Source organism: Gymnoscopelus microlampas, assembly GCF_963454915.1.
Source record: "Gymnoscopelus microlampas genome assembly, chromosome: 16".
NCBI classification, from domain to species: Eukaryota; Metazoa; Chordata; class Actinopteri; order Myctophiformes; family Myctophidae; genus Gymnoscopelus; species Gymnoscopelus microlampas.
This window is the reverse complement of record NC_139953.1, coordinates 47253143-47320217: the sequence shown is the minus strand read 5'-3', so window position 1 is coordinate 47320217 and position 67075 is coordinate 47253143. Positions and strand designations below refer to the sequence as shown.

Sequence of the window (67075 nt, the reverse complement as noted above, 5' to 3'; positions counted from 1 at the left end):
TAACATACTCTACCATGCAGATTGTATAAGTTATATTGTATTAACATACTCTTACACTTTAACTTAAATTAACATGCATAATCTGTGAAATAGTCATAAAAAAACATCTCCATGAATCCAAGGCTTCATGGGGTGTGTAGCCTAATTGATTGAAAAATAAGTAGCCTACATTTTTTATGGTGAACTACTCCTTTAAGTGCTAGTCTTCATAAAGAAATATCAAACATTTAAATGCCTAAATTCCTTCAATGAAACAGCGCTTACCATCCTGGTTTCAGAGAGGACGGGACGACGAGGACGGTGACTCCGTGGCGAGTGACGTTACCGTGAACAGTATCATACTTTTATCACTGACTCGTGGACACGTTGGGTTCATGGCAAAACGCTCATAGTATAGACATGTGTGGGAACTTTGTACCTGTACATATGGAGCTGGACTCCTGCTCAGCAGAGCCATAAAACACAGACTAGACAAAACACAGACTAGATTTCAAAATACTCATCACCACCTACAAGGCCCTCAACAACAACCAGGCTCCCCGCTATAGGCCTACTGACCTCCTCAAACGCCACGCCCCCCTCCCGCTCCCTCAGGTCAGGTGAGGCAAACCTCCTGGACTTCCCCAAAAAAACAAACAAACGCACCTGGGGTGACAGCAGGGCTTTTTTTTCAGTGTCAGCCCCCACCCTTTGGAACCCACTCCCACCTCCCATCAAGGCCGCCCCCACTCTTGCCTTGTTCAAAGCCTCCCTCAAAAGTCAAAACCCACCTTTTCAGACTTGCTTTCCCTGCCTAACCCAAACCAAATCTCCCTTTCTTCCTCTTAGCTTATTGTTTTGGGCCTTTTAACGTTTTTATTTTCTTTTGCTCCTTGCTTCCCTTTCTGGTTAAAATTATTGTGATGCTAAGTTAACTACTTTTGCTGGGGATATTTATTTCGGTCATGATTTTTTTTTAAACAGTTGAACATACAGAATACTCCACTACATCTCAGAGGCAAATATTATACGTTTTACTCAACTTACTTTGTAGATTTATATTGTTATTTCAAAACATATTACCCACTTCAGGCCTAGGCCTATATATATATATTATATATATATATATATATATATATATATATATATATATATATATATATATATATATATATATATATATATATATATATATATATATATATATATATATATATATATATATATATATATATATATATTTCGGCCATTTGAAAATAGCAGAACTACAAGCTCACAACTTGTAGATCTGCTATTTTCAAAAGATGTTTTACTTTTGTAAACATCTGAGTCCAGTCCAATCGGTCTATGTTTATTGACTCTATCGCCCTCCTGTGGTCACAGTGCATAAAGGCAGTGTTATCACTCGGTTAATACAATATTAGAAACGAGACGATGACGCAACAATATGGCACAATTCATATAGTATAAGCCAGTGGTTCTCAAACTTTTTCATGTCAAGGACCCCCAAATTGACACTTATTAGCCCGCGGACCCCCATTTCAAAAGATATGCCAGGGACCCCCATAAGAGAAGATTTTTTACGGCTCTATACCAGTGATTCTCAACCATTTTAATTTCAAGGACCCCCAGTTTGACATGCATTAGGGCTACGGACCCCCATTTAATGGCATTTATATCACTTAGACCGCAATTTATATTCACAGACACATAAGGGTCCATTTGGTGCCTAATCTATCATTTAGCTGGGGACCCCCTGGAACTCCCGGGCCTCAAGGACCCCTGGACCCACTTTGAGAACCAATGGTATAAGCTGTTAAAATCTACACGCTTACAATAAGGAGCTATGTGAGCTTGTAGATCTGCTACTTTAGGCGCGCGACGCGGTCGTAGAGACCAGGGCATGAAGTAAGCTTTGAAACTATTTTATTTTGAAAAAAGCGGAAACGAAGCTTGACGCAAAACCGGAAGTTCTGGCGTAGCGTTCGAGCATGTTGCTTTTATTTTGAAGAGAACAGGGAAGTGCTCCCGTGGTTGCTAACGTGTCACATGACTTAGCTAGCATCGTCATGCTGTGGTTCTACAATGGCGCAGAAAATAGCAGATCTACAAGCTCACAATGCGCCTCCTCGTGAGCTTGTATATTTGAACAGCTTATATTATAGAAACTAGCGCTATATTGCGTCATCTGGTTTTGAATGTTTTGATTAACTCAGTGAAAACTGGATTTATTGATGACTTCCACTTGTAGTTGTTAATTTTGTCCACATGAGGGCGACAGAGCGCTGAATAAATGCATTTCAACCGAGTCAGATCTTTGCAACAAGCAGTGTTGTAAAAAGTAATACATTTCTGTTTTACTTAAAGCAATGACTACGCCACTCGAACTTTACCTTGTTCAGTCCTATTTTTGTATTTATATTTTTATACACACACACACACACACACACACACACACACACGACTGAACAAGGTAGGGTTCCCCAGAAAGGTACAGGGGGGGTGTATGTGTGTATATGTATATATATGTGTCTATATCTATATCTCTATATCTCTCTCAAGGTAAGGTTCCCCAGAAAGGTACGGGTTCAGAATTAACAGAACCAGAGGCTGATGTATCAAATGTGTCAAGTTTATTCAAACAGTTGGTATAAAAAAATAGTAAATTAGCAAATCCAAACAAAATACAAATACGCAAAACCAAAATCAAAATCATGCAATGCTACTTAATGGCCCAGTATAGCTCTGTCCTCAGTCAACCCTATTGCACACAGTCCAATAGCAAAAACCCAGTCCAAATAGTATATATGGCACGGTGGGAAAAACAGTGATGGTTAGTTCAGCTCCTACAAAAAATCAAATAATAAAGCATTAGACCAACCCTCCAACAATTCATACCAGACATTAGGCCCCTATAGCAAGATGACAAAATACAGCAAAATAACAAACATACCCAATGAGTCAATGTATGCTCATGGCTACCATTGATATAGGCCTGCACAGCCACAGGACCTGGAGGCTTCTGGAAATACAGATGTATATTAGTATAATTAACAACAGGCCTAATATTGTCAGCCTATCTAAACTCTTATATATATACTATTGCTACAATGAGTTATAAAAACCTTGTCATTTGTTTCAGATTATCTTACAGAGAATTAGTCTGTACCAGTGTTGTGTTCTAGTTTTTTTCTGAAGGTATACGCTACGATACGATGCGCGTGGTCGTGGGTATACGCTCTCGCGTTTTCAATGGATGAGACAGTTTTTGAAGGTATACGGTAACGACGAAAAAAAATCTCAAGGTATACGCCGTACACAGCATCTGACGGTAGAACACACCACTGGTCTGACTGTACCCCTCATGCCTCCAGGTCTCTCTCACAAACACTCAAGCCAGGCTTCTGGCTAGGCAGGAGGCCACAAACCTGGCCACCCCTCTTTATGCACTTTCCTTAAAGGGCCAGTGCTACACTTAAGTAAAAGTATCAATACTAGGCGCTCGGGTGGTGCAGTAGTTAAGTGCATGCCCACCACCACGGAGGTTGTGGGTTCAAATCCACCTATATAACTATATATCGAATCCATTTGTAACAGTTAGTTACAGTATATAGGTGGATGGATTTGATGTATAGTTAGTTAGTCATATAGTTAGTTACTAACTATATGACTAACTAACTATATAACTAACTAAATAACTGTATAACAAGAGAGAGAGCGAGAGAGCGAGCGAGAGAGAGAGAGAGAGAGAGAGAATACATGCTATATGTATACACACACACACTATAGGATGAAGTTGTAGCTGTGGTGGTGAACAGGCTGTACTTTGGTGCACAGTAAACAGATTGAATATCTGTCTAGTTTACATATGAATTGTCTCAAGATTTAGGAAAATAATGATGTGTATTATATAATTATGCCACAAATATTAAAGACATAAGATGGAACCATATTCCATTGTTAAAAGTTTATAATAATAATAATTTACGGATTGTTTTAACGGTGGTGGTGCACCACTGTTAAATGTCTCATTTCAAGGGGATTCTAATATCTATCTCCACTTGTAGTTTTCTGACAGATGCTTGTTCAATGTATGAAACAAAATCACACCTGTGTGAAGGTAGCGGCGCCTTTGATATATTTTGTCATAGATATGTGTTTCTACTAGAGAAACAATATTAAATCTCTGTAAATTCATAGTGATGTCATGAATAGTAACATAGTGATGTCATGAATAGTGACCAATCAGACCGTTGACGGACCTGACCAATCAGAACGTTGACGGACCTGACCAATCAGAACCTTGGCGAGCCTGACCAATCAGAACGTTGACGGACCTGACCAATCAGAACCTTGGCGAGCCTGACCAATCAGAACGTTGACGGACCTGACCAATCAGAACCTTGGCGAGCCTGACCAATCAAAACGTTGACGGACCTGACCAATCAGAACCTTGGCGAGCCTGACCAATCAGAACGTTGACGCAAAAGCCAGGTATAGAGGGCTAATATCCGCTCTATACCTTTAGGTATAGAGCGGCTAGCGCCGCTAAAAAACGTGAGAACAAGTAACCAAGACACAGGTTTCTGCTCAAATCATTACTGGGGACAAATCCTCAGAAGCTGTTGTAAGCCAGCACTATAAGGGGAAAAGATAACCAAGTCATTCAAATATCATGGTTAATAACAACAGTATTTCCAACCAGACAGACAGTTTTACACAAGATCAATTTCCTGGAGAAATCATAATGATCTAGGTTGTGGTTTCAAAGGGATGACTCATAACCAGTGGTGGAATATAGTACTCAACTTCTTTACTTAAGTAAAAGTACCAATACTGCAATATAGAAATACTCTGTTACAAGTAAAAGTCCAGAATTCAAAATCTACTTGAGTGAAAGTACCAAAGTATTGGCATCAAACTGTACTTAAAGTACCAAAAGTAAAAGTACTAAAATGTTTGAAAATAGCAGATCTACAAGCTCACAACGCGTCGCGATGCGACGCGTTGTGAGCTTGTAGATCGGCTATTTTCAAATAGCCTAGGTGTAAAATAGGGCTGAAGTGGTTAATGTATGTTTTATAATGTTTCATCATTTATATCTGAAAAGTAACTAGTAACTAAAGTTTTGAAATAATTGTGGTGGAGTAAAAGTACAATATGTGCCTCTGAGATGTAGTGGAGTAGAAGTAAAAGTATTGGAAATTGGACATACTCAAGTAAAGTACAAATACCTCAGAATTGTACTTAAGTACAGTACTTAAGTAAATGTACTTAGTTACTTTACACCACTGCTCATAACTGCCAGGAGGTACACTGACTGATAAGCACCAACTGCTTTCTTTGCTTTACAAACAGACCTGTTCCAAGTTAAAGTCCAAAGCTTACTGCACACAAACATGCCATCTGTTATTTTTTTGCATGTGAAAATGCATGTTCTGTTTAAAGAGCTGGATAGACATGTGGACACTCCTGTTACTGAACAATCAGAACATAGAGCTATGTAACACTTATTTTAACAAAAGAATATCACTGTCTAGAAGATGTCAACGGTTCTATGAATACTGAATGACTTTCTGGATGTGCTCAAAAGGATAGTTCTCCCCCAAAATTACCTATCGAAAAATTCAAGCAGGTTCAAAATGTTTTCCTATCGATTAGTCACCCCATGGAGTCTTGAATTCATGGATATTTTTGTGTTTATTGTCGCATTCCTAAGCCAATAATTTGATGATCGGCAGCGGTTCCGGTAGGAGACACAAATAGTTTTCTTTGTGTCTCCTACCGGTCCGCTGGTCATTAAATTATTGCAGGGGTGTCAATTGGGTATGGAAAAGTATGGCAGGTTGCCATACCTTGGCTCCAGGAAGAAAATAAATAAATATATATATATATATATATATATATATATATATATATATATATATATATATATATATATATATATATATATATATATATATATATATATATATTTTTTTTAATAGGCTATATAAAAAAATCATGAATCATAGCCTAATGCAGGTGTAAGACAATTGTGTTTGTATTGTGTTATAGGTATATTGCATAGTTTTCTATGCATTTCGGGGGTTTTGGGGCGTTTGACCCCTAAAAAATGTTTCTGTGCGCCCAGGATAGAAAAAAAAATATTTTGGGTGAACTATTCCTTTAACTCTTGATCAGAGTTCATTATTATTAAGATACTGCTGATGTTATGGCCTGAATTATAGTCTCGGTCTGGCCCTGTGTGACATGTGACATGTGACATGTGTTGTGGCCATGAAACAAAGGGCAAGGGTCATGTGTATTTCACCATCCCGCGCACCCCCTGCCCTCCCCACCTCCGTGTCCACACGTTTAATAGAAGAAGTGCCAACTTCCCAGCAACACTGTGTCCTTGTTGCACGGAGGAGTGGAAGCTCCAGTTGTTTTTATTGTATGTGTTTTATGCTGCTGACACCAGGAACATGGCCTCCTCCTCCTCGTGGGACAGTCGGTTCTGGTTGCTCAGCAGACGGACCATCTTCCTTATCATGGTGCTGTGGTTCTGCTCCCTCAGTGCCTCAGAGGACGTTACCATGGATACAGAGGTACAGTAAACATCAGAGGACGTTACCATGGATACAGAGGTACAGTAAACACCAGAGGACGTTACCATGGATACAGAGGTACAGTAAACATCAGAGGACGTTACCATGGATACAGAGGTACAGTAAACATCAGAGGACGTTACCATGGATACAGAGGTACAGTAAACATCAGAGGATGTTACCATGGATACAGAGGTACAGTAAACATCAGAGGACGTTACCATGGATACAGAGGTACAGTAAACATCGGAGGATGTTACCATGGATACAGAGGTACAGTAAACACCAGAGGACGTTACCATGGATACAGAGGTACAGTAAACATCGGAGGATGTTACCATGGATACAGAGGTACAGTAAACACCAGAGGATGTTACCATGGATACAGAGGTACAGTAAACATCAGAGGATGTTACCATGGATACAGAGGTACAGTAAACATCAGAGGATGTTACCATGGATACAGAGGTACAGTAAACATCAGAGGATGTTACCACGGATACAGAGGTACAGTAAACATCAGAGGATGTTACCATGGATACAGAGGTACAGTAAACACCAGAGGATGTTACCATGGATACAGAGGTACAGTAAACATCAGAGGATGGCACCACAGATACAGAGGTACAGTAAACATCAGGGATCATTTTGACAACACCAGCTCAAACAATAACAAGCTATTCCTTCCATTTAACCTTTATATGTTGTTTAATTTTCTGTAGCGATGGAAAGGGGGCCCGAAAATCGGGTTTTGCCGAGGGCCCACTCTGAAGTTAACACGGCCCTGGCTGTCTGTCTCATTGATTGTCAGTGGCAGTGCATGTTTGCACATCAAATAAAAACCCGATGCTTGATCAACAACAACATAGATTAATAAATGTGACAAAATACAGCGAAAATCTTGGTATAAAGTCTTAATATAAAGTCAAACAATATCCATGTGCTGTTCCTTTGTCAACAAAACAGCCCTAAAGATACACCTTCAGGAGGCTGCAATTGGAAAATGGCCCCTGTCTAAGTCCTAACCTAACCTACCCCCCTACCCCCCCCCCCCCCCTCTCTCCTTCTCCTTTTGTACATATTTCTCACTCTTCATACCAGTAACCTGTAAACTGATTGTATGACATTCTATAGTAGTTGTGTATATCTGTCTGTCTCTTATATGTCATCATGATTTGTGTGCATGGGGAACTCATTTGAAACAAGCTCTGTGCTTTTATGAGTCTTCCAGTTTAGTAGACCTTGTATTGTGAATTTGTACTTCCATGTACTGTTGTTCTCATGTCTTACTAAATAAAGTACATCAATCAATCAATCAATCAACAATCCAAATGGGAAGTTTATGTCAGTAGCTAGAATGTGACAGTTTGACATAGTTTAACCATGTTTTTGTGCTGCTGTGCGCAACAGGGCAGATCTCCGCCAGGCCAGGTTGACCTAGCCAGGCCCATGAAATTCATAGGCAGTCATAGTAGCCAATTAGAATGACATCTGCTAAAACTGACTGAATAAACTGATACAGAACCATATAGGCTATAAATTGTCGCTGTCGGGTGGAAACCCAACGTTGTTCCTTTTTTAAATTATTAATCAGAAACTATTTGAAATGGTGAAAATAGCCAATCTATCAAGCTATAATTAAGAAATACCATATGAAAATTCCACTGTAGTCATTATTAGTGGACGTTCATTCACATGTTTATGAAAATAACTTTTGGGGAAAGTAATAAACCAAACTCAATGTAGGGTCCCACAGGGATACCCTACATTTCTCTTTTGCCTCTTGAGCTGTTGGAACCCCTGATTTACACAAACATGCATTTCATTCCAAATAAATGGTGGTCAGTGAGTTATTGATTGTTCTCTACACAACCAGATGACTCTTATGACTTTGTTAATCATGACATGAGCTGTGTACTGAAGCAATGTTATGAGGGAGGGAACTGGCACGTTTCTGTCTCTCCTCCAGTCCTCCCGTTTGTGTTTGTGTGCACACAAGCAAAAAAAAAAGCAAAATGGCGGAAAGTCTAGTCAGATAGAAACGAACGTGGTGTATATTGTGGGCCCTAAACTTCTTTGCCATTTTTTCAAATAGTTCAACTATGCAATCTACATCCGACACGTTGTGAGCTTGTAGATTGGCTATTTGAACTATTTGAAAAAAAATATATATTGTACGATCTACGGTACAACAGTCATAGGCCAAAATGTGAAGCGGCCTGTTATAGGTTAATTTGAAACATTTTAGGTGGGAATTCTTCATTCCTTCAATCCTTTTGAACGACTTTTAATAATTCTGCATAAAAGTTAGTAAGTTTGTTCATTCAAAGTGTTTGGTTATTTCTTATTCTGGACCAAACCTTTTGATCATGTTTTGTTTGTCTTTGTTCCTGTGTGTCTCCACTAGTCATGGCTGAGACAATATGGCTACCTGGCTCCCCGGGCCAGTACGGACTCATCTTCCATGCTTTCTGCCCAGGATCTGTCTGAAGCCATCAGTGACATGCAGAGGTTCTACAGCCTGGAGGTCACTGGACAGATGGACCAGCAAACCATCACGTACGCTGCATGTAGCTCCTTGGTTTTCTCAATGATTCTTGAAACCTTCGCTAGAGAAAGCCACACAGAGTCAAAGGGCCTCGTTCACTAAGCTGGTCCTAAATAACGTGTAAATAAAGTCAGGGCCGGCACGTCCATACAGGCGACCCAGGCGACTGCCTGGAGCGGCGGTTTGGAGAGGCAGCAAAAAGTGTTGGAAAAAAACATATATATTTTTTAAAATAAACTTTTTTTTTCTTTTCTAGATTTAATCCATACTGTATCCTCATCGGATGGTAAGAGGTATTAGGCTGTGTGATCAATAGCCTACCGCGACATTGGAGGCGCGTGTTTTGCCTCCTGCAACATTATGGCATGATGGTCTATTTTCATAAATATGTGAAACTGTCAAACATGCTGAGGGATCTGATATCCGTCAAAATTCGTGGACAAAAAAAGATTGATGAATCAGATTATCAGCGTGGAAAAGTGTGTATATAAGTACAAAATAGTTGCGTAAACGAGTTTAGTGAATGAGGCCCAATTACTCTTGCTCTGGGATTCATGAAATATATTGCAGGTGGTCATTTGAGGTACTCACCTCAAACTGATGTTTTTGTTCCCAGTTTGTTGCCAATGTTCCCATTTAGGTCCCAAACAATGTTTAAAGAAAGGCTGACATGGAGAGCTATTGTACTGTACAGCATATTCTGGTATTTTCTGCTCTTATATCTCCTTGCCCTCCCCCCCCCCCCCCCCCTTCCCTCAGAGCCATGAAGCGACCCCGCTGTGGCGTTCCTGACAAGACTACCAACGCGGGGCAGAGCGCCAACTACAAAATGGATGGAGACAGGTGGAACAAGCATCACCTCACTTACAGGTAAAAAAAAACATTCTGTTTCAGATAAATATAAAGCTGGCTTTATTGATATGTGTGCATTTTTATTTGGATATTTTGTCTTGATATTATTGATGTGTCAAGAATCTATCAATCATTATGACACATTATTATCTACCACCAAAGGAGACTTTCCTAATATTGACCGAGACTTGATAAATGTCAGGCCAAACCTAGCCTCGGGAACCCATGCTTTTTTTTTTGCTTCAAAAGAAAAAAAGCCTGGGGTAACGTTGCAGGAACTGTGGCCTAGGAGTGGGAGTGAACCTTGTATTTTCCTAACCAATCAGAGTCCAGAAGGGCGTCGCTCCAAATTTGGTGACATCAGTGTTCTGTGCACAGGCCGGGGGGGGGGGGGGGATTAGGCACATAGATTGGTGAAGCAAAAGGGAGTGGCGTTGGCTCCCAGCGCTATACACGAATCCACGGCGCGCTGCCCTGCGCGCAGCCATTGCTGCGGTCTGAACGCTACGCGGACGTAAGACCGCAGCAATGGCGGCGCGCAGGGCAGCGCGCCGTGGATTCGTGTATAGACCAATTATTTGTTTACCAACATTGAGACTGGATGCACAGGTGATTGTTTCATGCAATCAATTCTGTGTGTCAATACTGTGTGTTGGCTAGTGCTGCGCGCCCTAGCGAGACCTGACAGAATGGGTTTGACGCTTGCGCAGTATGACGCTTGCAACCAGTGTGACGTCGTCTGTTAAGGAGTCTATAGGTTTGGATCCACCCCTCTATGCCTGGGAAAGCCTATGGTTCCTCCAAAGCCAAGCCTAGGCCAAACCCAAGCCTAGGCCAACTCCAGCCTAGGCCAAACCCAACAAGTCCAGTTGGACAGCTTTGCTTAGTTTATCTCTCTTTGCCTCTTCCTCTCCCTCTAGTATTGAGAACTTTGCACCTAACATGGCATGGTATGAAACATGCGAGGCCATCCGTAGGGCCTTCAAAGTCTGGGAGAAGGCCAGTCCGTTGACCTTTGAGGAAATCTCCTTCCAGGAGATCCATTACAGACGCCGCGATAAGGCCGACATCATGATCTCCTTCGCCTCTGGTTCCCACGGCTGTGAACCATTTAGAAGCACGACTCTGGCACATGCCTTCAGCCCCGGGCCTGGGAAATCCGGTGACGTGCACTTCAACTCAGAAGTGCCATGGAGCGTCGCCAACCAGAATGTGCCAGGTAAGAGATGGTGTCATCTGGACAGGAAGTGAGTTTTGCACCATAGCTTTGCACCACCCAACCCAAACACACCTTCATTGTCTTCACCAGGCTGAGTGTGTGTGACTCTGCACAGCTAGTCTCAGATACGCTGGACCCATCTGTGTGTTACGCAACTTTTTACTTCATGATACAAAGGTCCCCTTTGGTATGGAACAGTGTTGATTTTGTCAGCAAATTTTGATTTAGTTTTAGTCATAGTCTTTTGAATAAAATTCCATTTAGTTTTAGTCATATTTTAGTCATCTGAAATGTTTTAGTTTTCGTCTAGTTTTAGTCGACTAAATATCATAAGATTATAGTCGACTAAATCTACAGTTGATTTAGTCGATTAAAATGTACTTTGGCGCTGCCTTGATGGCGTCGTAATGGCTGATTTTACACTTGGTTGCATGCTGAAAATAGCCGATCTACAAGCTCACAACGCGTCGTGAGCTTGTAGATCTGCTATTTTCAGTGTGCAACCAAATATAAAATGACTTCCCTCACTAACATTTTAGTCTAGTTTTTATTTGTTGACACAATTGTCAATATATTTAGTCATCAAAGCTTAGTTTTATTTAGTTTTCGTCAGTGAAAAATAGTCATAGTTTTAGTCGACGAAATCAACACTGGTATGAAAGTACCTTACGGCAACACATACATTAGATCTGACTGCTTTTTCTTTTTATACACGTTTTTCTTTTCTTTTTTAATGGCCGCCAACAATACACCAGACCATATCTTTGCTTACGTTACAGCTATAATGATGATATTGGTGTCAAAGTGAACATTTTTGGGAAATCCAAAGAAAGGGGTTTCTATCTATTTTCCCCCTGTACATTTATTTTTCCCTTTTGCTTGGAAGCAAACACAAACAAACTAAAACACATTACTTTGTAAACTAAGAATGAAAATCCCATCAACAATGACCTGTAATTTAAGATGCCTTTACACTATTCTTCCTGGTTTAAGATGCTTTTGGTGCAGAGCATTGCACTAATTTATCTTTTCTTCTGCGGTCTATCAGATTCTGTAATTGTAGAATCTGTCAGCACCACTGCCCTAAACATGTAGTGTTGTTGTTGTCTTTTTACCTAAAGGGTTCCCAGATTGCCCCTCAAACAGCTCTATTTCCATCCATCCAGGTTCCATCAATTTGTTCCTGATAGCGGTCCATGAGCTGGGCCACAGCCTGGGTCTGGATCACTCCAGCGACCAATCGTCCATCATGTATCGCTACTACCAATGGATGGAGACTGAGGACTTCCAGCTGCCAGCAGATGACCGCCAGGGGATTCAACACATCTACGGAGGTCATCCCATCTACAGTGGGTTTGGTACAGGTGAGTGGAAACGGTTAAAGGAGTAGTTCACCCAAAAAAATGACTTATTTTCTAACATTTGGCACACCCCATGAAGCCTTGAATCCATGGATTTATTTTTGTTTTTGTGGCATTCCTAAGCCAATCATTTGCTTCCCTTCTCCTACTGGCTAATGTATCCGGTAGGAGACACAAAGTAGATTATATGTGTCTCCTACCGGATACACACCTGGTCATCAAATTATTGGCTCAGGAATGCCACAAAAACAAAAACAAATCCATGAATTCAAGGCTTCATGGGGTGTGCAATTGATAGAAAATAAGTCATTTTTTGGGTGAACTCCTCCTTTAAACAACACTTGGTCACGTTGTAGCTTTGAGCTGCAGTTGAAGCCAGATCAACGTCAGCTTTATAGCTTTTGTAACAGCTAAAAACGTCGGGTGTGTCTTTGTGCCTTCATGTTGCATGGTAGCCTGAAGCTTTGTGAGTGCCAGTGTGAACGCAGCATGATGCTGCGTTCACACCAAATAAAGCTGAACAATGAATCAGCTTTTATTTTCAATGTTATCTCTATGCAAATCAGCTTCTACATTTTTTAAATATAAAAGCTTGCTTTTTTCTCCCTAGACCTCATTCTTGAAGGAGCTTTTTTTTGCCCTAAGCTTTTAAAAGCTGAAGGCTAGCCAATCAGAGCACAGAGTAGGCGGGGATTAGCTCACTCAGCCCAAAAAATGTCAACTCATCTCTCACAGCAGACACGGAGATGGAGGAGTTCCGAATCAAATTCCATTTATTTTAAATAACGGTTGTATATGTAATATTAATGGTGATTTAGCAACAACATGGCATATTTATGGACTAAAATAAAAGGATATACAACCAACAAGTTAGATGTTGGATATACAACCAACATCTAACATGCGCTGTCCCTCTGATGTACTCGTTCCTGATCCTATCCATCCTTGTTATCGCCCGCGATGATCAACCGAAACACTCGCGTTGATTCCACCGCAGCCGTCGACGAGGACGCCTGCACCGACGTGCCACAGCGATCGACCGAGAGATGCAGCGTAGCCGAGCCGAGCACGCGGAACTATGGAGTCACCCAGCTGTTTTCTCCGGAGCAGAGGCCGTGATGCACGCTGAACCATGGAGTCATCTAGCTGCTTCTACCGGAGCAGAGGCCCTGATGCACCGGATCCAACCTGTGGTTTTTTCCACGGCCAGTGACCGAGCAGAGGCCGTGCTGGAGCCCCGGAGACCCAGCGCCCCCATAAATCTGTGCTAGTCGGTACCATATACAGACCTCCTGATCAGAATGACTTCTATGATGTACTTGAGGAGTGCTTGGCTAAGGTGGACCATGCAGAGAAAGGTCTTATTGGTGACTGGAACACGGACATGTTTCGGCAAGAAGCATCTGTTCAAGTCCTTCAATAGGTTTCGTGATCTGCACTCCCTCCACCAGTTAATCACTCTTCCCACAAGGGTATGTCTTTCCACTCAAACTATCATAGATCTCATTCTAACAACGGACAAGGACAAAATCCTCAATAGTGGTGTTACTATCTGCGGTATAAGTGATCATTACATGATCTTCTGTACCCGGAAAATAGATGGACCTAAGACCGGTCACCACAAAACAGTAACGATCAGACACCTCAAAAACTATAAGAGTGAGGACTTTAACCACAGGCTAGAGGAACAGGACTGGTCCGATGTACTAAACAGCACACAGGTAGATGAATCTTGGCTCGGTTTCAAAACCAAATTCACTTCAATCTTGGATAGAGTGGCTCCCATGAAAAACGTCAGGGTCAAAACCCGCTCGGAACCATGGATGAATTCGGACATACTTATTGCCATGAAACTCAGAAACAAAAAGTGTTCTGAACTTCATCAATGTAGGATCAAACTCGCCAAACGCTTCAACAAAGCTCTCGAAACCCACCTAGCTAAACTCATAAGAGAGAGAAATAAGCTAAGAAACAAGGTAACTGCCATGATCAGATCATCACAAAAAAGCTACCTCGATGACAACATTGAAGAAAACCAAAACAAACCTTGTGAGCTTTGGAAGTTACTCAGCAACCAACTAGGCTGCAGCAAAAAAATGTAAACCAGGTTTGCTAACATCAGCATCAAGGTGAATGACGCTCTCATTACAGCAAATCGGGAAGTGGGTAAAATCCTCAATCTTCTTTACAACCTGTTTGATGTTTTTAGAGTCGTGTCCCAGTGGATGGAAGAAGTTTGGAAGCAGCTGTTACTACAGATCTACTGAGAGGAAACCATGGCAGCAAAGTAGAGAAGAGTGTCTGAATCAAGGAGCTGATCTGGTGGTCATTAGCAGTAGAGAAGAACTGGTTAGTGTGTGTGTGTGTGTGTGTGTGTGTGTGTGTGTGTGTGTGTGTGTGTGTGTGTGTGTGTGTGTGTGTGTGTGTGTGTGCAGGCACGGACTGGCACAGAAAATCGGCCCTGGCATTTGTGATCTTCACCGGCCCATAGCGGGGTCGGCCGCGCGCGAGGCGCGCGTGCGCGAAAAATTGCGGTTAATTGCGGTTAATTGTTAGTTTTTTGAGGTTTATGGTGACTTTATTTCGGTTTTACAGGGGCTGGGTGTTTTTTCTTTTTTTCTTTTTTACAATTTTTGAAAAAATATTTTTTGCTTGGCTTGGCCGCGGCCCCAGACTGCCCGGCCGTTCTGGCATTTGCCAGAAGTGCCAGACCGTCCAATCCGGGCCTGTGTGTGTGTGTGTGTGTGTGTGTGTGTGTGTGAAGTGAATGTACTGGATAAAATTAATGATGATTCAATCATGTACAAATGATCAGGAATTCATCAGAGGATTGGGCCCTGAGGATTGGCCCCTCCATGTATCATGGATTGGTCTGAAAAGGACTGACAGAGGAGGCAGATGGACCTGGGTCGATGGAAAACCACTGACAACACAGTGAGACATTTTACATGTTTCTATATTGTAATTATATCAAAGTCACTGTATGTGAGTGACTGAGTGGATGTTAAAAATACATTGTTGTTTATTTTGCAGGTACTGGTACAGTGGACATCCTGTTAACAATGAAGACTTGAACTGTGCAGTCTACTTTCACTACACTGACCCTGGAACATTGAGTAATACGTTATGTTCATTTAAAGCGCCCACAATCTGTGAGAAATGATGTTTGTTTTCACTTCATTGATGAAACTGCAGCTCAGCGTTCTGCTACAGCAGTAATTAGTAGTTAAAATGCTAAAAAAAACATTTTATTGTACAGAAGTACAAACTGTTGTAGCCATAACCACTTTAATACAAACCACCAGCTATGATGGTTTAGCATGTTATTCCTTTTGATTTAACAACTTGAACCCTATTCTGGGGTAAATAGCAGATCTACATGTGGTGAGACAACGTCTCACCACATGACGCATGTGAGCTTGTAGATCAGCATTTACTGAAGGAGATTAGGTGAAGAGGGAAATACTAGAGCAGAGGTCCTCAAAGTGGGGTCCAGGGGGTCCTCAGCAAAAGTAGTTAATATAGCATCAAAACAATTAACTATTTTGTAATTTGGCTATTTTTTTGCAAATCTTTACAAAATCTATACAATTAACATTCAAGACATTTTTCTTCTCTTTTAACACAAATCTTATGGGGGCTCCCTGGCACAATGTATATTTAGATGGGGGTCTGCGGCCACTTACACTATTTATCAATTTGGGGGTCCTTACATGAAAATGTTTGAGAACCACTTTACTAGCAAGGAGTCCCAAAACTTTTCAGACGGTGACCTGCCAAAATAATAACATTTAAACTGGGGACCCCCAAAATAATCATATTTGAACTGGGGACCCCCAACATGATCATATTTAAATTGGGCACCCCCCAAAATAATCATATTTGAACTGGGGACCGCCCAACATAATCATATTTAAATTGGGAACCCTCCAAAATAATTATTTTTAAACAGGTGACCCCCACCTTTACAATCACTTGGAATTGCAGGAGTTGAGGCATTACATTTAGTTTGACTCTAAATAAATATTGACACTGATAAATATTGTGAAAATAGCCGATCTACAAGCTCACAACGCCTCGCCTTGTAGATCGGCTATTTTCAAACATTTTGCCTCTTTCATGAAATATTTGACAATTTAGCCAAAGTTTGACCATTTTTTATAGTATAGTTTGTTGGTTACTTTTGATGTAGTAATGGTTTCAATATTAGTTTAAAAGTCCTTAAATTGTAACTTTAGAAATGTGCAGATACCCTGTGTACACTTATACTGTATGTTGTTTTGTTCAATGTTACACATTAAGCTGATCATCTGGGGACCCCTTTAAAATAATTTGGGGACCCCCCTGGGGGACCCGACCCCCAGTTTTGGAAACGGTGTTTTAGAGGATCTAGTATAGCGCCCTGGCAGATCTACAAGCTCATAGCGTGTCACTTCGTGCCGTGCTATGTAGATCTGTTATTTTTTATTTTATTTATACACTATATATCATTTAAACTCAAATCTTTGCTTCTGGAGGTCCCTGCATGGAACACAATATTTTGAGATGGGGGTCCACGGCCAAATACATATAATTGTGGGGGTCCTTGACATGAAACAGTTTTGAGGAACATTGATACAGCAACATAAGTTTTTCAAGCTCACAACGCCATGTGGCATTGTCACATTTTTGTTGAAAATTTATTACGTACATTATTTTAAAAAATGTTTGAATTTGTTTTGAAATCCCCCCCCCCCCCCCCCCAAGTGTTTTGAAAATCTTTTGAAATGCATATATTTTTTAATTGTAGGAAATGCAAAATAAAATGAATGAATGAATTTACATCAGCAGCTCATTTGCATCAACTTAATGTACTGAACTGTAGACAGACAGACAGACAGACATAATTAGTTCAAATTAGTGCACACACACACACACACACACGCACACGCGCACACACACACACACACACACACACACACACACACACGCACACACACACACACACACACACACACACACACACACACACACACGACAATATTATTGTTCTAGTCTATTAATTATCAATTCTATAGACCTGTGACCAGATAATACTTCAATTATGTTTAAATCCTTGTTCTTTGGTCCAGACTAAACCACGTCCTATTTGAAAATAGCCCATCCACCAGCTCAAAGTTATGAGCTTATAGATCTGCTATTTTCTAAAAGGAATCTTGGAAAACATTTGAAAAATGTTGAATATTTTTGTTAAATATTTTTTTAACACAAATCTTGTATGGGTGTCCGTGGCCAAACACATATTAATTTGGGGGTACAGTATACCATTTCCAGCAGGCTGTACACAGCTAATGTTCCTATGCTATAGGGTTGGAGTGGTTAATTGTTAAAAAAAAAAAAAGTTCCTTTCACACAAAGACGGACCCTGTAGGAGCCGATCTACAATAGGCCAAATGTATGTGCCATGCCTAATACCCCTGTCAGTGTGCTTTGTCACCCTCTACAGACATGGAAGAGAGGAGAGCATAAGAACCTGGCCTAGAGAGGGCCAGGTGTAGTTGATTGGAGGTTCACAGCTTTTTACGTCTGGTTTTTGTTGCTGCTGCCTTCTTTTCTAAGTTATTTGCTATATTCTAAGTCTATTTATTTTATGTTTTCAAGCCTGGATCACAACTTATGGAATAAACCTTTTTTGAGTTCAACCTTAACTTTTGGACATTCCTCATTTCCCTTTTTTGGTCATGTTTGCTGCACAAAGCCAGTCAGTGCAAAAAGGTACTCTCAGTCAACCACCTCAAGGACAAAAGGTCACTACATTGGTAAAAAGCTACCTTTTTGGAGTACAGGACTAAATGGACAATATGGATTCATGGATTGTTTGATGGATTTCTGGATTGGAAGCAAAAGGCCAAGGAGAGTGGTATGTACTGTAAGAAGTGAACATGTCATGCAACTCAACAATGAACTTTGCTGCCTATGGACATGTGAACTAATGGATTTTGTGTTGGCATTAATGGACTAATGAAATGATCATGACATGCTCTGATGCAAAGATGGAAAATGGCAGACCTGCCCCAAGAACGACTAATGCCTGATCTTCCACCCTTTACAAATGTTGGAATGGATTACTTTGGACCAATCCAAGTAAAAAGAGCAAGAAGCCTTGTCAAACGATATGGAGTGATCTTTACTTGTATGGCCAGTAGGGCGGTGCATTTAGAAATGGCATACTCCTTAGACACAGACTCTTGCGTTCATGCCATTAGGAGGTTCATATGCCGGAGAGGTCAAGTATCTCACATCCGTTCAGACAATGGCACCAACCTGGTCGGTGCAAAGAAAGAACTATGTGAAGCCCTGATGAGTCTAAACCAGGACAAACTCAGAAATTCTTTACTGAAAGATGGCATCAAGTGGACTTTTAACCCTCCTTCAGCATCACACCACGGTGGAGTGTGGGAAAGACTCATCAGAATGGTGAGAAAAGTTCTATTATCGGTTTTACACCAGCAAGTACTCGATGATGAAGGCCTGTTTACCATCCTGTGTGAGGCAGAAGCGATTCTCAACAGTCGGCCCATCACCACCATGTCATCTGACCCACATGATCTGGAGGCACTGACACCCAGCCACATCCTGACCTTAAGATCTAAACCCATTCTCCCACCGGGGGTCTTTCAAAAGTCTGACATGTACCTCAAGCGCCGATGGAGACAAGCTCAATACATGGCCGACTTGTTTTGGAAGAGGTGGACCCAAGAGTACTTGCCATTGTTGCAGGAGCGACAAAAATGGTCAAGTAAGAAGAAAAACATTCAGACAGGTGATGTTGTCATGATTGTCGACTCAACAGCACCTCGAGGGTCATGGATGCTGGGAAGGGTGATGGAAACCATGCCAGATGCCAAAGGCCTAGTTCGTTCTGTGAAGATCAAGACTAAGACCAGTGTTCTTGAACGACCCATCACAAAAGTGTGTCTGCTGCTTGAAGACGACTCCTGTCCTCAGTAGAACTTTTTTTAAGTTAAGTCGTTTTCTAGTTTTATTTTGACACATAATGAAGAATGTGTTGAATATAATTAATCGGCTCCATTCATTATTTTGTATTAATAATTGTATTTTGTTACACACCATACAATTGGGGCCGGTGTGTAGGAGCCGATCTACAATAGGCCAAATGTATGTGCCATGCCTAATACCCCTGTCAGTGTGCTTTGTCACCCTCTACAGACATGGAAGAGAGGAGAGCATAAGAACCTGGCCTAGAGAGGGCCAGGTGTAGTTGATTGGAGGTTCACAGCTTTTTACGTCTGGTTTTTGTTGCTGCTGCCTTCTTTTCTAAGTTATTTGCTATATTCTAAGTCTATTTATTTTATGTTTTCAAGCCTGGATCACAACTTATGGAATAAACCTTTTTTGAGTTCAACCTTAACTTTTGGACATTCCTCATTTCCCTTTTTTGGTCATGTTTGCTGCACAAAGCCAGTCAGTGCAAAAAGGTACTCTCAGTCAACCACCTCAAGGACAAAAGGTCACTACAGACCCCCTGTTGAAGACCCCTGATCTGAAACACACAGTGGCGTGCACAGACATTTTGAGGGGCAGGTGCTCAAGTAGATTATATATTTTTTTCGTTTACTTAGTCTGCTCTTTTTTCCCTCTACACCTACACCTCTTTGCCAAAAAATAGCCGATCTACAAGCCCACAACGCCTCGCAGAACGCCTCGCAGCGCGAGGCGTTGTGGGCTTGTAGATCTGCTATTTTTGGCTAAAGTTCTCCTCAGAAAAGGGATGCTAGGTTTCGAGTGGTTATGGTAAAAAAGAAAAATCATATCACATAAAGATTTGGCGGACAACCTGTAGTAACTCTGAGGACCCCCTAGGGGTCCCGGACCCCCTGTTGAAGACACCTGCTGTAAACCTAGAGTCTATCTGTGCACGTCCCTGGAAACACAAGATGCTATGTCAACAATATATGACAAGACAGAGAGACAGAGAGACAGACAGGCAGGCAGGCAGGCAGGCAGGCAGGCAGACAGACAGACAGACAGACAGACAGACAGGCATAAAAACATTATTAGACAAAACAAATATGATGTATTACCAATATTCTAAAACATCTATGCCATGACATAGAAGAGACCTACATAATAATAATAATAATAATAATAATTCAACGAGTAAAACACAGTAACATTCACACTCAAATCAAATCAAATAAACTTCCAATTAAATGAGCTGTCATGTTGACAAACATGTCAGCTGTAAAGTTACTGCAACATTCAGCAGGTCTTCTAACTGTTACTGTAATAGATTAGAGTGGTGTTTGGTTGCCACCGTGTGGCTTTAACAAGCAACTGCAGCTATGTTACCTGATGTTTCACAGAGTGAGCACATGGCCATCCTCACTGCAGCATCATGCTGTCTGGATCCTGAGTTTGAGATTATTTAGGATCCATTAGCTGTTTCGCCTGGCAACAGCTATTCTTCCTGGGGTCCAGACAGAATAATATCCACACAAAATGCCGTTTAGTTTACAGATATCACAACAAAATAAGATCATCCGAGTTCATAGCTGAATCACCATGGATGGATTCTATACTGTTCCATTATTATATCATAGTCTGCTATTGTTCCATTATTATATCATAATAATGTTCCATTATTTGTTATTGTGTTCTAATGTTCCATTAACCATCTATGGAGCAGCTCCAGTATGTGTCTCTTGGTGACATCATCACTAGTCTTGTCACTCTGCCTTTCATCTTAAGACAATTAAAACTGATCTGTACAATATAGAAATAAATAATGTCAACTCTTTTAAAGTGAACTTTAACAGTAGCAACAGGACATGTTCATATATTTCTGCTGTGTTTTCTGGTAAGTCAGTTAGTTGTTTTAGTCACTTGGCCCTTGACTGAATGTTGACAACAGCTATGTCATTCATTTGAATGACATTATGAAGTTATGCCTGTGCTGTGGCCAAGTTGACACCAAAGTCTTGTCTGTCACTAGGCAGATCAGAATGTAAAATGAATAAGTCATATCTGAATACAGAATGTACTGGAATTATGAATTACTAAAGTTAAATGCCCTGCATAATCAGTTTGAAAAGTATGAATGTCTTCGTTTGATAAAAAAATAAATAATGTGATGTTACTGACAGTCATTAAAGAGGAGGGATAACATCAAGGGAATTAGTTTTACTCAAGATATAGTATTTTACAACAAAACGTATTTAACCTGGATAGTCAACATATTTGTTGCAAATATTAAGGTAACGTTCAGTGACTCAGACAGGACAACACAGAAACGCTAAGGCAAGAATCTTGAGTTCACAAGATTTAATCCATATTAAAGTCAAGGATCAGAACAGAACAAAGTGAAGACTAATGTAGCTGTCAGGGAACAGGCAGAGAATCACAACCTGATAATTAGTCGCTCTGGAGCTAAATGCCTAAATTATAAATGGTAAAGGTTGTATTTCTGAGGAAGTCAGAAGATATGACTTTGCTGAGCCCTGAAATACCTTTTGTATGTAAAACATGAATGCTTGCACATTAATCAGGTATTCTGCATAATAAGACAAATAGCCAGTCTATTAATATTGCAGTTGGATCCTATCAGAGCCAATGTGCAGTACTCAAAACCCATGAACAGTGGTGGACGGTAACTAAGTACATTTACTCTTAAACCCATGAACAGTGGTGGACAGTACCTAAGTACATTTACTCTTAAACCATTAAACAGTAGTGGACAGTAACTATGTATATTAACTCACACTGGGGTCCTTCCGTGGAGGTCAATTACAATTTGAGAACAGCCATGTTTTTAGGTCAGATTTAAATGTGGTTGGGGAATCATGATGGTTTGTTTCTTGTGACATCTTCAAAGTCATTTTTCTAGGGGACGGAAATATTTTAAGATGGGGATCCACGGCCAAATACACATCAATTTGGGGGTCCTCGACATGAAAAGGTTTGAGAGCCAATGCTTTAGGAAACACTTGTTAATGTGACTGTCATTGACCACAACATCATCACATATTCTGCTAAACTGAGTAATATATTCCCCCTTATAGACTCATCATCATCTCATCATGTCTAACTGCATTGTTCCACAGTTACAGTTACACTGATCTTCCCTGGTAATATTCTCAGAGGGACAGTATCATCACCAGTGCAAATGCATGGAATGAGAGTTTCAGTGAAAGTGTGTGTGAAGGTGTGTATGTGTGTGTTAGTATCAGGATCATAGAATGACAGCTTTCCTTCATCCAAGTCCAGCTGGACTCTGATTCGCTGAGGTTTCTGGTTCAATGAGAGATCAGTGACTGACCCTGGTGGGGAACATGCTCTGTATTGACCTTGATATAACCCTATTCTCCACCGTTGACCCCTTCTGTCTCCCTTCCTCTGGTAAGACTCTGCTAACAGACCCACTTCCCAGTTTGTGTTGTCTCCAACCTCAACATCCCAGCTGTGAGTCCCTGAGTTAAAGCCCTCAGAACCCAGGACATAGCCATAGTGGTCAAACCTCTCTGGGTTGTCAGGAAGCTGCTGCCATTCTCCAGGTCTCACGCTGGTCAGATCATCAGACAGGGTGTATACTGGATAGGCAGTGTTGGGGTCCAGAATGACAGGAGTGTAAGAGACAATGTCCTTTATGTTGTTCCAGACTCTGAAGGTCAGGTTGTTCAGGTGTTTGGTCACGTCTATCAGTGATCCTGAGACCAGCTGTGGGTCCTGCAGTGTGAGCTGGACTCTTTCCATTGTAGTCTTGTAGTTCTGCAGGAATGAGATGTCTTCAGCTCTCAGATCCTCCTCTATGGCTCGGATTGTGTTTGAAAGTGTTAATGTGTCTCTGTTCAGACCCTCAATCTTCTCCTTCATCATCTGACTCTTCTGCTGCTCTTCATCTCTCAGTGCAGTGATGCTGGCCTCCTCTTCCTCTTGTAGAGACTGGTGAAGCTTCTTAAACTGGTCTTTAATCTGCATCTCTGTCTGCCAGGCCTGGACCTTAATGTGTTCTGCCGTTCGGTCACTTTGCTTTTTAACTTGATTAAAGACCTCCAGTTTCTCCTGTAAAGGCTTCAGTGATTTCTGGACTTCCTCCTTGTGATCCAGAGCAGCTTCATCGATGGGTCTGAAACTGTGGTTGGTGTGTTTTTTAGAATCGCGACAGATAACACACACTGGCTGTTGACATTCCAGACAGAACAGTTTGAGTTTCTCAGCATGCAGACTGCAGAGATCCTCAGACCCTGACCAAGTTCTCTTACGTTTTGAAGCTCTCTGTCTCTCCTGTATGAAGGCCTCACACAGGTTCTTCAGAGCCAGGTTACGGGGTAGATGATATGTTGAATGTATTTCCTTACAAACTGGACATTCCTTTATTCCCTTCCGTCTCCACCATTCCTGCAGACAAACTTTACAGAAGCTGTGGCTACATGACAGGAGAACAGGATCTTTAAAGATGTCACGACACACAGGACAGGAATAATCCTCTTCTGGAAGAGATGACGTGGAAGCCATTTAGTCTCTGAGTGAAGCTACACACACTCTGCTCAATACAGGAAGTCAGACAGTCGTGGTACTGTAACACTTCCTCCTCTAGAATGTTTCCTGAAGTTTACTTTCACTGTGAATCGTGGTTGTTGTTAAAGTCCATTCAGCTGACAGAGTCAGCAGCAGGTTCCAGTGGTCTGGGTCAGTATTCTCTCCTGTAGCTGATGTGGAAAGACAGTCTGTCCTCCTCACTGGAAGATGTGTTTGATCTGAAGGTCAATCTTATCGTCTCAGGTGAGTCTGGCAGGGAGCGGAGGTTTGACACACCTCCACAGACCTGTTGCAAAGTACACACACACACACACACACACACACACACACACACACACACACACACACACACACACACACACACACACACACACACACACACACACACACACACACACACACACTTAATTTAATACTCATATAACGTATTGAATTGGTTGAATGAGATGTATCAAAGTCAGGACAGTCTTTTATTTCCTATATAATTAGTATAGACAGGAAACAACAGAGACGGAGGGAGTCTACTTAATCCATGCAAAAACCCAGAGTACTGAAACCTGAATATGCTGTGAGTGCAATAACTTTAAAGGTTCACTCCACGTGTTTTGCCTGTGGACATAATTATCTCAACGGTCTGATTCCTTAACGCTTCCCTTTAACCATTCCTAGATTTGAAAATAAATGAATAAATAAGCGTACATTAAAGAAATGTATAAACAAAAACAGTATTGCATACCTCTGGGTTACCAAATGGACCCTTACAGGTCTGTAACTCTGAGAGTGTACAAATGGAACCAAATTGACCTGTAAGGGTCCTTTTGGTTCCATTTGTACACTCTCAAGAGTCATAGTGGGCCTTGAATGTAGAAATACTGTCACAAGTCAAAAGTAAGTAAAAAATGCTTTACAACTTTTACTTGAATAAAAGTTCAAAAATATTGGCAGCAAAATATACTTGCAGTGCTCATTATGCAGAATGTCCCATTTCACAACAAAAATAGCAGATCTACAAGCTCACAACTCGAAGCGGCACATTGAGAGCTTGTAAATCGGCAAATTTTCAATATCCCAAGTATAAAATAGGTTTTAATTGGTTAGTGTATGCATTGTAATAATACGTATAAATAATTAAATATGCAAAGAAGGTAGTAAATAAAGTTTTTAAATGGAATTAAAAGCACAATATTCTCCTCTGAGATTTAGAGAAGTAGATGTACTGTATAGAGAACTGAACATGTAAATACTCAAGGTACCTCAACATTGTACTTGGATACAGTACTGAGTAAATTCAGTTACTAGTTACTCCACCATTGTGTAGGTGTAAAACACAGCAAAACAAGAACAACACTTTATAAAAATGCAATACTGCAGATTCAGAGATTATTACTGGCAGTAAGTCTGTCATAACAACATGACAAAAGTGGATTTTTGTGAAAGCCATTGATTATATACTGACAGGACAAGCATTGTGTTTATTTCTACAGAACTGGGACAACGCTATGGTTTGTTTTCACACTTAGATCAAACTAATGGTTTAATAAGTGTCAGGTATCACTCCTTCCAGACAAACACACAACTCAATAGTTATTAATATCATACACTGATAGCTTCACTGTGACTCATTTATACCTAGCCTTGATACAAGACTGTCATATATAATAAGACAGGTAGTGTTTGTTTAACCAATGCTGCAGCTCATGACAACATTATTACAAAGACCATGTAGCTGTACCAACTGTAGAATGTATTTTATTTCCTTGTACAATTATTTTATTTACTCAACTGCGCCCTCTATAGATCTGCTCAATGGTAATTTATATTGAACAGATCTGTAGGGCGCGCAGTGGAGTAAATAAAATGATTTCCGTCTGGCGGTACATATGTTATTTTCTGCCCCAAAAGTGTATTATACAGAGAAGATGGGGTGCTGAGAGTCTTCCCACCCTGGAATATAGAGTTTCAACAACACAAAACAGCCTTTGTTTCGGTGAGTAGCTAAATAGTTTAGTTTATTTTTACTAAAGACGGAGACCTCTCACGGCAGTGTAATATTGGTCTATGAGCAGAGCAGCTCACCTGGCAGAGCGTTAGAGAGAACTCACTAACACTCTGTCTGGGCTAAGATTCATATATATATATATATTTATATAGACAGTAAACAATACATAACAATATTCATACAGACGTAGCAAAAGGCATGGCTGACAACATTCTATGTGATGATATGATACCCATAACTATGACTTTAACTATGACTATAACTATGACATAACTACATCTTTGGTGTTTACAAAACACCAAACCGTTTGAAAATCGGATGAAAATTGAGCACGCTATGGTTATTTCAAAGTATATGCACCATAGACATAATGTTATGAGTGACCGTCGCAAGATGGCCGCGGTTGAGCTACGCTTGCGCCGCCCCTTGAGCCATCTAGCCTTTATATATATCTATGGGTAAACGAGGCGAACAGTCTTCTCCCGGGTGGTTGAAGCCAGAAGGCACCAAGCGAGCTGAGACAGAGCGCAAACGTCGAGGCACAGACGGCTGTGTTGTTGACGGACAACGGATGATGAGAAACAAAAATACAACGGATGCACGCTTATGAGAAACAAAAATAAATATTCACTACTACGACTACTTTTGTATTTGACATTTTTCAATTTCTCTAAATATTATAAACTTTCACATATCGCGTATGAAAAGGCTACTATGGGCTACAGTGAAGTCGGACCGAATGACTGAAACGTTTTTTCTTTTTTTACTATTGGTGTGGGGATTATGTTATGAAAGAAGAGAAATTGCAACTGCTATAGTCCATGGGAAACCATAAACCTACATCTAAATGAGTTGCCATATTTACATATTAACATTGAAACTCCGCAAGATATTCCTCTACACTTATTTAGTGAGAACATTGCTCCTCCTGCTGCTGAGCTGTGTTCCGTCAGCAGAAATAACGGAGCAGAAATAAGACTTCCGGTTGACGATCTCTTCAGAATAAGAGTACCCTCTAGAGTAAAAAGAAACCATTGAAAACCATTGAAAAACGGTTCATTTGCACATTAAAACTATAAATTAAGCATTTAAACGAAGCTAGAAAACACATATTATGTATATTTGTAATAAAAAAAGTGTTTAACTGTTTTAATAACATAAAAAATGTATCTAAATGGATAAATGCTGTTCACTGGAGTGCATAGACTTCACAAATTGGGCGCTGGACACGAGACAGGAATTTGTGGCGGCACTTGTGACATACGCACACGTTCAGGGAGACCCCCTCTACAACGCCACACTCTCCGCTAAGCCAGACAGGTGTATTTGGAAAAGTGGCGGGCCGTCCAGTGAGGTCAGGGGTCAGAAAACAGCCCTTTTTAGTGCATAGACTTCACAAATTGGGCGCTGGACACGAGACAGGAATTTGTGGCGGCACTTGTGACATACGCACGCGTTCAGGGAGACCCCCTCTACAACGCCACACTCTCCGCTAAGCCAGACAGGTGTATTTGGAAAAGTGGCGGGCCGTCCAGTGAGGTCAGGGGTCAGAAAACAGCCATTTTTAGTGCATAGACTTCACAAATTGGGCGCTGGACACGAGACAGGAATTTGTGGCGGCACTTGTGACATACGCACGCGTTCAGGGAGACCCCCTCTACAACGCCACACTCTCCGCTAAGCCAGACAGGTGTATTTGGAAAAATGGCGGGCCGTCCAGTGAGGTCAGGGGTCAGAAAACAGCCATATTTAGTGCATAGACTTCACAAATTGGGCGCTGGACACGAGACAGGAATTTGTGGCGGCACTTGTGACATACGCACGCGTTCAGGGAGACCCCCTCTACAACGCCACACTCTCCGCTAAGCCAGACAGGTGTATTTGGAAAGATGGCGGGCCGTCCAGTGAGGTCAGGGGTCAGAAAACAGCCATTTTTAGTGCATAGACTTCACAAATTGGGCGCTGGACACGAGACAGGAATTTGTGGCGGCACTTGTGACATACGCACGCGTTCAGGGAGACCCCCTCTACAACGCCACACTCTCCGCTAAGCCAGACAGGTGTATTTGGAAAAATGGCGGGCCGTCCAGTGAGGTCAGGGGTCAGAAAACAGCCATTTTTAGTGCATAGACTTCACAAATTGGGCGCTGGACACGAGACAGGAATTTGTGGCGGCACTTGTGACATACGCACGCGTTCAGGGAGACCCCCTCTACAACGCCACACTCTCCGCTAAGCCAGACAGGTGTATTTGGAAAAGTGGCGGGCCGTCCAGTGAGGTCAGGGGTCAGAAAACAGCCATTTTTAGTGCATAGACTTCACAAATTGGGCGCTGGACACGAGACAGGAATTTGTGGCGGCACTTGTGACATACGCACGCGTTCAGGGAGACCCCCTCTACAACGCCACACTCTCCGCTAAGCCAGACAGGTGTATTTGGAAAAATGGCGGGCCGTCCAGTGAGGTCAGGGGTCAGAAAACAGCCATATTTAGTGCATAGACTTCACAAATTGGGCGCTGGACACGAGACAGGAATTTGTGGCGGCACTTGTGACATACGCACGCGTTCAGGGAGACCCCCTCTACAACGCCACACTCTCCGCTAAGCCAGACAGGTGTATTTGGAAAAGTGGCGGGCCGTCCAGTGAGGTCAGGGGTCAGAAAACAGCCATTTTTAGTGCATAGACTTCACAAATTGGGCGCTGGACACGAGACAGGAATTTGTGGCGGCACTTGTGACATACGCACGCGTTCAGGGAGACCCCCTCTACAACGCCACACTCTCCGCTAAGCCAGACAGGTGTATTCGGAAAAGTGGCGGGCCGTCCAGTGAGGTCAGGGGTCAGAAAACAGCCATTTTTAGGGCATAGACTTCACAAATTGGGCGCTGGACACGAGACAGGAATTTGTGGCGGCACTTGTGACATACGCACGCGTTCAGGGAGACCCCCTCTACAACGCCACACTCTCCGCTAAGCCAGACAGGTGTATTTGGAAAAATGGCGGGCCGTCCAGTGAGGTCAGGGGTCAGAAAACAGCCATTTTTAGTGCATAGACTTCACAAATTGGGCGCTGGACACAAGACAGGTATTTTTGGCGGCACTTTCAGGGAGACCCCCTCTACAACGCCACACTCTCCGCTAAGCCAGACAGGTGTATTTGGAAAAGTGGCGGGCCGTCCAGTGAGGTCAAGGGTCAGAAAACAGCCATTTTCAGACCCCCTCTAAAAAATTTTTTTTTTAAATAGTGAAAATAGACGATTAGCATGCAGATATACGTCAGAATCACTTGTCAGTGCACATTTATTTATATTTATTTATTTAACAGGGACAATGCACATTGATCAACATGTCAGTTATTCACGTCCATGTAAATGAGCCAGAGTTGGCTAATTTTCATCTGTAGTCCCTGGGCAGGCTGTTAAAAAAGTGGTATAGTTATCCATACAAAAAGAGACATTGTCAACTATACAAAACAAGTAGACATAGTACAATACAGTAAAATAGGAGGAAACACATCAGTGATTAATGGAGGCGAAATTTACTCATGATTACAAATTTGGTTAGCTTTTAGCCATCTTTTAAGGTTGAATTTGAAGGTTAGAAAGTTGTTGGTCTCTCTTACTTCGGTAGGAAGACTGTTCCAGTGATGGGGGGCTCTAACCGAGAAGACTGTTTTACCAACACACTCCGTCTGAATGGTACCTCACAGTCTCCTCTGGTAGTTGCCCTTGTTGATCTGTCACCACTCTCCCTTCGCTCTATGAACTGTTTTAGTGGTGGAGGTGCAAGCCCATTTAAAACCTTAAAAATGAGACAGGCATCTGCAAAATGTTTAAAGCTATCAAAATTAAATAAATTATACTTTTGAACTATACGGCAATGGTGGTAACGGTTGGGTTTTTGATCAAGTGTTTTTAATGTCTGTTTGTAAAGTGATTCTATGGGTTTGAGAGTTCTTAGATGTGTCTGTCAGTGCATTGTGCAAATAACATTGTGCAAATAAGTGTCAATTGGTCACCTGGTAGTACCAGACTGGGACTGTACGTGTGGGACTGGGACTATTTTAAAATAGTTAAAATAGGCGATATACTGTACAAGCTCACAATGTGATTTACAATTTAGGCATTTAGGCATTTAGCAGACGCTCTTAATCCAGAGCGATTTACAGTAAGCAAGGTAATACATCAAATGCATAGAAATAGTAATCTAGGATCATACTGTATGTAAACCAAGAATCATCAGTCTAACAGCTCCCTATCCCCCCAAAAAATCTATAATCTCTACATTGAAACTATTCAAACTATAGGATGCCAGGTCAACAATGGCCTGGCATCTGTCTACATAACATGGTATCTAATTACATTTTAGCCTTTGCATAAGCCTGCAAGCCTGCAATGCGTTGCTATCTTGTATTTTTGCACATTTGCCACTGCTGCTACAGATTATCATACATGTTTTAAGAGGTTTATCATACATGCCATTCCATCTGTACTTTCATTTTATTTCTGTTATCTATAATTCTAAAAAGATATTGGTTGTGTTAGCACAGTCTCTGTAGAAACAGCCCCAAACATTTCACTGCTTGTACCTGTATTGAGTAAGTGACAAATAAATCCCTATTGATTCTTGTTCAGATTAGTTCCAGAGTTCTCTTTGAAAATGTCACACATTTTGAAATGGCTCCACATCCATTACCTGATAGAAGAGAGTTTCAGATTTTCATGGAACTTGGTAGAAATGATCTCTAGGCTGCCCTATAAAAATGGCTCAAGGTCACAATCATAGTCACAGTCAATGTTACATCAGTCATATCTCAGGAACGGAGAGAGACACAGAACGAGATGTTGGTGTGTGCCTTATAATGGTATTAAAATTTTATACTGATGTCAAACTGGGAAACTGAAATAGTAGCAAGGCTTGTCCATAGCCATGTCTGTTTTGTGGGAGTATCCACACATATCTATCAATAACTGGTCAACGCAACAGTACTGTATACACAGAAGATGCTTTAAAACTTCCTGATGATATTCTGTGGCACTTCCTGGGACTTGCATCCTCTTCCAAAAAGCCAATGAGTAGGTTTGATTTATTATGGAGTCATAAGGAGGTGACATCAATAGAACTTTTTAAAATGTATTTTATTTAATTTGATAGGCGAAGTCACAGCAGTAGATTGGCTAATTTCAGCATGCAACCAAGTGTAAAATGTAGCATTACGACGCCATCAAGGCCTGCCAAAATACATTTTTGACGACAAAATCAACTGTAGATTTAGTCGACTAAAATCGTATTATATTTAGTCGACTAAAACTACACTAAAACAAACATTTAAGGTGAATAAAATATGACTAAAACTAAATTAAATGTTATTCAAAAGACTATGACTAAAACGAAATAAAAACAACAACAGGTAACCTCAGTCTGTGATATTAATCTACATTTTTTTGTGTTAAATTGTGACTGTAGCCTGAATGATCAGCGGCCAATTGTAAGCAAGAACAGATTGTTATAATTGTAAGTAAGTAATAGTAAGTGCCACGGCAAATAGCTGTCTCATGTCTGGCTTAGCGGAGAGTGTGGCGTTGTAGAGGGGGTCTCCCTGAACGCGTGCGTATGTCACAAGTGCCGCCACAAATAGCTGTCTCGTGTCCAGCGCCCAATTTGTGAAGTCTATGCACTAAAAATGGCTGTTTTCTGACCCCTGACCTCACTGGACGGCCCGCCATTTTTCCAAATACACCTGTCTGGCTTAGCGGAGAGTGTGGCGTTGTAGAGGGGGTCTCCCTGAACGCGTGCGTATGTCACAAGTGCCGCCACAAATAGCTGTCTCGTGTCCAGCGCCCAATTTGTGAAGTCTATGCACTAAAAATGGCTGTTTTCTGCCCCTGACCTCACTGGACGGCCCGCCACTTTTCCAAATACACCTGTCTGGCTTAGCGGAGAGTGTGGCGTTGTAGAGGGGGTCTCCCTGAACGCGTGCGTATGTCACAAGTGCCGCCACAAATAGCTGTCTCGTGTCCAGCGCCCAATTTGTGAAGTCTATGCACTAAAAATGGCTGTTTTCTGCCCCCTGACCTCACTGGACGGCCCGCCACTTTTCCAAATACACCTGTCTGGCTTAGCGGAGAGTGTGGCGTTGTAGAGGGGGTCTCCCTGAACGCGTGCGTATGTCACAAGTGCCGCCACAAATAGCTGTCTCGTGTCCAGCGCCCAATTTGTGAAGTCTATGCACTAAAAATGGCTGTTTTCTGACCCCTGACCTCACTGGACGGCCCGCCATTTTTCCAAATACACCTGTCTGGCTTAGCGGAGAGTGTGGCGTTGTAGAGGGGGTCTCCCTGAACGCGTGCGTATGTCACAAGTGCCGCCACAAATAGCTGTCTCGTGTCCAGCGCCCAATTTGTGAAGTCTATGCACTAAAAATGGCTGTTTTCTGACCCCTGACCTCACTGGACGGCCCGCCATTTTTCCAAATACACCTGTCTGGCTTAGCGGAGAGTGTGGCGTTGTAGAGGGGGTCTCCCTGAACGCGTGCGTATGTCACAAGTGCCGCCACAAATAGCTGTCTCGTGTCCAGCGCCCAATTTGTGAAGTCTATGCACTAAAAATGGCTGTTTTCTGCCCCTGACCTCACTGGACGGCCCGCCACTTTTCCAAATACACCTGTCTGGCTTAGCGGAGAGTGTGGCGTTGTAGAGGGGGTCTCCCTGAACGCGTGCGTATGTCACAAGTGCCGCCACAAATAGCTGTCTCGTGTCCAGCGCCCAATTTGTGAAGTCTATGCACTAAAAATGGCTGTTTTCTGCCCCCTGACCTCACTGGACGGCCCGCCACTTTTCCAAATACACCTGTCTGGCTTAGCGGAGAGTGTGGCGTTGTAGAGGGGGTCTCCCTGAACGCGTGCGTATGTCACAAGTGCTGCCACAAATAGCTGTCTCGTGTCCAGCGCCCAATTTGTGAAGTCTATGCACTAAAAATGGCTGTTTTCTGACCCCTGACCTCACTGGACGGCCCACCATTTTTCCAAATACACCTGTCTGGCTTAGCGGAGAGTGTGGCGTTGTAGAGGGGGTCTCCCTGAACGTGTGCGTATGTCAAAAGTGCTGGCGCCAACAGCCGTCTCCTGTCCAGTGTCCAGTATTGTCTGAAATTGGCACTTTTCTTACGTCAGGCCGCACTGGGCGGCCTGCCACTTTCTTTTTTTTTTACAAATTATCTCTCAAATGTTCACCAATATTCTCTACTGGTCTGTATCCATTTTCTATCAAGTTTAGGGGCGCTCAGTTATGGAGAAGTACACACACACACACACACACACACACACACACACACACACACACACACACACACACACACACACACACTAAAAATGTACTAATATTTCTCTATCTTTTTTTATGCTGTGTTTCCATGTTGTATATATGTTGTTAAATAATATAAATTTGTAATATTTTTTTTCTGATTACTTTTGTATTTGTATTGTATTTTAGTTTTTAAATACGTGAGATCAACTTTATAAAGCCCAAATTCTTCTCTTTTTTTTATCTCGCTTGCACTATCTACTATTATTATTTGTAGCATATTTTGTGGTCTCTTTTATCATTGTTTATTTGCTTCTGCAATAAACAATATTATATCATCATCATTTTCCAAGAGTGACCTGGCCTAGAGTCATCATTATTACAACAATGGACAAACAATACAAAAACAATACATATATGTAACACACACAAATCAATATCCAGTTAAAGTGCAAAACAGTGCTAAGTGCACATTTAATGGGGGTCAATAGCCAATTTCAAACTGGAACAACCTGGCACTTAGAAGTGATCTAGTATAAGCCATTTAAAAAGACATAATGTACATCATAAATGTATTTTTTAAATACAATTGTGTCTTTCTTTTTTAAACTTGCCACTTAGAAGTGTTTTAGTATGAGCCATTTAAAAGGCATACATCATAAATGTATTTTTAAATTAGATTTGTGTCTTTTAAAAAACATAAAAAATTCACGCTCTTATTTTGAAGGCAACCGGAACCCTTATTTCTGCTAGCTCGAAAACCGGAAGTCCAATTTCTGCTGACGGAACGGAGCTCTGCTGCTGAGAGCATCTCAGCACTAGCATTACTCCTGCCTGCCCCTGCCGCCAGCCCCGCCCCTCGCCCCCTTCTGGCTTCAACCACCCGGGAGAAGACTGTTCGCGTAAACGAGGGGGGATGTCTTTCGGCCACCGACGGGATTAAAACACTTCTTTATTGAACAATATGGAATAATACATTACACAAACACAACGGACACCTAGTTAACATTTGGGGCAAGCGGGTAAGCACCTTATATTTTGCATTTTGTACATGTTTGGATAACTACGGGCTTTGCTGGTGACATTCCACGACAAACTGGGGGGGCTAAGATATGAGAGTTCCGGAGGGAGGGTTTACCAGGCTAGGGGTAAGACTTTTGCAGATATAAAAATGTCAACATCGATCAAATACATCTACGATAGTCTTCTTGATCTAAGGCTAATATCATATGACAGATAGGATAATGTTACAGCTCTTAAATCAACATTCAGTGCTCACCTAACAGAAGAGAGTCTCACAGAAGATACTTTAGAGTCACTTGATGTTTCTCACAGGCAACAACCATCTGACCCGCGCTTTCTCCTACCAACGTGAGAAGGAACGGCTGTCGTAAAAACGGCCGTAAACTAGTACTGTCGTAACACTTAAAGGGCACCGCGCATAGAGCACCGAAGTCCTGACGTCACTGCCAGTAGAGGGCGCTGTTCCGCAAAAAATAAACACACCACCCTGGTTTTTACTCATATGGATATGAAGCATCGACTGAAGGTGTAAATGTACACCTTTACCCAATTAGTAACACAATATAAACACTAGAAACGAGTCAAACAACCCAAAGACTACATTTCCCATGAACGCGGCTGCTGTGGGGCAGTGATTTCAGACCCGGAAGTAGTAGTTCTTAAGACTTTTAAGGCAGAATTAATTCAATCTTCGCCAGAAATAGGTTGTATCAAATATGAATGGATATCATAAACGATGCAGACTCTGAGCAGTGTTGCCAGGTTTTGAGAGAGAAACAAGCAACCAACCAGGTCTATGAAAACAAGCCCAAAAAGCTAGCGAGCCCTTCGCCCTTTAAACATATACATTGGTTATTTGAAAATGGCCGATATATATCTGCTATTTAATTCAAGAAAATGTGTACAAATTTTGAATATTCTTGAAACACAAATCTTGTATGGGGGTCCTTGGCATAAAATGTTTTCAGATTGGGGTCCACAGACAAATGCATATTATTTAATTTGGGGGTCCTTGACATGAAAATATTTGAGAAACAATGGTTTAACAACATTAGGAAACAAGCCCAAATAAGCAACTACACTTAGAAACAAGCCCAAAAAAACACAACCCGCAACTACCAATATTACAAGTAACTTTACAGAAAAAGAAGCCCAAAGTGGCTTATAATAAGCAGACATGGCAACACTGACTCTGAGCAGCAGGCCATATGTTCTCTTCTGGTGGAGGAAAAAGTACTCGCCTGTTTTACTTAAGTAAAAGTATCAATACCACAATGTAGAAATATTCTGTAAGTAAAAGTAAAAGTCCGGAATTCAAAATGTAATTGAGTACAAGTACAAAATAATTCACGTTAAAATATACTTAGTACTGAAAGTAAAAGTAGCCTACACCTTTTGCAGAATGTCCCATTTCACATGTTTACAAAATGTTTAAAATGCTTTGAAAATAGCAGATCTTACAAGCTCACGTGTCGCAAAGCGACGCGTTGTGAGCTTGTACATCTGCTATTTTCAAATATGAAGTATGCATTGGGCTGAACTTCTGAAGTGGTTAATGCATGTTTTGTTACAATAATCTAAAACAGTTTTAGTCACAGACGTCATGCCATCACACCCTGCAGTAAGACTAGACTAGAATCACACATGCATCCACTACCTCACTATAAAAACAACCATGACTTCAGATCATGTTTCTATAGTCAGACCTTAAAAACAAGGCTCCAAAAACATCCCAAAACAAACTAGTAAGGCTACTTCTTGGCCTCAATCACAAAACCCATATAACCCCTGCTCATTTTGCTAGGATTGGATGATTTAGGGTTGAGGACAGAGTACAGCAACTTGCTATAGGCCTGGTCTTCAAGATACACCACAACATTGGGATCCCCCTGTATTTGTCAAAATACTTCCAAAACGTTAATGAAGTCCACGATCATAACACCAGAGGCAGCTCCATGAATCATGTTCAACCCAGATTTGGCACAACAAAGGGAATGAACTCGTTCTCATGCTATCCATCAAAAATGTGGAATGCCCTACCAAAAGGAGTAAAGGAGTGTAAAACCCTACTCACTTTCAAAACTGCCCTAAACCTTCAGGAGGCTGCAATTCAAAAATGGCCCCTGTCTAAGTCTTAACCTACCCCCCCCCCCCCCACCCCTTTTTTTCTTCTCTTGTACATATTCTCTTGTACTCTTCATACCAGTAACCTGTAAGCTGATTGTATGACATTAGTAGTGTGTATATCTGTCTGTCTCTTATATGTCATCATGATTTGTGTGCATGGGGATCTCATCTTAAACAAGCTCAGTGCTTAATTTGTCTCCCAGTTTAGTAGACCTTGTATTGTGAATTTGAACTTCCATGTGCTGTTGTTCTCATGTCTTACTAAATAAAGTACATCAATCAATCAATCAATCAAAGACTTTAATTATTAGGAATGCAGTCCCATTACACATCAGTAACAGATAGTCTCCCGTCTCATTTAAGAGACTGAATGAAAAGAAAAACAGCTAAATGGACAGTTCAGCGAGTATGAAGACCAAAAAATGTAAAGACAAAACTAAATAACAGCTTGACTCACTGTATTTAAACTTTCAGTTGATTATATTGTTTTCCATCCATGTCCTTCCTTCTCCTTATCTATCCCTTTGAGTGTATTCATCCTTTTCACTACATGTATTTATTTATTCTCTAATTCTTTGGTACCACAGGACAGAGTAAAGTAAATCAGTCATTTTTACTAAAGTAAATTTAAGTAAGGTCAGAGTTTTTAAACAGATATTGGTGTTGTTTTCCTTGTATAATAGATCAAATGAAAATAAAAAGTATAATATTACTATATTAGTGTGATCCATAAAAACATGACATGATCACAATATGGACATTTTGATGACATCACAGATTGGAGGAAAACAGTTTTCATTGTTATCCCGTTGAATAGGGATTTAAATGTATCGGGATAACAATGAAAACTCATTTTCATTTTACAGGTTTTAAAGAAAAAAGCCCCATAGGATGAGAATCACTGCTTCCAGGGGGTATAGTTAATATAGCATCACAATCATTTTAACAGCTTTATCCATTTATATGTGGGCTATTCAAAAATAGCAGATCTACAAGCTCACGGCTATTTTTGAAATTATTGGAAAAATATAGAAAATGTATTGAATCATTTTTAATTGTTTCTCTTCTAGGGGATGGGTGTCCTTGACATGAAAAGGTTTGAGAACCCCTGCTTTAGGAAACACTTGTTAATGTGACTGTCTTTGACCACAACACAATCATTTAGATTCTATGAGTAATATCCTCCTTTAAAGACTCTCAATGTATCATCATCATCATCATCATCATCATCATCATCATCATCATGTCTAACTGCATTGTTCCACAGTTACACTGATCTTCCCAGGTAACATCTTCAGAGGGACAGTATTTCTATTAATGTTAATGAATGGAAAGAGTGTTTCAGTGAAAGTGTGTGTGTAGGTGTGTATGTGTGTGTTAGTATCAGGATCAGAGAATGACAGCTTTCCTTCATTCCAGTCCAGCTGGACTCTGATCCTCTGAGGTTTCTGCTCCAATGAGAGAACAGTGTCTGAGACTGGTGAGGACTCTGCTGCGTATCTACATCCCTCTAACCATATTCCCCAGTATTGACCCTGTTCTTCTCCCTTCCTCTGGTAAGACTCTGCTAACACACCCACTTCCCAGTCTGCATTGTCTCCAACCTCAACATCCCAGCTGTGAGTCCCTGAGTTAAAGCCCTCAGAACCCAGGACATAGGCAACTTTGTCAAACCTCTCTGGGTTGTCAGGAAGCTGCTGCCATTCTCCACGTCTCACGCTGGTCAGATCATCAGACAGGGTGTATGATGGATTGGCAGTGTTGGGGTCCAGAATGACAGGAGTGTAGGAGACAATGTCCTTCATCTTGTTCCAGACTCTGAAGGTCAGGTTGCTCAGGTGTTTAGCCACGCCCATCAGAGGTCCAGAGACCGGCTGTGGGTCCTGCAGTGTGAGCTGGACTCTTTCCATTGTGGTCTTGTAGTTCTGCAGGAATGAGATGTGTTCAGCTCTCAGCTCTTCCTCTATGGCTCTGATGTTGTTTGAAAGGGTTAATATGTCTCTGTGTAGACCCTCAATCTTCTCCTTCATCATCTGACTCTTCTGCTGCTCTTCATCCCTCAGTGCAGTGATGCTGGCCTCCTCTTCCTCTTGTAGAAACCGATGAAGCTTTTTAAACTGGTCTTTAATCTGCCTCTCTGTGTGCCGGGCCTGGACCTTAATGTGTTCTGCTGTTCGGTCACTTTGCTTTTTAACTTTATAAAAGACCTCCAGTTTCTCCTGTAAAGTCTTCAGTAATGTCCTGACGTCCTCCTTGTGATCCAGAGCAGCTTCATCGAAGGGTCTGAAACTGTGGTTTATGTGTTTTTTAGAATCTCGACACACAAGACACACTGGCTGTTGACATTCCAGACAGAACAGTTTGAGTTTCTCAGCATGCTGACTGCAGAGATCCTCAGACCCTGATGAAGTTCTCTTACGTTTTGAAGCTCTCTGTCTCTCCTGTATGAAGGCCTCACACAGGTTCTTCAGAGCCAGGTTACGGGGTAGATGATGTGTTGAATGTATTTCCTTACAAACTGGACATTGTTTTATTCCCTTCTGTCTCCACCATTCCTGCAGACAAGCATTACAGAAGCTGTGGCTACATGACAGGACAACAGGATCTTTAAAGATGTCACGACACACAGGACAGGAAAAATCCTCTTCTGGAAGAGATGACGTGGAAGCCATTTAGTCTCTGAGTGAAGCTACAAACACTCTGCTTAATACAGGATGTGAGTCAGTGATGGTAACACTTCCTCTTCTAGAATGTTCCCTGAAGTTTACTTTCACTGTGAATCGTGGTTGTTGTTAAAGTCCATTCAGCTGACAGAGTCAGCAGCAGGTTCCAGTGGTCTGGGTCAGTATTCCCTCCTGTAGCTGATGTGGAAAGACAGTCTGTCCTCCTCACTGGAAGATGCGTTTGATCTGAAGGTCAATCTTATCGTCTCAGATGAGTCTGACGGGGGGCGGAGCTTTGACACACTTCCACAGACCTGTTGCAAAGCGCGCGCGCACACACACACACACACACACACACACACACACACACACACACACACACTTAATGTAATACACATATAACGTACAGCCCAAACATATTGAATTGGTTGAATGAGATGTATCAAAGTCAGGACAGTCTTTTATTTCCTATATAATTAGTATAGACAGGAAACAATAGAGACGGAGGGAGTCTACTTAACCCATGCAAATACCCAGAGTACTGAAACCTGAACATGCTGTCAGTGCAATAACTTTAAAGGTTCACTCCACGTGTTTTGCCTGTTGACATAATTATCTCCACGGTCTGATTCCTTAACGCTTCCCTTTAACCATTCCTAGATTTGAAAATAAATAAATAAATCAGCCTTCATTAAAGAAATGTATGAACAAATACAGTGTTGTATACCTCTGGGTTACCAAATGGACCCTTACAGGTCTGTAACTCTGATAATGTACAAATGGAACCAAATGGACCTGCAAGGGTCCTTTTGGTTCCATTTGTACACTCTCAAGACAAGAGTCATAGTGGGCCTTGAAACTAAAAAGTTAAGAGTAAAAGTAGCAATACCATAATGTAGAAATACTGTCACAAGTTAAAAAAAAAGTAATTAAAAAATGCTTTACAACTTTTACTTGAGTAAAAGTTCAAAAATATTGGCAGCAAAATATACTTGCAGTGCTCATTATGCCGAATGTCCCATTTCACATCTACAAGCACACAACTCGAAGCAGCACATTGAGAGCTTGTAAATCGGCTATTTTTCAATATCCCAAGTATAAAGTATTATTATTGTAATAATACGTATAAATAATTAAATATGCAAAGAAGGTAGTACATAAAAATGACTGCAGTGGAATTAAAAGCATAATATTCTCCTGAGATTTAGAGAAGTAGATGTACTGTATAGAACTAAAAATATAAATACTCAAGGTACCTCAACATTGTACTCAGTACTGAGTAAATTCAGTTACTAGTTACTCCACCATTGTGTAGGTGTAAAACACAGCAAAACAAGAACAACACTTTATAAAAATGCAATACTGCAGATTCAGAGATTATTACTGGCAGTAAGTCTGTCATAACAACATGACAAAAGTGGATTTTTGTGAAAGCCATTGATTATATACTGACAGGACAAGCATTGTGTTTATTTCTACAGAACTGGGACAACGCTATGGTTTGTTTTCACACTTAGATCAAACTAATGGTTTAATAAGTGTCAAGTATCACTCCCTCCAGACAAACACACAACTCAATAGTTATTCATATCATACACTGATAGTTTCACTGTGACTCATTTATACCTAGCCTTGATACAAGACTGTCATATATAATATGACAGTCTTGGATGATTTTCAAAATAGTGTTTGTGTAACCAATGCTGCAGCTCATGACAAAATTATTACAAAGACCATGTAGCTGTACCAACTGTAGAATGTATTTTATTTCCTTGTACAATTATTTTATTTACTCCACTGCGCCCTCTATAGATCTGCTCAATGGTCATTTATATTGACCAGATCTGTAGGGGCGCAGTGGAGTAAATAAAATCATTTCCGTCTGGCGGTACATGTGTTATTTTCTGCCCCAAAAGTGTATTATACAGAGAAGGTGGGGTGCTGATAGTCTTCCCACCCTGGAGAATAGACTTTCAACAACACAAAACAGCCTTTGTTTCGGTGAGTAGCTAAATAGTTTAGTTTATTTTTTACTAAAAACGGAGACCTCTCACGGCAGTGTAATGTTGGTCTATGAGCAGAGCAGCTGCTATGCAAAATATAAGGTGCTTACCCGCTTGCCCCAAATGTTAACTAGGTGTCCGGAGTGTGTGTGTAATGTATTAGTCCATATTTTTCAATAAAAAAAGTGTTTTAATCCCGTCTGTGGACGATTCTGTAGGAAGTTAGTGATGGGGCGCATCTGGTGAAAGCCGGAATTACACTCAGTGTAAACAGGAAGTAAACGAGGGGGGGGATGTCTTTCGGCCACCGACGGGATTAAAACACTTCTTTATTGAACAATATGGACTAATACATTACACACACACACACCGGCACTTAGCATTTTGTATATGTTAGGAGAAATACGGGCTTTGCTGGTGACATTCCACGACAAACTGGGGAGGGGGGGGGGGTAAAATATGAGATTTCCGGAGGGAGGGTTTACCAGGCTAGGGGTAAGACTCTCGCAGATATAAAAATGTCCAAACCGATCAAATACATCTACGATAGTCTTCTTGATCTAAGGCTAATATGATATGACAGATAAGATAATGTTACAGCTCTTAAATCAACATGTTCAGTGCTCACTAGTGATGGCAGTCTGACACTAAAGCGCCGACACACGCTTCGAACCCTGAAATAAATTAACATAGAACCACTGCTTCGAGGCTTGCTTCAGTGCGGAGAAAATCACGTGACCTATGACGTCCGAAGCAGCAAGTGGTTCATTTCCTCGAACTGGTTCGAGACAATGAGTTGCCACGGATCGGCTGCCGTAATGATAATAAATCCTACAGAAAAGACTCAACTGAATGTGTCTTTCGTAGCGTGGTCCGTAGCGTGCGGGACTAGTGAACGGAGGGTCGTGGGTTCGATCCTGGGGTGTCATACTTAATTGTCATGTTATTAAGTAACAGTGGCCGATCTATTGTGTTACTATAAAAGTTATATAACCAACACATTTAATCAACGTTGCAAGTAACTCGCATGGAATCTGTTCAATACGAAGTATTAAAGTTGACCCTTATGATTAATTAAACACATTTGTGTTAATGTAACAAAAATGAGAAGGCCATTGAATAATTTTTAAAGTTATAAAAACAATGTGGTTTTATATGACATGACTGTATTATGACTCAAGACCTGCCTGCTTCATTTCAAATTAAATCTGACATTAATGTATTATTATTAATTTGCCATAATAAATAAATTCAATGTGTCAAATCTTTGAGTGTTCCCCATCCTACAAACATAAGCACACCCTGCTTCATACACACAGTTTATTTGTGTTTATTTTATTTTATTTCAATATTTAATTACAGGATAAACCTTTGATGTTGCCCAAATAGTTGAATACAAACATGAATCAGTCAAGATTTTATTTGTACAGTACATTCCTTGCAATAGGAACATTTCACAACAAAAATCTAATCTGATAATATTTACTCTTGTTTTACTGTCTCCTATTAAAAGTGTTTCGTTGTCTCTATTAAAAGCCTCAGCTTTTAAATGAAATGCAGTCTTGCATTTCACCAGGAGATGTCACTATCACTGAAGCTTCGAGCAATGAACCCATTTGTGAACCGATTGGTTCAAGTGGTTCAGTGGTTCAAAAAAGCTTCATTTTGCCATCACTAGTGCTCACCTAACAGAAGAGAGTCTCACAGAAGATACTTTAGAGTCACTTGATGTTTCTCACAGGCAACAACCATCTGACCCGCGCTTTCTCCTACCAACGTGAGAAGGAACGGCTGTCGTAAAAACGGCCGTAAACCAGTACTGTCGTAACACTTAAAGGGCACCGCGCATAGAGCACCGAAGTCCTGACGTCACTGCCAGTAGAGGGCGCTGTTCCGCAAAAAATAAACACACCACCCTGGTTTTTACTCATATGGATATGAAGCATCGACTGAAGGTGTAAATGTATACATTACACCTTCATTGGTATACATTGGTTATTTGAAAATGGCCGATATATATCTGCTATTTAATTCAAGAAAATGTGTACAAATTTTGAATATTCTTGAAACACAAATCTTGTATGGGGGTCCTTGGCATAAAATGTTTTCAGATTGGGGTCCACAGACAAATGCATATTATTTAATTTGGGGGTCCTTGACATGAAGATATTTGAGAAACAATGGTTTAACAACATTAGGAAACAAGCCCAAATAAGCAACTACACTTAGAAACAAGCCCAAAAAAACACAACCCGCAACTACCAATATTTACAAGCAACTTTACAGAAAAAGAAGCCCAAAGTGGCTTATAATAAGCAGACATGGCAACACTGACTCTGAGCAGCAGGCCATATGTTCTCTTCTGGTGGAGGAAAAAGTACTCGCCTGTTTTACTTAAGTAAAAGTATCAATACCGCAATGTAGAAATATTCTGTAAGTAAAAGTAAAAGTCTGGAATTCAAAATGTAATTGAGTACAAGTACAAAATAATTCACGTTAAAATATACTTAGTACTGAAAGTAAAAGTAGCCTACACCTTTTGCAGAATGTCCCATTTCACATGTTTACAAAATGTTTAAAATGCTTTGAAAATAGCAGATCTTACAAGCTCACAACGTGTCGCAAAGCGACGCGTTGTGAGCTTGTACATCTGCTATTTTCAAATATGAAGTATGCATTGGGCTGAAGTGGTTAATGCATGTTTTGTAACAATAATCTAAAACAGTTTTAGTCACAGACGTCATGCCATCACACCCTGCAGTAAGACTAGACTAGAATCACACATGCATCCACTACCTCACTATAAAAACAACCATGACTTCAGATCATGTTTCTATAGTCAGACCTTAAAAACAAGGCTCCAAACATCCCAAAACAAACTAGTAAGGCTACTTCTTGGCCTTAATCACAAAACCCATCTAACCCCTGCTCATTTTGCTAGGATTGGATGGCTTAGGGTTGAGGACAGAGTACAGCAACTTGCTATGGGCCTGGTCTTCAAGATACACCACAACATTGGGATCCCCCTGTATTTGTCAAAATGCTTCCAAAACGTTAATGAAGTCCACGATCATAACACCAGAGGCAGCTCCACGAATCATGTTCAACCCAGATTTGGCACAACAAAGGGAATGAACTCGTTCTCATGCTATTCATCAAAAATGTGGAATGCCCTACCAAAATGAGTAAAGGAGTGTAAAACCCTACTCACTTTCAAAACTGCCCTAAACCTTCAGGAGGCTGCAATTCGAAAATGGCCCCTGTCTAAGTCTTAACCTACCCCCCCCCCACCCCTTTTTTTCTTCTCTTGTACATATAGACAGGTTTCCTGTTAGTAAACATTGAGAGGAATATGACCGCGCAGCTGCGGGGGGAAGCCTATGGGTGCGTTTGGAAATTACGCACCGGAGCACCGGAGCACACTCGCCTATTAGTTTGTATTGGCCAGTGCGCTCACTGCCGCTCAGGGCTGTATTTTCGAACGCGCCTTCCACCCCCAGGCATGCGCAGATTGCGCATTCTGCTCTGTGATGACGTCGCTCGGAAACCCGTCTATTCTCTTGTACTCTTCATACCAGTAACCTGTAAGCTGATTGTATGACGTTAGTAGTGTGTATATCTGTCTGTCTCTTATATGTCATCATGATTTGTGTGCATGGGGATCTCATCTTAAACAAGCTCAGTGCTTAATGAGTCTCCCAGTTTAGTAGACCTTGTATTGTGAATTTGTACTTCCATGTGCTGTTGTTCTCATGTCTTACTAAATAAAGTACATCAATCAATCAAAGACTTTAATTATTAGGAATGCAGTCCCATAACACATCAGTAACAGATAGTCTCCCGTCTCATTTAAGAGACTGAATGAGAAGAAAAACAGCTAAATGGACAGTTCAGCGAGAATGAAGACCAAAAAATGTAAAGACAAAACAAAAAAAACAGCTTGACTCACTGTATTTAAACTTTCAGTTGATTATATTTTTTTCCATCCATGTCCTTCCTTCTCCTTATCTATCCCTTTGAGTGTATTCATCCTTTTCACTACATTTATTTATTTATTCTCTAATTCTTTGGTACCACAGGACATAGTAAAGTAAAATTAAGTAAGGTCAGAGTTTTTAAACAGATATTGGTGTTGTTTTCCTTGTATAATAGATCAAATGAAATTATATTTCTTTATCCATTTATATGTTGGCTATTCAAAAATAGCAGATCTACAAGCTCACATCCTGTACATCTATTTTTGAAATTATTGGAAAAATATCGAAACATTTTTTATTGTTTTAATATAAATCTTCTCTTCTAGGGGATGGGGGTCCTTGGCAGGAAAAGGTTTGAGAACCCCTGCTTTAGGAAACACTTGTTAATGTGACTGTCTTGACCACAACATAATCATTTAGATTCTATGAGTAATATCCTCCTTTAAAGACTCTCAATGTATCATCATCATCATCATCAACAACATCATCATGTCTAACTGCATTGTTCCACAGTTACACTGATCTTCCCAGGTAACATCTTCACAGGGACAGCATCATCATCATTATTAGTGAAAATGAATGGAAAGAGTTTTTCAGTGTAAGTGTGTGTGAAGGTGTGTATGTGTGTGTTAGTATCAGGATCAGAGAATGACAGCTTTCCTTCATTCCAGTCCAGCTGGACTCTGATCCTCTGAGGATTCTGCTTCAGTGAGAGAACAGTGTCTGACCCTGGTGAGGAGTATGCTGCGTATTCACGTCCCTCTAACCATATTCCCCAGTATTGACCCTGTTCTTCTCCCTTCCTCTGGTAAGACTCTGCTAACACACCCAGCATCCAGTCTGCATTGTCTCCAACCTCAACATCCCAGCTGTGAGTCCCTGAGTTAAAGCCCTCAGAACCCAGGACAAAGCCAGCGTTGTCAAACCTCTCTGGGTTGTCAGGAAGCTCCTGTCTTTCTCCACCTCTCACACTGGTCAGATCATCAGACAGGGTGTATGAAGGATAGGCAGTGTTGGGGTCCAGAATGACAGGAGTGTAGGAGACAATGTTTATCATCTTGTTCCAGACTCTGAAGGTCAGGTTGCTCAGGTGTTTGGTCACGTCTATCAGTGGTCCAGAGACCGGCTGTGGGTCCTGCAGTGTGAGCAGGACTCTTTCCATTGTGGTCTTATAGTTCTGCAGGAATGAGATGTGTTCAGCCCTCAGCTCCTCCTCTGTGGCTCCGATGTTGTTTGAAAGGGTTAATATGTCTCTGTTCAGACCCTCCATCTTCTCATTTATCATCTGACTCTTCTGTTGCTCTTCATCCCTCAGCGCAGTGATGCTGGCCTCCTCTTCCTCTTGTAGAAACTGATGAAGCTTCTTAAACTGTTCCTTAATCTGCCTCTCTGTGTGTCGGGCCTGGACCTTAATGTGTTTTGCTATTTTGTCACTTTGCCACAAAACGTGATAAAATACCTTCTTTTTCTCCTGTAAAGGCTTCAGTGATTTCTGAACTTCCTTCTTGTGATCCAGAGCAGCTTCATCGATGGGTCTGAAACGGTGGTTGGTGTGTTTTTCCGAATGAAGACACACAACACACACTGGCTGTTGACATTCCTGACAGAACAGTTTGAGTTTCTCAGCATGCAGACTGCAGAGATCCTCAGACCCTGATGAAGTTCTCTTACGTTTTGAAGCTCTCTGTCTCTCCTGTATGAAGGCCTCACACAGGTTCTTCAGAGCCAGGTTACGGGGTAGATGATCTGTTGGATGTATTTCCTTACAAACTGGACATTCATTTATTCTCTTCTGTCTCCACCATTCCTGCAGACAAGCATTACAGAAGCTGTGGCTACATGACAGTATAACAGGATCTTTAAAGATGTCACGACACACAGGACAGGAAAAATACTCTTCTGGAAGAGACGAGTTGGAAGCCATTTAGTCTCAGAGTGAAGCTACAAACACTGCTCAATACTTCAGCTGACAGAGTCAGCAGCAGGTTCCAGTGGTCTGGGTCAGTATCCCCTCCTGTAGCTGATGTGGAAAGACAGTCTGTCCTCCTCACTGGAAGTTGTGTTGGATCTGAAGGTCAATCTAATCGTCTCAGATGAGTCTGGCAGGGAGCGGAGCTTCAACACACCACCACAAACCTGTTGCAAAGTACACACACACACACACACACACACACACACACACACACACACACACAAATTCACCATTAATCTAACACACACACACACACACACACACACACACACACACACACACACACACACACACACACACACACACACACACACACACACACACACACAACGTATGCCCACACATATTTAATTGATTTAATGAGATCACAGTCAAGTTTATTTCCTATACAATTAGTATAGACAGGGAACAATAGAGGGGGAGGGAGAGAGCCTATTTAAACCATGCAAAAACCTAGAGTACTGAAACCTGAACATGCTGTCAGTAAGAACTGAAAAGTGTCGTGACATTTTATACTGTATATTGTTCTACACCATTGCTGATGTGAAAAGAAAAAAGAAAAGTGTTTTGATATGAAGAGAATGAGGACACTAGAAAACCGCCATCTGATATGCATTAGAGTTTTGTTGATCACCAAGGGGAAAGGTGTCCCTCGACTTTAGCATGCTTAAGCATCCAAACTGGCCCCTGTAAAAGTCATAACCTAACCCCTCCCCCTTCAAACTGTTTACTGTACATATTTGTTTTTCTTAACTTTAAAATGTTTATATGATGTTCTAAATAATAGTGAATATCTGTCTGTTATTTATGTCTCCATGAATTGAGTATGTGAGGACCCCAATTGAAACAATCCAGTGGCTTTTCAATCCTATTTAGTTGAATTTTGAACTGTACTTCCATGTGCTTTTTTTCTCTGCAAACTTCTAAATAAAGTATTCAATCAATCAATCAAATGCTAACTATCCACGTTCCTGCACCAGGAATGGACACAGATGGCGCCACCCTTTAAAAAAAAGCTGACAATATTTCATTTTCATCGTAACGTGATGTCAGCTTGTACATCTGGTGTATTTGTGAGGAAAGTAAATACCAACCTCTGTGTTTACTGGGTCGTCTCAGGTAGGGTTGGGTGTAGGTGTGAAACGCTCCCTAATGTGATGGTCATGGAACTGACTCTGGTTCCTCAATGTTGGTCCGGTTCCAGATCCAACCCTAGTCTCAGGTGGTCAGGTAAGGTTCAGTTGTGTTGAACAGGATTCTAAATCAAACACGGAAAAAAGAAAATTCTCAGTTCTTCTCTGAACTCGAATACTTTCGGGGTTTTTTTTTTCTCACATTCCTGACCCAATAATTCAATAATTTTGGACTCTGCTGCGGTAGGAGACGAACTATAAAAGAATATAAACTCCAAAACAACTATTACAGGGATTACTGATGAGCCTACTAATGATTCAGGTTAGAAAAATATATGTTTTTGCTCTTGTTAAGATTGGTCTCCTATTAACTTCATTAGTCAAATATTGGATTATTGTCTCATGTGACAAACAAAAATCTCCATGAATTCAAGGCTTCATGTAATTGATAGAACGTTTTTTTTTAGATAAGTATTCATTAACCACTTAAACCTAGATGTTACTTTGTTGGAAGTCAAATAGTGAAAATAGACCGTCTATAACGTATGTGTAATTAAAAAACTTCAAATCACTTCAAAACCGTCAGCGTCGACAGGCTGTTCCTACCCGTTTCTAAATTGCACATAAACAGGACATTGAGTTATGCAAAACGAGCGTTCTCCAAAATATTCGTTGGAATTCTGCTCACATGCCGTTTATAATGACCACACACACACGCACGCACGCACGCACGCACGCAGGTACACAGGTTCAGACAGTGGTGGAAGAACTTTGATTTTTTGTTAGTGAAGTTAAAGTACTAAGTAGCAATATCACAATGTAGAAATACATTTGCAAGTAAAACATCCTACTTAAAAACTTTTACTTGAGTAAAAGTACAATATTGTCAGCAAAACATACTTGCAGTACTCATTATGCAGAATGTCCCATTTCACAAAATAGCAGATCTATTGATGTGACACATTGTGAGCTTATGGATCGGCTATTTTAGAATATCTTACTTTTAAATAGGGCTTAATTGGTTGATGTTAGTTTTGTAATAACTATAAATACATACATCTGCAAGGTAAGTAATAGGTAAATGATATGCAAATATTCTGAGATGTAGCAAAGTAGATGAAATGTAAATAATCTTAAGGTACCTCAAAATTGTACTTGAATACAGCACTGAGTAAATTCAGTTAGTTAGTTATTCCACCATTGTGTAAAACAACAAAACAAGAACACTGTATAAAAATACAATGCTGCAGATTCACATACATTACTGCCATAACAACATGACACAAAAGTGGATTTTTCTACTGACAGACAAACATTGTGTTTACATTGTGATAGCTTCACTGTGACTCATTTACATAAATTATTTTAGCCCAAATACAACATTAAACAAACAAACACTCACACTAAAGTATAAACTGTGATAGTGTTGGTCTTTGTACAAATGCAAAATATAAGTTGCTTATCCTGTAGCCCCGGATGTTAACTCAGCATTCGGAGTATTTGTTCACTGTATTAATCCCTATTTTTCAATAGATATGCGTTTTAATCCCGTCTGTGCCTGAACGCCATTTCCCCCTCGTTTACATCCTGTTTACATTGAGTATAATACCGACTTTCACCTGATGCGCCCCGTCACCACCACCCATTGAGGGATACAGGGAACTTCCGACAGAATCCGAGAAACACGGGATTAAAACACATCTATTGAAACAAAATGTAGACTAATACAGTGAACACGTGTTCCAAATGTCTAGTGGACATCCGTGGCTACAGGTTAGATACTTAATATGATTGTTTTGAACATGTGAGGAGAAGTACGGGCTTTCCTCAAGGATGTCCAGTGACTATTAGGGGGGTTGAGACCAAGACTGTCTTAGATACGAAAGTCAAAGTCAGACTCCATAAAATACCTGTATGATAGTCTTGATCCAAGGCTAAAGTAAACCTATATTATAGTGATCAAACAAAGAGATGTAATAATACATATAAAATACACTTCAAACAAACGCACACATATAGCAGCATGGCTGCATACAACTGAAGAGGGAATGAGTCCAAGGAGTTCATGTACAAAACAAACACCTACAAACTGTAAAGAAATGACTTCATCAAATGTCCACAACAAACAATACAATATTCTCTTTTACGCAGACAAACTTCAGACAAACAAACAAACCTCATTTAGTTGAAATGGAGGAAAGTTGTTCTTCTTCTTACTTTCAGGAGAGCTGCTTCCTTGTTGTTCTTCTTCTCCTTTTTCTTGCGTCTTTAGAGTGCACACCGCCACCTACCTTCCCGGAGGATGCATAACATGGTATTTTACCAGCACTTTGCTGAACATGTCAGATATAGATTATGATGATGTCTGTGTTAAGATGGCAAACGTCTGAGGTTGTTCCAACCATTTGGGTGTAATAAGTAAAATATATTTGAGAAGATTTTTTTTTTCAATTCTTCTGCCAATTGAATAGCCCTGCCATACAGTTATGTATTATTAAATGTTAATTTAACATTTTTTTTAATATGAAATGTTAATGTGGGGGCATACATAAGTCAAACCTCAACCTCGCTGCCAACCAATACATTTCTGTATTTTTGTTTCTTTGGTGATATTGGCGTGGCATTATTTTAATAATGTTTAATAATGGTATTATTTTCTTAAATCTTTATATAAGATCTCCCAGTTAGTTTTCTGTCGTGTCTCAACCTAATACTCAGGGTTGGGAAGTAACGGATTACATGTAACGCCGTTACGTAACGGAGTACAAAAAAAACGTAACGGTAACGTCCTAGAGTACATTTTAAAATGTGTAATCTGGATTACAGTAACGGGGGTGTTGTAACGGGCGTTACAGGAGGGTTACGTTCTCCCCTTCCCCTCATTAATTTTACAAACAAGTTATAAATTAGTATAACACCAAACAGCCACCTGCGCACACTAGTCCGCACACAGACCGCAATGGATTGGAGTTGAGCGCAGCGCGTCTCTGTGTCAAAAATCCTCACAGGCTGGAGGCTGCTAATGTTGCATCAACAGCGGTGTTGCCAGACTTTGCGAGAGAAATAAGCAAATAGGTCTATGAAAACAAGCACAAAAGAAGCGACTATAAAAGGCCACATAAGCACTTCATAGCTATATATGTGACAAGGGTGAAATGAGGGGTTCTTAAAACTTTTGTAATTTGTTTTTATTGGTGCTTAATGTGTATAATTGCCTCATTTAACCCCACCATCTTATTATTTTTGTACCAATTATTATTACGCACTGTATTGTTTATAATTGTTTTCCCCATGATCCCCTGGTCACATGTATTGAGAGACATTGAGTGGCAGAGCGGCAGTCACGCGGTCACGCCCAAGGCCACGGTCATGGCCAATGTCCCCAGACAGACTGTCACCACGGACAAATGAAAGAAGAGGGAGGTGTGGTTTGGCAGGTACAAAAGCGGAGGCGGGACCGTTTGAAAGAGAGAACAGAGCACCCAAGTGACAGAGGCGTCAGTGAGGAGAAGGACAGCAGAGGGGAAGGTTGTGCCGAGACACGGAGTAGAGGAGTGCATAGATGAAGTAGACATACCAGCCACCTAGGAGTTTGGAAGCCGAGGTGTGCCTACATTCAAAGGAGAAACCAAGAGGAGAAAGCGATCGAACCGAAGGGGAGGAAGAGACGAGTGAGACCAGACCATATAAGGAGCGCTGAGACTGGAAAGTGGCGATAACGTTGCATACGCAACCAACTCAGCGCCAGGTGTAAAAACCTGGCTGGCGAGTGAGTATTCGAACAAGCAACGTTGAATCCCTGTATAACCACTGCCTGAGACAACGCAAATGTATCGTGTAAATGCACAGTGAACTGGTCTAGATCTCTATAATTGCAGGCGGAGAGAAAGAAGAGAGAAGACGAAGACGACTGGCCTCAAACCCTTTCCCATCTTACCCCCATATATGGACATGCAGCATTACCCCTGAACAAACCGTGTTGAGTATCTTGAAGCACTTTATTGGCACAGCACTTTACTTGAAAAGTATTGGTTGCACAGAAACCCCCCATGCTAAGGAACCCTTGTGATTAAGCCCCGCGTAATTTGCACAACTTTATAATTTATTTTATAGTTGTTGTGTAGATTAATTGTGTTTTGTATGTTTATATAGGTTTTATTAGTATAGTGTTTATTTGATTGTTTTTAAGGCACAGAAGCCAATGTATTAGGGACCCAATAAATATGACTTACCTTTTTTGATACACTGTATTCGTGTCCAGTTTCTTAAAGGGATATTCTCATGCCAGTGTTGTATTCTCAAAACCAAAAGTATTGAAACTTACCAGTTAACCTCGAACCTGTGAAAGCCTGAAGAAGAAGTTAAAGTGTATTCAAAGGGGACTTCCCTCTATAACAAAAGTGGCGTAGTCGACAAACAATTAGTTCAGATAGGACTCACAGTAATTACGCACCCAGCACTTTATTGTGCATTTATATTTTATTGTTGTGAGTTTTATTCTGGATTATTTATTAAAGGAGAAGAGTGCAATAGTACAAACAAATTGCAAGTCAAATGTGATACAATTTCGGCCCTGTTCACATATTTGGCGTAGTCGGCAGGACTGGTTGAGAACAAACACATGAGAATACCCTTAAGAGAAACTGTACTGTTTTGTTGTTTTTGTTGCTTTACGGATTCAGAATGATGATGATGGCGGTGTATCCCGGTGCCCCATGGTTACCCATCTTTGGTGGAACAGAAGGCGAGAGTAAATATAGGGAATGGAAAGACCAGATTAGAGGATTATTAAGTACCCAGGAACTACCAGAAATCAGGAAAGTTGCTATTATAATTAAAACGCTAACCAACGAAGCTAAACGGCAGATTAGTGTGGTTGAGGAGGGCGAACGCGACACGGTGGCAAAAGTTTTTAAATACTTAGATGCTTTATATAAAGAAACTGTCTCTGTCGCAGAAATGCGCTCACTATTCTATCGGTGCGCACAGCGCGCAGGAGAGAATGTACAAACTTACACCCTGAGACTTAGAGAGCTGTTTTGTGGGCTGCGGCAGCACGACCCAAGCACCGCTCCCTCCGAAGCCATTCTTCGTGATCAGTTTGTTATGGGTTTAGCTGAGGGCCCCCTGGGCCAAGCCTTAAAAATATATGCTCGACGACACCCAGATGAAGATTTTGCTGCTTTACGCGAAGAAGCGTACCTGTTAGCTGCTGAACATGGAACTACTGAAATAACGTGCCACGCTGTTAATCCTATTTCTGTCCCCTACCCTTCTCAGGACCCTGCTTGGAGAGAAAAATTAAAACAGGAAATCATGGACGACGTAAAAACTCAAATGCAAGGATTCACGCAGGAACTCATGAAGGAAATCAGACCGCTCCTCCGCACTGGCACCAATGACGCACGAGCGCGCACTCCACCGCCACCTGAGCGACGGTATACGGCCTCTCAGCGCTACGAATGGGATGAAGGAGGTAGGCCGATATGTAGCCAGTGTAGACAGGCGGGTCATATAGCGAGATTCTGTAGATCCGACCGAAGTCAGTTAAACTAGTACGCCCTGTCGCCGAGGTCCGGGGGGCAGAGGTGCAACGTTCACAAAAAAAGTTAAGGGCCAATGAAGTGTTTGTGGGGGAATGTCCGACAATTGGGATAACAATGGGGGGAGTCCAAATGAGGGGTTTATTAGATACGGGGTCTCAAGTCACATTGATGCAGCAGAGTTTGTTTAACGAAAAGTTCTCGCAAGATAAAATGGAAAATGGGCCTCTGGTGTTTAGCCTACGGGCAGCAAACGGCCTTGATCTACCCTATTCTGGCTATGCCATATTCGATTTAGAATTAGAAGGACTGAAAATACCGGGAAGAGGAATCGTAATTGTAAAAGATGAACATTGTATTGAGCCGCTGATCATTGGGATGAACGTAGTCCACGCAGTGTGGCATGCATTATTTAAACTCTCTGGGAGGTCTGTGTTTCCATGCCAACAGGAGAGGACACCATGGAAAAAAGCATTCGCCGCCTGTAGGAGAGTGGAGGCAGTGACCCACGAAGACGGAGCATTGGGCTATGTGTGGCCTGTCGGCCGACGGAGAATCCGAGTCCCCGCCCGCAGTGAGTTAGTAGTATGGGGCCGTGCCTGGAAAGGTCCAAATGGAGCCGAATACGAGGCCCTGATGGAGGCCATGCCGGAAGGAACTGATCTGGGAGTGGCCCGAGCGTTGGTCACCGTGCGTAATGGCCGAGTCCCCGTGCGCATCTGCAACCCCCACGCGTATAGCGTGACCGTGGGCAGACATCAAAAGTTAGGGAAGCTATATCCAGTGGAGGAGGCCGACGTCCGTGGACGACGAGACCTGAACCTGTCCCTAGGAACCGACGGAGCCGTGGAAGTGTCCCTGGTGAGCATCGAAGACGAGGGACCCGTGAAGACCTTACCTGAGGAGATGGAGGCGTTGACCCGGCGAGATGACCTACCTGACCAGCAGAGAGAAGAGCTGCATGCGATGATGTGTAAATGGAAGAAGGTGTTTGCAGTCCATAATGAAGATTTTGGGCAGACGGACGTGGTGCAACACCAAATACCAACTGGAGACGCGGCACCCATCCGCGAGAGGCACCGACCGCTGCCGCCCTCCATGTATAGAGAAATGAAGACCTTATTGAGTGACATGCTGGACAAGGGAGTGATAAAAGAGAGTTGCAGTCCCTGGGCAGCGCCCATTGTCCTGGTGAAGAAGAAAGATGGCAGCTGGCGTTTCTGTGTCGACTACCGTAAACTGAATGCCGTGACGCACAAAGATGCCTTCCCTTTACCTCGGATTGAAGAGACTTTAACAAGCCTGACCAAGGCTCAGTGGTTCTCCACACTCGACCTGGCCAGCGGTTATTGGCAGGTGGGTATGGACCCTCGGGATCGAGAAAAGACAGCGTTTACCACCCCTTTAGGACTGTTCGAGTTCCAACGTATGCCGTTCGGTTTATGTAACGCCCCCGCGACCTTCCAAAGATTAATGCAGCGATGCTTGAGTGGCCAGGTGACAGAGTCATTATTAGTGTACCTCGATGACATTATTGTATATTCACCTGACTTTTCCTCTCACATGCAGCACCTTGACCAGGTTTTCGAGCGGCTGTGGAGACACGGATTGAAACTGCGCCTCGATAAATGCAAGCTTCTCCAACCGGAGGTAAAGTTCTTGGGCCACGTTGTAGACAAAGAGGGAGTGCGCCCGGACCCTGAAAAGTTGGCTGCGGTAAGAGACTGGACCCCACCCTCGACTGTCCGCGAGGTCCGCGCTTTTCTAGGTCTGGCTGGTTATTATCGCCGCTTCGTGTCCTCATTTGCTGCCATAGCTAGGCCGTTAAATAGTTTGTTGATCGGAGTCCCGAATGATGTGAAGTCCCATCAGTGTAAAATAGAGTGGTCCCCTGAATGCCAAAACTCGTTTGATGCTCTTAAAACTGCCCTTACGCAGGCTCCAATACTGGCTTATGCAGATTATGACCGACCGTTTGTAGTGTATACTGATGCGAGTGGCCGCGGGCTCGGCGCCGTTCTGGCACAGGTCCAAGATGGCCAGGAGCGAGTAATCGCCTACGCCAGCCGAAGTCTACACCCTACCGAACAAAATGATGCAAATTATAGCTCCTTTAAATTAGAACTCTTGGCACTTAAATGGGCAGTGACCGAAAAATTTAAAGATTACTTAACTGGCGCTCATTTTACGGTTTATACAGATAACAATCCTGTTGCGCATCTTCAAACAGCTCGACTAGGCGCGGTGGAACAGCGCTGGGCAGCCCAGCTAGCATCATTCACCTATGATATAAAGTACCGACCTGGAAAAAGCAATGCGAACGCAGATGCCCTGTCTAGGTTCCCTGTTCAACCTGTAGGAGTGGCCGTAGTGGAGTTGGCACCGGTGGAGAGAGAGGACGGGTGGGCTGGAGCTGAGTGGCGGGGAACACAGGATCGAGATCCGGACATCCAGATGGTGAAGAGTTGCGTAGAGCGGAGGAAACTGCCTACCCTTATGGAGAAGAGGAGTTGGTCACGGGAAGCCAGGCAAATGTTACGACAGTGGGACCGGTTGCGCATCAGAGACAATGTGTTGTATAGGCAAGTGATTGATCAGCATACACAAGAATGTTACTTACAGCTTGTTTGTCCAGGGGCGCGACGAGAGGAGGTGTGGAAAGGACTCCATGAGGCCTCGGCACACGCCGGAGTGGACCGGACTTTGGCGCAGCTTCGGCGCCGGTTCTACTGGCCGGGCATGGAGGGGGCGGTGCGACAGTTCCAGCGAGGTTGTGTTGCCTGCAGCCTACTGAAAGACAGGATAGAGCCCAGGGCCCCCTTACAGCCATTCGAAGTATCGTATCCTATGGAGGTAGTGGCTATTGATTTTCTCACATTAGGTAGGCCGAATGACGCATGGCAGAATATTCTTGTAGCAACCGATTTATTCACCAGGTACAGTTGGGCTATTCCAACGCGTGACCAAACTGCGCCCACGACTGTCCGTGCGCTTTGGACACATATTATTCAGCCATTCGGTTGCCCGGCTCGTTTCCATTCGGACCGAGGCCCGAATTTTGAATCCGAATTAATGCAGCAATTGTGTCATACATACGGTATTACTAAGAGTCGCACCACCCCTTACCACCCAGCTGGTAATGGGGGGGTGGAGAGGTTTAATCAAACACTGTTAAACATGTTGCGCTCTCTAGATACTGATCGCCAAGGCAGATGGAATGAACACTTACCTGAGTTAGTACACGCTTATAACAATACTGAACATGGTGCGACAGGTTATGCGCCTGCGTACTTAATGTTTGGTCGCCACCTGAGGCGTCCGGTAGATGTAGCATTAGGAGTACCGTTGTCACAAAATCGAATGGGAGTGGGAGATTGGGTGCAAGATCACCAGAAACGAATGGCCACAGCGTATAGGACAGCCGAGAAAAAAATGGTGCATATAGCAGGACAGCGTAAATGTGACAAGGGTGAAATGAGGGGTTCTTAAAACTTTTGTAATTTGTTTTTATTGGTGCTTAATGTGTATAATTGCCTCATTTAACCCCACCATCTTATTATTTTTGTACCAATTATTATTACGCACTGTATTGTTTATAATTGTTTTCCCCATGATCCCCTGGTCACATGTATTGAGAGACATTGAGTGGCAGAGCGGCAGTCACGCGGTCACGCCCAAGGCCACGGTCATGGCCAATGTCCCCAGACAGACTGTCACCACGGACAAATGAAAGAAGAGGGAGGTGTGGTTTGGCAGGTACAAAAGCGGAGGCGGGACCGTTTGAAAGAGAGAACAGAGCACCCAAGTGACAGAGGCGTCAGTGAGGAGAAGGACAGCAGAGGGGAAGGTTGTGCCGAGACACGGAGTAGAGGAGTGCATAGATGAAGTAGACATACCAGCCACCTAGGAGTTTGGAAGCCGAGGTGTGCCTACATTCAAAGGAGAAACCAAGAGGAGAAAGCGATCGAACCGAAGGGGAGGAAGAGGCGAGTGAGACCAGACCATATGAGAGACGAGTGAGACCAGACCATATAAGGAGCGCTGAGACTGGAAAGTGGCGATAACGTTGCATACGCAACCAACTCAGCGCCAGGTGTAAAAACCTGGCTGGCGAGTGAGTATTCGAACAAGCAACGTTGAATCCCTGTATAACCACTGCCTGAGACAACGCAAATGTATCGTGTAAATGCACAGTGAACTGGTCTAGATCTCTATAATTGCAGGCGGAGAGAAAGAAGAGAGAAGACGAAGACGACTGGCCTCAAACCCTTTCCCATCTTACCCCCATATATGGACATGCAGCATTACCCCTGAACAAACCGTGTTGAGTATCTTGAAGCACTTTATTGGCACAGCACTTTACTTGAAAAGTATTTGTTGCACAGAAACCCCCCATGCTAAGGAACCCTTGTGATTAAGCCCCGCGTAATTTGCACAACTTTATAATTTATTTTATAGTTGTTGTGTAGATTAATTGTGTTTTGTATGTTTATATAGGTTTTATTAGTATAGTGTTTATTTGATTGTTTTTAAGGCACAGAAGCCAATGTATTAGGGACCCAATAAATATGACTTACCTTTTTTTGATACACTGTATTCGTGTCCAGTTTCTTAAAGGGATATTCTCATGCCAGTGTTGTATTCTCAAAACCAAAAGTATTGAAACTTACCAGTTAACCTCGAACCTGTGAAAGCCTGAAGAAGAAGTTAAAGTGTATTCAAAGGGGACTTCCCTCTATAACAAAAGTGGCGTAGTCGACAAACAATTAGTTCAGATAGGACTCACAGTAATTACGCACCCAGCACTTTATTGTGCATTTATATTTTATTGTTGTGAGTTTTATTCTGGATTATTTATTAAAGGAGAAGAGTGCAATAGTACAAACAAATTGCAAGTCAAATGTGATACAATTTCGGCCCTGTTCACATATTTGGCGTTGGCGGCAGGACTGGTTGAGAACAAACACATGAGAATACCCTTAAGAGAAACTGTACTGTTTTGTTGTTTTGTTGCTTTTTGTTTTTTGCTTTACGGATTCAGAATGATGATGATGGCGGTGTATCCCGGTGCCCCATGGTTACCCACCTTTGGTGGAACAGAAGGCGAGAGTAAATATAGGGAATGGAAAGACCAGATTAGAGGATTATTAAGTACCCAGGAACTACCAGAAATCAGGAAAGTTGCTATTATAATTAAAACGCTAACCAACGAAGCTAAACGGCAGATTAGTGTGGTTGAGGAGGGCGAACGCGACACAGTGGCAAAAGTTTTTCAATACTTAGATGCTTTATATAAAGAAACTGTCTCTGTCGCAGAAATGCGCTCACTATTCTATCGGTGCGCACAGCGCGCAGGAGAGAATGTACAAACTTACACCCTGAGACTTAGAGAGCTGTTTTGTGGGCTGCGGCAGCACGACCCAAGCACCGCTCCCTCCGAAGCCATTCTTCGTGATCAGTTTGTTATGGGTTTAGCTGAGGGCCCCCTGGGCCAAGCCTTAAAAATATATGCTCGACGACACCCAGATGAAGATTTTGCTGCTTTACGCGAAGAAGCCTACCTGTTAGCTGCTGAACATGGAACTACTGAAATAACGTGCCACGCTGTTAATCCTATTTCTGTCCCCTACCCTTCTCAGGACCCTGCTTGGAGAGAAAAATTAAAACAGGAAATCATGGGCGACGTAAAAACTCAAATGCAAGGATTCACGCAGGAACTCATGAAAGAAATCAGACCGCTCCTCCGCACTGGCACCAATGACGCACGAGCGCGCACTCCACCGCCACCTGAGCGACGGTATACGGCCTCTCAGCGCTACGAATGGGATGAAGGAGGTAGGCCGATATGTAGCCAGTGTAGACAGGCGGGTCATATAGCGAGATTCTGTAGATCCGACCGAAGTCAGTTAAACTAGTACGCCCTGTCGCCGAGGTCCGGGGGGCAGAGGTGTAACGTTCACAAAAAAAGTTAAGGGCCAATGAAGTGTTTGTGGGGGAATGTCCGACAATTGGGATAACAATGGGGGGAGTCCAAATGAGGGGTTTATTAGATACGGGGTCTCAAGTCACATTGATGCAGCAGAGTTTGTTTAACGAAAAGTTCTCGCAAGATAAAATGGAAAATGGGCCTCTGGTGTTTAGCCTACGGGCAGCAAACGGCCTTGATCTACCCTATTCTGGCTATGCCATATTCGATTTAGAATTAGAAGGACTGAAAATACCGGGAAGAGGAATCGTAATTGTAAAAGATGAACATTGTATTGAGCCGCTGATCATTGGGATGAACGTAGTCCACGCAGTGTGGCATGCATTATTTAAACTCTCTGGGAGGTCTGTGTTTCCATGCCAACAGGAGAGGACACCATGGAAAAAAGCATTCGCCGCCTGTAGGAGAGTGGAGGCAGTGACCCACGAAGACGGAGCATTGGGCTATGTGTGGCCTGTCGGCCGACGGAGAATCCGAGTCCCCGCCCGCAGTGAGTTAGTAGTATGGGGCCGTGCCTGGAAAGGTCCAAATGGAGCCGAATACGAGGCCCTGATGGAGGCCATGCCGGAAGGAACTGATCTGGGAGTGGCCCGAGCGTTGGTCACCGTGCGTAATGGCCGAGTCCCCGTGCGCATCTGCAACCCCCACGCGTATAGCGTGACCGTGGGCAGACATCAAAAGTTAGGGAAGCTATATCCAGTGGAGGAGGCCGACGTCCGTGGACGACGAGACCTGAACCTGTCCCTAGGAACCGACGGAGCCGTGGAAGTGTCCCTGGTGAGCATCGAAGACGAGGGACCCGTGAAGACCTTACCTGAGGAGATGGAGGCGTTGACCCGGCGAGATGACCTACCTGACCAGCAGAGAGAAGAGCTGCATGCGATGATGTGTAAATGGAAGAAGGTGTTTGCAGTCCATAATGAAGATTTTGGGCAGACGGACGTGGTGCAACACCAAATACCAACTGGAGACGCGGCACCCATCCGCGAGAGGCACCGACCGCTGCCGCCCTCCATGTATAGAGAAATGAAGACCTTATTGAGTGACATGCTGGACAAGGGAGTGATAAAAGAGAGTTGCAGTCCCTGGGCAGCGCCCATTGTCCTGGTGAAGAAGAAAGATGGCAGCTGGCGTTTCTGTGTCGACTACCGTAAACTGAATGCCGTGACGCACAAAGATGCCTTCCCTTTACCTCGGATTGAAGAGACTTTAACAAGCCTGACCAAGGCTCAGTGGTTCTCCACACTCGACCTGGCCAGCGGTTATTGGCAGGTGGGTATGGACCCTCGGGATCGAGAAAAGACAGCGTTTACCACCCCTTTAGGACTGTTCGAGTTCCAACGTATGCCGTTCGGTTTATGTAACGCCCCCGCGACCTTCCAAAGATTAATGCAGCGATGCTTGAGTGGCCAGGTGACAGAGTCATTATTAGTGTACCTCGATGACATTATTGTATATTCACCTGACTTTTCCTCTCACATGCAGCACCTTGACCAGGTTTTCGAGCGGCTGTGGAGACACGGATTGAAACTGCGCCTCGATAAATGCAAGCTTCTCCAACCGGAGGTAAAGTTCTTGGGCCACGTTGTAGACAAAGAGGGAGTGCGCCCGGACCCTGAAAAGTTGGCTGCGGTAAGAGACTGGACCCCACCCTCGACTGTCCGCGAGGTCCGCGCTTTTCTAGGTCTGGCTGGTTATTATCGCCGCTTCGTGTCCTCATTTGCTGCCATAGCTAGGCCGTTAAATAGTTTGTTGATCGGAGTCCCGAATGATGTGAAGTCCCATCAGTGTAAAATAGAGTGGTCCCCTGAATGCCAAAACTCGTTTGATGCTCTTAAAACTGCCCTTACGCAGGCTCCAATACTGGCTTATGCAGATTATGACCGACCGTTTGTAGTGTATACTGATGCGAGTGGCCGCGGGCTCGGCGCCGTTCTGGCACAGGTCCAAGATGGCCAGGAGCGAGTAATCGCCTACGCCAGCCGAAGTCTACACCCTACCGAACAAAATGATGCAAATTATAGCTCCTTTAAATTAGAACTCTTGGCACTTAAATGGGCAGTGACCGAAAAATTTAAAGATTACTTAACTGGCGCTCATTTTACGATTTATACAGATAACAATCCTGTTGCGCATCTTCAAACAGCTCGACTAGGCGCGGTGGAACAGCGCTGGGCAGCCCAGCTAGCATCATTCACCTATGATATAAAGTACCGACCTGGAAAAAGCAATGCGAACGCAGATGCCCTGTCTAGGTTCCCTGTTCAACCTGTAGGAGTGGCCGTAGTGGAGTTGGCACCGGTGGAGAGAGAGGACGGGTGGGCTGGAGCTGAGTGGCGGGGAACACAGGATCGAGATCCGGACATCCAGATGGTGAAGAGTTGCGTAGAGCGGAGGAAACTGCCTACCCTTATGGAGAAGAGGAGTTGGTCACGGGAAGCCAGGCAAATGTTACGACAGTGGGACCGGTTGCGCATCAGAGACAATGTGTTGTATAGGCAAGTGATTGATCAGCATACACAAGAATGTTACTTACAGCTTGTTTGTCCAGGGGCGCGACGAGAGGAGGTGTGGAAAGGACTCCATGAGGCCTCGGCACACGCCGGAGTGGACCGGACTTTGGCGCAGCTTCGGCGCCGGTTCTACTGGCCGGGCATGGAGGGGGCGGTGCGACAGTTCCAGCGAGGTTGTGTTGCCTGCAGCCTACTGAAAGACAGGATAGAGCCCAGGGCCCCCTTACAGCCATTCGAAGTATCGTATCCTATGGAGGTAGTGGCTATTGATTTTCTCACATTAGGTAGGCCGAATGACGCATGGCAGAATATTCTTGTAGCAACCGATTTATTCACCAGGTACAGTTGGGCTATTCCAACGCGTGACCAAACTGCGCCCACGACTGTCCGTGCGCTTTGGACACATATTATTCAGCCATTCGGTTGCCCGGCTCGTTTCCATTCGGACCGAGGCCCGAATTTTGAATCCGAATTAATGCAGCAATTGTGTCATACATACGGTATTACTAAGAGCCGCACCACCCCTTACCACCCAGCTGGTAATGGGGGGGTGGAGAGGTTTAATCAAACACTGTTAAACATGTTGCGCTCTCTAGATACTGATCGCCAAGGCAGATGGAATGAACACTTACCTGAGTTAGTACACGCTTATAACAATACTGAACATGGTGCGACAGGTTATGCGCCTGCGTACTTAATGTTTGGTCGCCACCTGAGGCGTCCGGTAGATGTAGCATTAGGAGTACCGTTGTCACAAAATCGAATGGGAGTGGGAGATTGGGTGCAAGATCACCAGAAACGAATGGCCACAGCGTATAGGACAGCCGAGAAAAAAATGGTGCATATAGCAGGACAGCGTAAACAGGTCTATGACCGCCGAGCCGGTATGCCACCATTGTTACCTGGAGAGAGGGTGTGGGTACGAAACCGGAACCGACAGGGACAAGGTAAACTGGGCCCATGGTGGGACCCAGAACCTTTTGTGGTATTGGAGAGGGTGGGGGATGCGGGCCTAGTATACAGGATCCGACCTGAAAAAGGAGGGCGAGATAGAACGATCCATAGGAATGCATTAAAAGTGTGTATAGCCCCCAGGTCACCGATGGAGAGCCCCGAACCTGCCCCAGTAGCCGAACCGGTGGGACCAATATGGCCGCCTTATGTAGGGTTTTTCCCCGGTCCTAGGGAACCTGAAGGTCCGCGGCGCTCTGGAAGAGCGAACCAAGGACAGCCACCTGAGAGGTACGGGCATGACGTTTAGAACCAGTTGCCAGGGACTGCCAACGAAAAAGTAGGGGGGAATGTGACAAGGGTGAAATGAGGGGTTCTTAAAACTTTTGTAATTTGTTTTTATTGGTGCTTAATGTGTATAATTGCCTCATTTAACCCCACCATCTTATTATTTTTGTACCAATTATTATTACGCACTGTATTGTTTATAATTGTTTTCCCCATGATCCCCTGGTCACATGTATTGAGAGACATTGAGTGGCAGAGCGGCAGTCACGCGGTCACGCCCAAGGCCACGGTCATGGCCAATGTCCCCAGACAGACTGTCACCACGGACAAATGAAAGAAGAGGGAGGTGTGGTTTGGCAGGTACAAAAGCGGAGGCGGGACCGTTTGAAAGAGAGAACAGAGCACCCAAGTGACAGAGGCGTCAGTGAGGAGAAGGACAGCAGAGGGGAAGGTTGTGCCGAGACACGGAGTAGAGGAGTGCATAGATGAAGTAGACATACCAGCCACCTAGGAGTTTGGAAGCCGAGGTGTGCCTACATTCAAAGGAGAAACCAAGAGGAGAAAGCGATCGAACCGAAGGGGAGGAAGAGGCGAGTGAGACCAGACCATATGAGAGACGAGTGAGACCAGACCATATAAGGAGCGCTGAGACTGGAAAGTGGCGATAACGTTGCATACGCAACCAACTCAGCGCCAGGTGTAAAAACCTGGCTGGCGAGTGAGTATTCGAACAAGCAACGTTGAATCCCTGTATAACCACTGCCTGAGACAACGCAAATGTATCGTGTAAATGCACAGTGAACTGGTCTAGATCTCTATAATTGCAGGCGGAGAGAAAGAAGAGAGAAGACGAAGACGACTGGCCTCAAACCCTTTCCCATCTTACCCCCATATATGGACATGCAGCATTACCCCTGAACAAACCGTGTTGAGTATCTTGAAGCACTTTATTGGCACAGCACTTTACTTGAAAAGTATTTGTTGCACAGAAACCCCCCATGCTAAGGAACCCTTGTGATTAAGCCCCGCGTAATTTGCACAACTTTATAATTTATTTTATAGTTGTTGTGTAGATTAATTGTGTTTTGTATGTTTATATAGGTTTTATTAGTATAGTGTTTATTTGATTGTTTTTAAGGCACAGAAGCCAATGTATTAGGGACCCAATAAATATGACTTACCTTTTTTTGATACACTGTATTCGTGTCCAGTTTCTTAAAGGGATATTCTCATGCCAGTGTTGTATTCTCAAAACCAAAAGTATTGAAACTTACCAGTTAACCTCGAACCTGTGAAAGCCTGAAGAAGAAGTTAAAGTGTATTCAAAGGGGACTTCCCTCTATAACAAAAGTGGCGTAGTCGACAAACAATTAGTTCAGATAGGACTCACAGTAATTACGCACCCAGCACTTTATTGTGCATTTATATTTTATTGTTGTGAGTTTTATTCTGGATTATTTATTAAAGGAGAAGAGTGCAATAGTACAAACAAATTGCAAGTCAAATGTGATACAATTTCGGCCCTGTTCACATAAACAGGTCTATGACCGCCGAGCCGGTATGCCACCATTGTTACCTGGAGAGAGGGTGTGGGTACGAAACCGGAACCGACAGGGACAAGGTAAACTGGGCCCATGGTGGGACCCAGAACCTTTTGTGGTATTGGAGAGGGTGGGGGATGCGGGCCTAGTATACAGGATCCGACCTGAAAAAGGAGGGCGAGATAGAACGATCCATAGGAATGCATTAAAAGTGTGTATAGCCCCCAGGTCACCGATGGAGAGCCCCGAACCTGCCCCAGTAGCCGAACCGGTGGGACCAATATGGCCGCCTTATGTAGGGTTTTTCCCCGGTCCTAGGGAACCTGAAGGTCCGCGGCGCTCTGGAAGAGCGAACCAAGGACAGCCACCTGAGAGGTACGGGCATGACGTTTAGAACCAGTTGCCAGGGACTGCCAACGAAAAAGTAGGGGGGAATGTGACAAGGGTGAAATGAGGGGTTCTTAAAACTTTTGTAATTTGTTTTTATTGGTGCTTAATGTGTATAATTGCCTCATTTAACCCCACCATCTTATTATTTTTGTACCAATTATTATTACGCACTGTATTGTTTATAATTGTTTTCCCCATGATCCCCTGGTCACATGTATTGAGAGACATTGAGTGGCAGAGCGGCAGTCACGCGGTCACGCCCAAGGCCACGGTCATGGCCAATGTCCCCAGACAGACTGTCACCACGGACAAATGAAAGAAGAGGGAGGTGTGGTTTGGCAGGTACAAAAGCGGAGGCGGGACCGTTTGAAAGAGAGAACAGAGCACCCAAGTGACAGAGGCGTCAGTGAGGAGAAGGACAGCAGAGGGGAAGGTTGTGCCGAGACACGGAGTAGAGGAGTGCATAGATGAAGTAGACATACCAGCCACCTAGGAGTTTGGAAGCCGAGGTGTGCCTACATTCAAAGGAGAAACCAAGAGGAGAAAGCGATCGAACCGAAGGGGAGGAAGAGACGAGTGAGACCAGACCATATAAGGAGCGCTGAGACTGGAAAGTGGTGATAACGTTGCATACGCAACCAACTCAGCGCCAGGTGTAAAAACCTGGCTGGCGAGTGAGTATTCGAACAAGCAACGTTGAATCCCTGTATAACCACTGCCTGAGACAACGCAAATGTATCGTGTAAATGCACAGTGAACTGGTCTAGATCTCTATAATTGCAGGCGGAGAGAAAGAAGAGAGAAGACGAAGACGACTGGCCTCAAACCCTTTCCCATCTTACCCCCATATATGGACATGCAGCATTACCCCTGAACAAACCGTGTTGAGTATCTTGAAGCACTTTATTGGCACAGCACTTTACTTGAAAAGTATTGGTTGCACAGAAATCCCCCATGCTAAGGAACCCTTGTGATTAAGCCCCGCGTAATTTGCACAACTTTATAATTTATTTTATAGTTGTTGTGTAGATTAATTGTGTTTTGTATGTTTATATAGGTTTTATTAGTATAGTGTTTATTTGATTGTTTTTAAGGCACAGAAGCCAATGTATTAGGGACCCAATAAATATGACTTACCTTTTTTGATACACTGTATTCGTGTCCAGTTTCTTAAAGGGATATTCTCATGCCAGTGTTGTATTCTCAAAACCAAAAGTATTGAAACTTACCAGTTAAACCTCGAACCTGTGAAAGCCTGAAGAAGAAGTTAAAGTGTATTCAAAGGGGACTTCCCTCTATAACAAAAGTGGCGTAGTCGACAAACAATTAGTTCAGATAGGACTCACAGTAATTACGCACCCAGCACTTTATTGTGCATTTATATTTTATTGTTGTGAGTTTTATTCTGGATTATTTATTAAAGGAGAAGAGTGCAATAGTACAAACAAATTGCAAGTCAAATGTGATACAATTTCGGCCCTGTTCACATATATGTCGTCCATTAAACAATGTGCATATTTATATATGTTGGCTATTTGAAAATAGACGATCTACAAGCTCACAACCGTTCTACCAT

The 67075-nt window shown here is 42.6% G+C and overlaps 3 protein-coding genes across 4 annotated transcripts in view; all 3 read right to left on the bottom strand.

The window, feature by feature from the left end:
• Positions 1-714, bottom strand: part of LOC311063048 (microfibril-associated glycoprotein 4-like) — a gene marked incomplete at both ends in the record, with an annotated part of 7222 nt that extends 6508 nt beyond the window's left edge. The window contains one exon of the mRNA XM_084082262.1: positions 559-714. Coding sequence (XP_083938388.1) covers positions 559-714 — 156 coding nt within the window. The remainder of the gene's footprint in view (positions 1-558) is intronic.
• A 21144-nt stretch (positions 715-21858) lies between these two features.
• On the bottom strand, positions 21859-50529 carry LOC311063861 (nuclear factor 7, ovary-like). 2 transcript variants are annotated; one of them, XM_084083473.1, is made up of 3 exons: positions 50464-50529; positions 48249-48412; positions 21859-24373 (listed from the first exon to the last, which is right to left on the bottom strand). In XM_084083473.1, exon 3 carries the CDS (start codon positions 24061-24063, stop codon positions 22633-22635), a length of 1431 nt encoding a protein of 476 aa, XP_083939599.1. In that variant the 5' UTR covers positions 24064-24373; positions 48249-48412; positions 50464-50529; the 3' UTR covers positions 21859-22632. The 2 variants fall into 2 exon arrangements, with proteins under 2 accessions (XP_083939599.1, XP_083939600.1); XM_084083474.1 differs by lacking the exons at positions 48249-48412; positions 50464-50529 and adding an exon at positions 34669-34753.
• Positions 36822-39505, bottom strand: LOC311063863 (nuclear factor 7, ovary-like). The gene has a single exon (XM_084083476.1). It carries the CDS (start codon positions 39209-39211, stop codon positions 37787-37789), a length of 1425 nt encoding a protein of 474 aa, XP_083939602.1. The 5' UTR covers positions 39212-39505; the 3' UTR covers positions 36822-37786.
• Positions 50530-67075: the final 16546 nt, after the last annotated feature.

Excerpts from the sequence above, each read along its gene's own strand:
- LOC311063861 (XM_084083473.1), bottom strand. The coding sequence starts at position 24,063 with ATGGCTTCCACGTCATCTCTTCCAGAAGAGGATTATTCCTGTCCTGTG.
- LOC311063863 (XM_084083476.1), bottom strand. The coding sequence starts at position 39,211 with ATGGCTTCCACGTCATCTCTTCCAGAAGAGGATTTTTCCTGTCCTGTG.